The 72089-nt window shown below is 45.1% G+C and overlaps 3 protein-coding genes across 3 annotated transcripts; 1 reads left to right on the top strand and 2 right to left on the bottom strand.

Moving 5' to 3' along the window:
* Positions 1–38069: 38069 nt before the first annotated feature.
* LOC119397470 (uncharacterized) lies at positions 38070–38570 on the bottom strand. Its single transcript, XM_037664896.1, has one exon. The coding sequence runs from the start codon at positions 38568–38570 to the stop codon at positions 38070–38072; it is 501 nt and encodes a 166-aa protein (XP_037520824.1).
* A 508-nt stretch (positions 38571–39078) lies between these two features.
* LOC119397469 (uncharacterized) lies at positions 39079–40041 on the bottom strand. The gene has a single exon (XM_037664895.1). The coding sequence runs from the start codon at positions 40039–40041 to the stop codon at positions 39079–39081; it is 963 nt and encodes a 320-aa protein (XP_037520823.1).
* Positions 40042–41942: 1901 nt separating this feature from the next.
* Positions 41943–48779, top strand: LOC119396163 (uncharacterized). Its single transcript, XM_037663252.2, has 5 exons — positions 41943–42074; positions 44489–44686; positions 46529–46883; positions 48299–48360; positions 48625–48779. The coding sequence occupies exons 1-4, from the start codon at positions 42038–42040 to the stop codon at positions 48315–48317; spliced, it is 609 nt and encodes a 202-aa protein (XP_037519180.1). The 5' UTR covers positions 41943–42037; the 3' UTR covers positions 48318–48360; positions 48625–48779.
* Positions 48780–72089: the final 23310 nt, after the last annotated feature.

The raw sequence follows: 72089 nt of genomic DNA, 5'->3' as shown, positions 1-72089 counted from the left end.
GGTATATAAGAGGTTTATTTTATACTGGGTCTGTACTGATGGATTGCATTATACCAGAGTGTTCGCTGCATATGTAAAGTGAATGAGCGCACCAGAGTTTTGCGTGTTTTCTAGAGAATGGTATAGGGATGCCCCTTCATGTGTTGCTTTCGAAGAACACTCAACGTGAAGTTTACGTTGAAAACCGCAATGGGCTGGTCAGCACTGGCGCACGACGTTACGACGAAGTCCAGAGGCTTCGAAACATAGGCGCCCGAAGGTCCCTAGTGTCCTTGAAGATTTGTTCTTTTGTGTGTGGCGATGTCATGGCGTGCAGGGTCGCTTCGTGAATCAAGGTGACTCAGAAATAAGCTGCCCGACTTATAATGTTAGCAAAAGCTCCCCGCATTGCAGCTAACACAGTGGATCTAGCCTACGTGCGGTTACTGAGTTCGGCAGAAATAACGATATTCACCTATTCAGCCATACTTAGTCCACAAACCAAAAGAAGTCGATGGAGCTGTAACATAACCATCTGTGTTAGTATGTTGGAGTGTTTTGTATCTGGTGTTACTATGCTCCACACCAAAATATGTCAGTGCTAGCCTGAAAGTATTGCTTTTGCTGTGCTGATGAGCGCCGGCGCTGACACAGCAACTGTCGACTAATACAGGATTTGTGATGGCTCCGGCGGCAAGTGAGATCGTTAATAATTAGCCAGGAGCAAGCTCCCTGCCTTGTGAGTGCTGCGTGATCCATGTGGGTGATCCACTACTGAGGTAACAAAACACAAACGAAATTGAAGGAACATCTGTTTCTCAAAAGCAGTGGAACCGAAAGGCATCTGCTTTCTGACATGCTTACCTCAGTCGAAGCGAGCTTAGATTAGTCTAGGGACCCACTCAGAGAATGAGCATGACATGACTGCAATGGGATGACGAAGCTAGAATCACGACGGTAAAACTATAGAACACCACTATGACGCTGACTGTATGACAACGACGCAATATGATGACGATGGCATCATGTAGACGGCATGGTCATGAATGTATGACGTCCATGGCGACGCTGAAGGCATATGATTTCGGAGTGTTGGATGGTCATCCCTAAGCCGAATACATAGCGCAGAAATAATATAGTAATAATGGTTGTCCTTTTACGTCCTAAAACCACGATATTTTTATGAGTGACGCCGCAATTGCCACCTCGATATGGAGAAGCGCGGGCTGTAATAATTATTAAGTGCTCTTATGTGCCAAATAAGCAATAATATACAAAAAGGGCTTTCGCAAGACGCCGCTTGAATTCACATATGCGATAATGGGAGCAATTACGCATGAACTCACCAAAGAGCAAACACTAAAGCGCACGAGAATTGTAAGAACATTCGGAGTGCGCATGGAAGTAGTATTACTTTGCATATCGTGATGATGGTGTATTTTCGAAGGAGCGAAAAATGACGCACGATAAAAAGAAAGTAATCTAAGTCTGTATGCATACATCTTAACGCCCCGGTGGATAACTGTTCTTCGTTTGTGTGCCAATGTTCTCTGCTGATGTATGAAACTTCGTTCGTGCTCAAGCTCTTGTAGAAACAAACGAAGATGACGCCACGAGGCAGGGAGTGCTTACTGAATATGGCCGTCGATTAGAAAACTGCGTGGTTGCGCAAATAACTAACAAATCCAAACCTTTTGTTTGAAAGTCGTGAGTTTATGCTGGTTTGCGCACGGCAAATAAGGTATTTTCCAATGCTTATTTATAAAATATTCCAGACCACTGTAGTGCTTACCCTCAAAAGGAGCAACCTGACAGTTTTCTAAACACCTCCCGCCTGTGTGTTCTCCTATGCCGCTCTTCATTTCTTTATAATAAGAGGCATTACTTTGTCTCTCTCTGTCTTTGTGCATAGGATATTCTGAACTATTTGCCTAAGCGATGCCATAACTAGTCCATGTAGTAACTACCATCCCATGTTCCTTATTCTTTATTAATGTTTTGCTCTTTTACGACGCCCTCCAGAGCGATGAGCATCTGTGTACTGCGTTGTGTTTACACAAGGCGGCACGTTTGTTCAAGCAGTCTGCGGGATGAGTGTTTGAGGTCTGTCTATGTCAGACGTTGATTAGAAGAACAAACTGATGGGTAAGGTTTGTCGTAGAAATTTACGCGCACGTTAACGTAATCTGCTTGCCGGTTGCGAAAAGGAGTGTTGGCAAGTGGTTTCGTATCTTGCTGCTTTCATTTCCAGCTTTTCTAAAGAGACCTAGAAGAGGGAGACGCTAAAGAAAACAGTGCTACTTACTAAATTTGAGGTAGTAAGCACTTGTCACAATATTTACTCCCTATGTATTTACTACCCTGAGACTAAAGGTAGTAATTGTCAAGTTAGTAACTTTACTACCTTGGAAAGTTCAAATACGAAAGTGAAACCGTATAGTATTCTCTCTTCATGTGCCACTACCCTGGTAAATAGAAACATAGAAACCACAATGACATTCTCGAATAACAATGTACACGAACGCACACTCATATCATCATCATCATCATCATCATCATCATCATCATCATCATCATCATCATCATCAGCCTGTCTACGCCCACTGCAGGGCAAAGGCCTCTCCCATGTTCCGCCAATCAACCCGGTCCTGTGCTTTCTGCTGCCACGTAATACCTGCAAACTTCTTAATCTCATCTACCCACCTAATTTTCTGTCTCCCCCTCACGCGTTTGCCATCTCTTGGAATCCAGTCAGTTACCCTTAATGACCACCGGTTATCCTGCCGACGTGCTACGTGCCCGGCCCATATCCGGGCCGGGCACACTCATATAGGCACGCACTAATATACACACTAACAGCACCCCAAAGGATATATATATATATATATATATATATATATATATATATATATATATATATATATATATATATATATATATATATATATATTTATAGTGAAGAGAGGACGACGAAGAAACACACGAGCAAGCTAGCAAGCAAGCAAGCCGCAGTGTCAAGAGTAGCAGGGGACTCCAGCTCGCGCTTGCCCGGATTTTGGCTGCTTGAAGCCCGCCGCTCTCCGACGCCCTACTCTAGACGCGTCAATAAACCACGTCACAATATATATATATATATATATATATATATATATATATATATATATATATATATATATATACACAGCCCTAGTCTGGGGTCGCGCGTACACGTTGTACAGGTGAAATAACCATGAACCCACACTTACATTTGATGCTTTGGACCGGTTTTTTCTATCTTAGTACTTGCATATATGTGTCCCATGACGTAACATAGGATTGCTATTCCAACATAATTACGAAAATTATAATTATGCTAAATGTTTTGTAACACTGTCACAGTTACAGCATAACATACCGCAGCGGATAGAGTTAGTAACGTTTACTAAATTATCGCGTACGAAAGTAGTGCCCTTTACTAGCCCTGACCCGCTAAGTAGTAGAGGCAATATTTACTACCTCAAAAGGAGAAAACGTTCCTGAAAATTTTTATTGATTGAGACGTGGCAAACGATGCTTTCTGCACTTGTTTTCTGTATTGTCTGCCGGGCGACAAGGCACTTTAGAGCACGCATTTGCCTCTACGCTCGCATTAGAGATGCGCATATGTTTATCAATGCCTCTGGCATTGTTGTTAAATTTGCTCAAAGACAGTAAAGAAGTGCAGTGATAGCTTTCTGGCATTGGGCCAGCGATATCCTTTTCGGCCCAATTCATTTCCTCGTTATCTGGGAACGGCGGACCGCTCTGCAGATTTAGCACAAGTGGAAATGCCGCTTTCAGTGGAATTTCATTTCTAGGCATCGCAAATAGGAAAGTTTGCGCTCCCCAGCAATGACTTAAGAATGCGAATCACGCATTTCGCCAAAACATTATGTTTTTCCTCTTCTTTTTTTGTTTCCTAGATATTCTTCGCAAATGCAGTTTTTCTTTTTTTTTGTTTTTTGATATTCTCAGTGATGCGCTGAGTAAATAGATTTTTCTTTTGTGGAACGCTGTGAAATCACGTCTTCTTTCAAACGAATTGCCGCATCCTACTTTGCTTGTGTATGAGAAGACGACCTCAGTCTAATTCTTGAATGCATATGAGGAGACGCGAGACAAATACAGATCTGAGCTTTGTTGACCGACGCTGGGTGTATTCCAGACAAAGGGCAACTTCTCATTCAGCTTTTCTAGCCGTATAATACGAGCGCCTTCACTGTCCGGGTCTTGAGATGACGTTTTTTCTTCAAGATGCGTGTTTTCACATACGCCGTGTATGCATCAACGCCGTGAACCCTTACATTGCCCCGAAAAAGCTCAAATTCAGCCACGGCACCTAAATACCCTGCCGCGCTTGCATTTTCTAAACCTCCAGGTTGTTCGTAAGAGTGATCCGGACCACTGTTAGGAGTTCCCGGTAGGCACGCTTTTTTTGCGCATATTTTTGCTTCGTGAATCCACTTACGAGCTTTTTGCGGTGACGTCAGCAAATATAGCAACTGCATCACCATCGCTGACACGTTCCTGGACAGTTGCAGCACGCTTTGTCGCAGAGGCGGATGTGATAACGACAACCTCTTACGACATCATTTTTTTTTCGTTCCGTGAATCGACTTACGCGACAAATTTTCTCGTACGCGAAAGTTTGCTCGTAAGTGAGTTTTGTGAGTACGGCCCCAGGTGTCTCGGTTCCCCATGTCTTCATTGTCACCGTACAGCGAGGATATATATAGTGTGAGTTACACTTGTGAAGCAGGTGGCGCTAAACGTGCGCTTTACAACCTACGACGCAAGACGAATTTCTTACAGCCCAATAGTTCTCAAAGTCGAATAAATGCGGAAAGAGACGGAGAATCATCGACCTATTTCAGCGCCCGAGAGACAGCATGCTCTAGATTACCGGCTTAAACTACCGCGGCATTGAGCGTACAAGCGCATACATTGGAGCGAGCGGTCGCTGTCGCTGGCGCTAAGTACTTTCGAACGATCCTCTCCGTACCCACCAGACATGTACTGCTTGTGGTAAAGGCCGATAAAGCGACATCTCAATTTGACTAGAGTGGGATGTTGTCGTTAGCCTAATCACCGGCAGAGGCGCAGAGCCCCCTAATATTCCGGTAACTTACGCCTCGACTAATCGATTTACATATAACTACATTTTAGTTCATTGATATCCATAAGCTTACTTTCAGTAATATAGATGCCAGCTAGACTCGGCATGATAGAACCATTATATCAATAGTGACCAGTTCCAATTTCACTTTAGAAGAAGATTGTAGATTACAGAGTAGAATGAAACGAAAATTAACTTCAGAGAAAAAGAAGGGCTGCAACAGTTATTTGCCTCATAGAGGCCGTTTTGTAAACATATAAATGTTGTTTTTTGCACAGAAACAGTCTTTCTTAGCATTTTCTCGAACATCAAGAAACTCTAGCTAACACAGCCACAAAAGTCCGCTACAGAGAGAGAGAGAGAGAATAATAATAATAATAATATCTGGGGTTTAACGTCCCAAAACCACGATATGATTATGAGAGACGCCGTAGTGGAGGGCTCCGGAAATTTCGACCACCTGGGGTTCTTTAACGTGCACCTAAATCTAAGTACACGGGCCTCAAACATTTTCGCCTCCATCGAAAATGCAGCCGCCGCGGCCGGGATTCGATCCCGCGACCTTCGGGTCAGCAGTCGAGCGCCATAACCACTAGACCACCGTGGCGGGGTGAGAGAGAGAGAGAGAGAGAAGGAATATAGGAAAGGTAGGGATGTTAACTTGACTACGTCCAGTTTGCTACCCTACACATGGGTAGGGGAGTAAGGGAGTAAAAGAGAGAGAAAGACACACACACACACACATTTCACAACACACACACAGTGCAACGTATCACAGGCCGGACCCTCCAGTGTGCCTTGGGGTGACTAGATGATCGGCCCTTTAGTGAAGGAAAGATCTTCGGAGCGTGGTCTCACAGCACGATCAGCCCAGAAAGCCACAGCAGTCCGCTACATCTCCACGACAACACTATCACGGTTGACGAAACCAAACTGTACAGATATATATCGACATCAGCGTGCATAGGAAGGAATGCATAATGATCGGTACCGCATGCGTTGTCGAGTCTAACATTGACAATGTTGCCCTTCGGCACGCACGACATGTGCGATTCCAGTGAGGCGTCGGGCGTACTTCAATGATTTCCCCGCATTTATAATTGACTAGACTGAGCCATCCATTTGGCTTGTTAAGCATGTAGCTCTGCCTCAGTGCATGATCTATCATTTGCTCCGCGCTACAGACGTAAGTACGATACGCCTTTTTTTTTGCTTTATCCTATTTACGATTAAACCTCGATAGAACGAATTTCAGTAAAACTAAATTGCCACTCAAACGAAGCATATCACTTTGTACAAGATCATAGCCATAAAATTCCTTGTATTTGGAGCTAAACATAATGAAGTGGGTTTACCCACGATTTCAGTGTAGCTCAGCATCAAGCACCGGTCACCGGATTTCAGGTTCAATGAAACAGATCTTTTTTTTTTTCACATTATTAAAATTAGCTTCTTGTACTGTCGTAATAATCAAACACTCTATCGAATATTCCCGCGCAAGAAAGAAGCCTTTGGCGATTATAGCTTGCTCAAAAGGTGGCATTTCAAATTAAAACAAAGTAAATTGCCGAGTTCGTTATATAGAGGTTTTACTGCAGCGTACGTGTTAGCGAAGACGGCCGAGTAAACGCAAACGTCATCAGCAAGACTTTCCCGATGAACTCGGTCGCCCCATAGGGCGACCGAGCAGCGCTGTTATTTTTCCTATAGAAATATCAGCGCTGCTGAAACCTGCTACAGTCAGGCCCTCCGGACAAATTCATATGCATAGTAACTGTACTCCCACTGAATGTATCAAGAATTGTAAAAGAAAACTGCTCCGAAATCCCGAAGGGAAGGAAAGTACGTCGTGGTAAAAAGCTGTAGATCGGAGGCATGAACTGATAGCGAAAGCAAAGTGGGTAGTGAAGTTGCTCGCTTGCGCCAGGTGCGCACGACAACCTTACGGACTCTTAGCTTCTGTAGATGTCGAGTGCAGGCAAGAAATAATAATGAAAAAAAAATACGCACCGTTCAATTTTTGTACCGCGTAGTCGCGCGCGTGCCCGAGGCAGACTCGTTTTCCCCACTTGCTCGTTGTTCTCGACTTGCAGTCTGTGTAGGTGGCAGCAACAAAGACCTGTTCTACGCCCGGAGTAAGGGCGATGAGTCTTTTTCCTTTAGCTTTTCGCAAGCTCGCAAAATGTCGCGAGAAAAGTGAATGTCGTGTCGGACGTACTCGCGACTGCTTTGTCGCGACTGACGCGCTGTGAAAGCGGCAGCTGAAACTTCAGAAAACACGCTCAGAAAGCTAGTTTCCGGAAACAACACTTCATTGCCACACGTGAGCGATACAAGTATATATTGTGCAACAGAGCTTCATTTTGGCCATGGTTATTCGCGACAGCTGCGAGCGACTTATAGTAAGTCACACGGTCTGTTATGCGATTGCCTAAAACGAGTGGAAGGCTAAAGTCAGCTTCTTTTTCTTCTCAGTCGATTGTATTGATCCCGCCCCAAAACTTTCCGCACGCAACGTGGTTATGCACTACTTCCGGGATCGGAGGAATTGGAAACGTTCCGCACCCAACGTGGTCTTGCGGTGCTTCCGTGATCAGCCCACTTTTGACGAAGCGACGATGTCGTGTGATGATGGCATCATGTGATTTTACGTGTTGTGACGTCATCATGATGTCGCAGGATGATTTTGTTGCGTCACTCGTATTCACGAGGCCCATGCCGATGGTCACTTCCCGCGTTTGATGTGGTATCTATGACTTTCGCCTGAATAAGTTTAAAAAAAAGAATAGAAAAGTCTATTTCACGTGGTGCTCCCTGGTGTGACACCATTTGTGTCGCATTGCTCATCTTAGCTGCGCTTAATCATTTCTAGTGTTTAACGTGCCAGAACCACGATATCATAATGAGGCAACGCGTAGTAGAGGGCTCCGGAAATTTCTGCAATCTGGTGTTCTTTAACATGCACTGACATCGCACAGTACATGGGGCTCTAACATGCTTCCATCGAAATGCGACCGCCGTAGGCAGTGTCGAACCCGCGTCTTTCGGGTCAGCAGCCGAGCACCGTAGCCATTGCACCACCGAGGTGGACATGTTTCGCCAAGTTAGAACGAGCATTAGGCAATCTTAAGGAAGCTGATGTGAAGATAATATTCTCTTTTATTACAGGTTTCACAATATAAAGGACGATGTATTGCAGCAGTACGCTCATATTATGGTTCTAACATTCGGGGTAGAATCTTAGTTATGTGCACAATGGGATCCCGTTCATTCAGACGTGAGGCGTAATAGGTATCCTAACTGCAAAGTTGTTATCATCGCTTCTTTTGTGATGTACGAGAAGCAAGGGTAAGATGGCCATGGAATGAGGCATACCATGTCATCTCGGTCTTGCTGCTAACCGCTTCTTCATTACCAAAATCCGCGCCAACACATCTTATCGTCCTATTGGAAACCACATTGTAGCGTCTCTACAGCGATCCTTGGGCTTCTTCGTCGTTTCCGTAGTAACGGCCACAATTCGATGCCACGCGTGCTCTCACTGCTTGGAGACTGCCGCTATTCGCGACGTTTGCTACAGCCACAGAAGTTGCAGTTCCACTTCATGATGTGTCTCGCATTTCTCAGGGTGCAAGTGAGCGTGATTGGTAGGATTAATGCAGTATTCCTAACATCTGTAGAGGTTTGTTGCCTGTAGCAGAAAATACCAGAGTGGAAAACATGCCAGTCCAGCCACAGCAGCAAACAAATGCACACTGCAACGAACAGCGCCAGCCCACGTTTTCTGGTTGGCAGTCATGCCCATTCTGCGACCTTTCTTGTATCGGCAGCTACAATGGCTCAGCGACATTAATTGATTATGATGATTATTATTATTATTATTATTATTATTATTATTATTATTATTATTATTATTATTATTATTATTATTATTCACAGAATAATGTACCTGCCTCCCATTGCCGACGCTCAAGCGTCCACAGAAGATAATCTTGGTAACCTTTTCTTTCTCTTGAGATCTACGCTATCCATCACTCGCAGTCATAGTATCTTTTTTTACACTTTGCGCTATTCTGAATGTTGCAAACATTGTAGAAATATTTTACTCCTACTTTGTCTTTTCTGCTCACCTTGTGCTTTGTTGTAAATGAACATTCTTTATCATCGCTATCTTTTTTTAATTGCTTGTGTTGCGTTGATATATTTTGCCCTGACGTCCGGAGCGTTTCTTTACGTTACCCCTATTTTTCGTTCTTATTTTCTCTAGTGGACTGTTCTCATTTTATGGATTATAATTCTTTTTTCCGCGCGCTGGCACTAAGGCCTCAGTGTAGTTACCGGGAGGGTTAAAAAAGTAAATTATTGATTAGGTGAAGGATTCATTCATTCATTCATTCATTCATTCATTCATTCATTCATTCATTCGTTCGTTCGTTCGTTCGTTCGTTCGTTCGTTCGTTCGTTCGTTCGTTCGTTCGTTCGTTCGTTCGTTCGTTCGTTCGTTCGTTCAATATTATTAGCCATGCAAATATAAAAAACATGCATAGAACGTAAAAATAGGAAATAGAGAGTGAGCTGGCTGACAACAAGTTACGATTACGCCAGGTTGCTCTCTAAGGAAAAATAAAGTTCAATTTACTAATTTGATATCGACCAAGCACATCCACCCAATGACCAACCCGGGAAAGCAGACAGAAAATGAAGAAATTTAGTTCTTGACGACGTATACACAATGCAATGTGGACATTCAAGTTCCGTTTGTCATTGTGCTGTCTGCTGCACCACTGAAACGAAGAGTATGCATTCTTCAGTCTAAATTTTACGGGAACATACGCTTAGTCTCTTTAATTCGCAATCCTTTTTCCCTGAAACAATTGACTGACACGCGCGCACATCGAGGTTCATCCCCACAAAGAAAACGTCTTACAAAAGGATTATCATTTTGCTATGCTGGCACGAATGACTGAAAACTCTTTTCTTCAAGACTGATATATAGGATACAGAAATAAACAAATCTGATAAAAGTATGCCTTTCTCGAAAGCCCACCCACCACGCGCGCAGTGTGCATTGAAATGGGCTTAACACCGCTTCAAGTGACTGCCTTTCGGGTATTACCCTACACGCATCTCATTCCCACACTCCCGCTGCTCTCGCAGGATGGAGGCCTATTATCCCTGCAAGACAAGATCTCGGCAGGGAAGCCCCTATATTGCGCATCGGTACAGCCTTTCCCGCTCCTGGCACAGTTCGTTTTCTTCCCATTGTGACGATACAATGGCCGGAGTCGTGGGAGCTCCTTTTGGTGCAAGAAACCGGGTCTCAGCTCTCAGCGGGACGAATTCGCACCGTTCACATTCTAGGCTCTCTTTTCTAGACTGTCGATATTCCTTGCCTGAATAAGCTTTGTTCGCAGCGAGGATATTTGTCTCCTGTACTTCCGAGTTCTAAATTGTTCCAGCCTGCTGGTGCTATTCGCGATTGTGACAATGACAATTGAAAAGGGAATGAAACTGTCGAAGTCAGAAAGACATTGTACCGTTCGGTTTTGCTTTTTTTCGCTGTGATTTCGACATTCTGACGTTGGCAAGTTCATGTCTAGCGACAAGCTCATTGCAGTACTTCGAATGAAATGTCGCGAAATTCACTCTAAATTTAAAATATTTTCAGCTGTAATTACATAGAAGGAGAAGGAAAATCTTTATGATCATGTATTTTTTTTTCTCTAAACATATGATGTTTAAGACGTGGTGACGCTTTTACATAGCACCGGCTACTCGTATTAAGAAAAACTTCAAACTAGGAAAGGCACCATGAGATCACACATAAGCCTTGGCTCGTGTAAGTGTTACCCTCAACCCATAAAAAATCACAGAATCGCGACGTTGAACCACATAAGAACACTAAATATGACACAAAATACAGTCACGCGGGCATGGAATACGTCGACACATAGCGCTGCGCATAGGTACAAAGTGCAGTCAGATATCAACACCGAAGTTGACAAAAGGTCTAATCACACGGACACGGAATATGTTAGTGTATAAAGTGGCGTATTTAGCACAGGTAATCATTAATAATCCTGCTGCTTGAGATAACGGACACAAATGGTGAAGCTGCATGCGCATCCCTAATCCAGCATACTAGTTTCCCTGAGAAGAAGATGCGGCGATGTGTCACTGTGTCGGCGATGCTGTGCTGTTTACTGACTTCATGAAAAAGGCAGGCTATACATTCGAGCCAGCCATCAAAACGTATAGTTCGGGAATGGAAGTGATGCCTCTTTCTCTATGCAGCACGTATACATATTCATAATAACGCAACGCAGCACCACTGCACAGGCACACAGAAGAAAATGACACAAGCAGAGGACAGATTGGACTGCGTGAGTATAAACTTTTTCTTCCTTCGTGTAAGTGGCGCTACCAAGTAACTCGCCAATGCGTTTTAGCATACATGTTAGAAAGACATATTTGCCTACTCTTTATGTAAGAAGAGCACAGAAGTATCAACACACACGCACACGCACACGCAAACATACAGATACGCACACACACGCACGCACACATACGCGCGCGCGATGTTTAGTAATTATTGTGGCGTAATGAAATTCAACCGAATTCAACGATGAAATTGAAACCGAAGCACCCATGAGCGCGACAGCTGGCGACCAGAGTGACGTCACTGTTTACAACGATTACAGAGGTGTAGTTCTTCCGCGTTCGTCAACGTATGTGCGTCATGCGTGTTATAATTACAAACGCAGCCCGCACACCCGCTCAGCGATGTCAGTTGATGGTTGATATAACGACGCACACTCATTCTGAACGTCTCAGAATACGGCCGTTGCGCTCTTCCGTGTCTCGGTTTCGGATTCTTCAAAGCTGCAATGGGTTCTTCGCATGAAGGATTTCAATTCTCCCGTTCGACATAACCTCCTAACTCCGCCATTTAAAAATTTAGTTAATTTAACTTTCCTAATTACTGTCTCGAATGATGTCTTTAGCCATCTTAAGATGCCTGCGGCTACAGAAATAGTAATTGTCAGGACATCGAACAAACATTGCATTTTCGTAATCTTTGAGATTTTGGACACATTTCTTGAAACACCCGGTATACATAAACACAGAAAAATGCACGCACGAACAGACACATAATGGGGGGGGGGGGGGTTGGCCCCTCCATCACAAGATAAATTTTGGCTACGCCCCTGCACAAGTTGGTTCATTAAATAGTTCAATCTTTATCGGCTTCACTGCTTGGTTCTTCATCGTCACAACCACGTGACGTTTCATGACGGTGCTTCTTTGTGTATGTACCGGACAGCCTCGACAAGCCGTGAAGTCCGCACCGCCAGCCTGCACCACTGAGCGAGCCGCAGCCTGCAATACATACCGGCAAAATGTGGCCCTCTTCCCGATATCAAGAGGAAGACCAAGATGATGACCACAACCGCAGCAATGATGATAGCCTCTATGTCGCCTACAGCAAACCGGCTACAGCAACCAAGGGAGTCACCAGCCTTTCATGGATCATAATTTGAAGACCTGGAAAACTGGTTCGAAGTGTTCGATAAGGTTCCCGTAGATTCATGCACGACCTGCACCGGGCGATAGATAACACGTGTAAGAGATTTAGACGGTGGAAGCCAGTAGCCATGAAAGAGTTTAAAAAGGGAACCGTTTTTAAAGGGAATAAGCATAATAAAAATATGCAAGGTGGTTGCTGAGAAAAACAGTTACTTCTTCGTCTATTCACATAGGGACTTCTGAGAGCCAAGAGAAAGAGAGATAGATGAAACCCTTCATTGACGTACACGTAGTTCAGCCGGTTTATACGTGGGTGCCTCAATTGTACTCTGATAGGGAAGGGCACGGGAGAAAGAAAAGCTTTTTTATGAGACGGAGGGCCGGCAATCAAGAAAAAGAAAAGAACCGAGAAAATATAACACCATGGCACTTACGGATGCGATGAGCGCGATGGTTGCAATATAGGCAAGCTAGAGCTTGCAACAAAAGCTAATGTCTTCAAGGAACATGAAAAAGCCATTTGCAAGCTTTGTATTTTTAAGTAGTAAACGAAGGGTCTGATGTTCCATAAATGCATCATGAATTTGCGCCACACATAAAGAAAAAGAGAAATACGACATGCACGAAGAGGCAGGAACGCTCTTACGGGGCCCGGTACTTATTTTCTAAATCGTGTTGTTCTTGGGAAACCAGTCTGATTCTAATGTAGAAAAATTATGCGTGGCTTTAAAGGACTTAACATCGTGAAGACCAAGGGACAGCGGAGCTGATAGGAAGCCTCAGCGATGCAGTGAAAAGTAAAGCAAAGTCAGTCGAAGTAGAGGATGGTTTAGCAAAGTTTAAGTATTGCCATCCTCCATCTCGCCTTTTACCGAGGAGAGCTGACGTCATCGTCAACGGCGCGGCTGTGCATTGGCTCTCCCTCGCAAGCTCCACCCTACCACCTGCGACGCCGCTCCTCCTCCCTTCTCGCCTTTGTCCTCCTCTCCTCTTGACCATCTATACTTCTCACTCTCTCCCCTCAGCTACCCCTTCTAATAACAATGGCAAGTCTTTAACGTCCCGACACTACAATATCATTATGAGGGACGCCGTATTGGAGGGCTCCGGTAATTTTGACCGCGTGGAGTGCCCCTAAATCTAAGTACACGGGCCTCAAGCATTTTCTCCTCAATCAAAAATGCGGCCGCCGCGGCCGGGGTTTGATCCCGCGACCTTCGGGTCAGCAGTCGAGCACCATAACCAGTAGACCACCATGGTGGTTTCAGCTGCCCCTTCTCTCTCCCCTCTCTTGCCCAGACATCTGTCTGCTTAGCTATGCTTTACCCTCTGTCAACTCCTCTATAACCTCCTCTCCCTCGCTTCCCTTTAACTCTCATTGCTATACTAGCCTTCACTCGCACCAGTAATTGGTTTATGCTACGCTTTACCTCTCGCGATGCACTAGAGCAATGTGGCGGTTTCGGCTGACCCTTCTCTCTCCCCTCGCTTGCCTAGACATCTGTCTGCTTAGCTATGCGTTACCCTCTATAACCCCTTCTCTCTCCTCCTCTCTCTCGCTTCCCTTTAACGCTCATTGCTACACTAGACTTCACTCTCACCTGTTCGATTGCTGTGCTTTACCTCTCGCTATGCACCAGACCACCATGGCGGTTTTGGCTGCCCCTTCTATCTCCCCTCTCTTGCCTAGACATCTGTCTGCTTAGCTATGCTTTGCTCTTTGCCACTTCCTCTATAACATCCTCTCCCTCGTCCTCTCCCTCGCTTCCCTGTAGTTCTCATTGCTACACTAGACTTCACTCTCACCTGTACTTGGATTATGCTACGCTTTACCTCTTGCTGTGCACTAGTGCACCGTTGCAGTTTCGGCTGACCCTTCTCTCTCTCCCCTCTCTTACCTAGACATATGTCTGCTTCGCTATGCGTTACCCTCTGCCAGCTCCTCTATAACCTCCTCTCCCTCGCTTCCTTTTAACTCTCATTTACACTAGACTTCACTCTCACCTGTACTTGGCCTATGCTACGCTTTACGTCTCGCTATGCTCTTGCCCTCGCCCGGCTGGGCTATGCAGCGAACATAGCTGTTGCCATATCAAGAGGTGAGTAGTGGGGCTTGCCAGTTTCTCTACCCGCTAGGCTAGTTGGTTGTGGCTAGTTATAAACAGCTGCTTCAGTTTTTAGTGGACCGGCGGTGAGAAGTGGGGTTCGCCTGACTTTTGTGGCAGATAATTACGAAAATCACTGTGCCCAAGTCAACACGGCTTTAACGGTTTCACCGTAAAAAGAAATTCTGTCGTGTCTGCAACCTGGGCAGCCCAACAAAATACGCTTCCCTATTTCTAAAGCAATGCAGTTATCACCATATTTGCTGGTGGTCAAAGCAAGGCTTTAAAGTAAATCAATTGCTGAAAGCGGTGTTTGGACGAGGACGAAAAGGGAGTGCTTTAAAGTCTCTGAAAATGTGACACGGAAGACTTTATTGTACATATGGGCAATCTGGGTGGAAAAAGTTGCGTTGAAGTAAGGAAATTCCTCTTGTTGCAATGACAGCTAAACAGCTGTTCTTTCGTTATCTTTACTGGTGCAAAGTAGTGAGACCGAGGGAAATCGTCGTTATTTACCACAAATAAACCAAAGTTTCCTACAATGCACAAGTTCGTCAGATATGAAAACAATGATACAAAAACCAAATTACAAGAACTAAGCGGATAGTATTGTGTTTTTACGCAATAAACATACAACACGAATGCATAGCGGGGAGATATTCAATAGCAGGAATATACTCGGTGACAACTTCTCTGGGCAGCACTGTGGAAGCTACGGAATCAAAACGCTTGCCTGCGCGAGCAGCAAGAAGTAGTACATATTTCTATTTTCCAATTTTCAAAGTTACCTAGCTCGAATAAATGAAGCTTTTTTATTATAAAAATAAAACAAGTATGGGAAGCCGTCGGCGGAAAAAGGTTATTGTACACTTTAATTTTGTTTTCTTTTTTCATTTCTTGGACAGCACCACGTTTTCCGCACGCCTGTTCTCGCAGTAAACATGGCGTCCCCGATGCCGGCTGGGCCGTGTTGCCGTGTGCGGCCGCAATGTCGCCGTTTAGTTCTCCGAGAAATATATGCTCGAAGTGTGACACAAAGTGGCTGTCTAAACAGACCCAGCAAGTTATCTGCAACGTCTATGCCAGGGTAAGGTAGCGTCTGCCTAAATTGTCGACGAATTCTGCGAGCAAGAATAACCGAAACTGGAACCACCGCGCTTAGCGACCTCGTCCCACGTTTGAATCGAATGCCAATCTCTAAGCTCTCCGTGTAACCTGCGACACTTTATAATACTTCTCTTGGCATTACTGTCTGTTAGTTCTCATTAGTATTGTGTCTAATAAAGAAAAAACGAGCGCTTAAAGGTCATCTTCTTTCCTTCATTTATAGACTGATGGCGCTTCGCACTCCGATGTGAAGTATTAATTCAACATCGCGAAACAAATACTCTTCATCTAGCGAGCAGGACTCGGCGAGCCGTCTAGACTAGTTGAACGTCGCCCTTATAATGGACGATGCATAGGCCTAGTGCGCGCCGACGGAAGCGCCATAGGCGGCGAACTCAATCATTGCTCTCGGGAAAGCAAGCAGACGGCCGCCGTGGTTTCCTACGTCGTTCTACGTGTGTTTCCGCGTTGTTCACGTTTCCGTAGTGAAATAAGCAACGTTCGTCGTATGTGTGGTGGCCGAAACTTCAGGGGATGTCGAATAACAATTGCTGTGGAGTGGAGTGCTCAAACACCTACAAAAACGCGCCCGGAACACGGTTTTACTCACTTACCGCAAGGCCTCCTGAGCAAGAGCGACGGAAGCAATGGATCGCCGCTGTTCGTTGGCAAAGACGAGCCGCTTCGTCATTGTGCGGGTTAACACGTCGCTTCTTGTTCTAATGCTTTCGCTCTGTCATATCGGTGCTCGCTGGATGCACTCGATCATGTTGACACTGGTAGACGACCAAAGTTATCAGCCTGAGCATGCGTTGGTTCGGTTCGACCGCCGTGCAGGGCACTTCGCTCAAACGTTCTATATTTCAGAAGTGTTGTAGTTCGGGCGAGTTGGTCATCCATGAACTTAGCTTGTACTAGCGCGGTACATGTACCGCGCTATTACTGGCACCCGCACGAAGGGGAAATAGCAGCCGCGAACTTCATTCATCTCCTCACAGCAAAGCTGTGCAAAGCGCTGTCGTCTGCTCGGCTTCCCGCACGCACTGTCGGCGGCGCCCGCTAGGTGGCTATCAGTGGCGCCTCTATAGGCGGTGCACAAGGCATATACTTTACAGCTTAAAATTAGTAACTAGACAACACGGCTGAAAAATATTCTAGAGTGTCTGGTTCATCATTACAATATGAATATAGTTTGTGTTAGTCAGGGGCGTAGGCAGAAAATTTTTTCGGGGGAGAGGGGGGGGGGGCACTACCTTGATCTGAAGTGAGGAACGGGCAGCCACATGTGGTCGAGCGTCAATTTGGGCTCTCTATGCAACGGCAAAAAAGTTTTCGGGGGGGGGGGGGGGGGCACGGGACCGGTGCGCCCCCCCCCCCTGACTACGCGACTGGTTGGTCTCTGTACACGTTATTGTACTTGGGACATTGAGAATATATGTTCGGAATTAGAAAATGTACATGAGGACGCCATTGTCATCACGAAGCCGACGCCACGACATACCGAAGGGCTGGGTTACTGTGGCTCCAGTGCCCATCCGCCACTCTACCCGACAGCGACGCCCGAATTCGGGCAGGCGTGAACTGAAATGCGCGGAAGGTCGTATGGACCTGCATTCTAATTCGTCGCGGGATTAGGGACCAACGCAGTAAAACAAAAAAAGAATGCATACATTTGAGAACGGCATTATATAGTTTAGATGTAGAGTGTTCGCTCTCCAAGGGAGTATGCTGCAATTTATTGTTAGCGGTCTCGCGCTAGTTCAATTGGGATGATCTCACTGTTCTAACATTCGCCAGCCTACCACCTGAGGGAAAGGTGATGTGTCGATGTGTGTATGCATTGATGAGTTATTTACAGCCCAGGAAGCAGACAACGAGCGAAGCTGGCAGAAACGGAAGTAGTGAAACGCGGCACTATGTTTTTCGGAACTGTAGAATTAACGAGGAAAAGTTCATTGAAAGTTGACGAATATACAATTAGCGCCTGGTGCGAACCGAACCAAGGCGTTGAGCAATACGCGGGCGGGGTGTTTTGCCATTTGGTCATATCGCACCAGCCTCCTGGCCTTAACTTCCTTTCATGTACTTGCGCGTGCGCACTAAGTAGATAAGCAACCCTGAAAGTAGTACCCAGGACCACTTATGACTACGTCGGTGGATGGGGAGCATGAGAGAATGTTAGGGAACACGGAGATAACATGTACACTTAGATGAATAGAACAGCGCTAGTGTGTTCACGCCGACAGAGACTATTGAACGCAGAGTTGGACGCATCAATGAGTATAAACCGCCGTTGTGGCCATATTTGCCACTGCGCGCTTGCTTTACCAGCACTCCTGGTTTTAAGCAATGTGGAACATCATTTTAACCGCACACGTCACGCACTATACGTCAACATAGGGGTAGGCGACTAGAGACTGAAAGTCACAGCACGGATGAAAATCACAGGACGTGCTATATTTAGTCAAAGTTAATTTGGAAGTAATGAGTAACTTTTTTGAAATTGCTTACCTAAATAATTCGTTACTTTACTCATTACAACAAAAAGTAATTTAATTGCTTTAATCAAATTGCTGTAATTTTATTACGGTGAAGTCTGCATCACACTGCGAAATCCCGCATGCGCCACGTAAGAATATACTTGCAATTGGTTTCCGCTGGTGGTAATTCGTTCACGTGGTAGACACGCAGAAATAACGGTGCGCCTCGTCAACGTCGCTCAGAGCCAATCCAATAATTTAGGGCTTCTGTGTTTGTTTCAAAATGCAGGTACGCTTCTGCTCTGTGTATAGCCTCCGTAGAAAAAAAAAAGACGCAGGCGAGCCCAATCTTTGATTTAGGTGTGTGGTAGTGGTACTCGCACCTCTGCGTTTGTGTGCCCTAGTGTATTCCTCAGGTTAACTTCATTCTTCGTCGCACTGCCGAAGCGGATTTCAGAAGCCACGCAGAAACGATCTCGTGTTTGAGACCTGCTCTGTCAGGGGCCGCAAAGATACCAGCTGCTCACAAGAAGAGCGTCTGCTGTTTCAATGAACTCACGCAATCCTGACAGTTATTTGACCCTTATCTTAAGTAAACATATGCTCCGATATCACATGTATCCAACATAACTCTTAAAGGGGCCCTTCAACACTTTTCCAGGTATTTATAGAATGACCTCACAAGTCGACTGCCACAAAAAATTTTAGAGTCCGTCTAGTACGAGCGGAGTTACAGGAATTAGTCGCACGCTTTAAGCGCTTTCTCTCTCCTTTCGTACCAGCGAGCGCCCTGAAAGCTACGCAGGGGGAGGGATGACAAAGGGGCAAGAGGCTGTCTGTTCGGCAGCGCGCGTCACCCCCTGGAACACTTGTTTTTTTCATTTTTTTTTTCGTCGAACGCGCAGTTTACTTTCAGTGCGATCGTGAGCGCGCGTGGGCACGTGGCGGCCTCCCGCGGCGGGCTCGATAGCTATGCAGCTCACGATGCTCAAATCAGCCAATGGCCGTGAGTTTGGGTATATGGCGCGGTCATTTCGGTATATGACGTCATTTGTAGAAAGAAGAGGGAACGATTTCGAGCTGACTTTGAAAATTAGTTGTAAATTCCAGGCACCGTGCTGCGCTATAACGTTTGGCTCGCGTGTTCTCAGGAGCCTCGGCTACCGATCGGCAGCGTTTTCTGACTACGTAGAAAAAGTGTTGCAGGGCCCCTTTAACTTGAACTAGAACGACGTTTACTGAATATTTGAGAAACGGGAGGTACGTGCTCGACCGGAAGTGCTTGGAAGGGAAACGAGAGTGTCGCTCGTTGCTGGTGCCACTAAAAGATTGTCACAAGCGACCATTCCGGTGATTGGTCGCTTGTGCTAATCATTTTCCGCGACGACCATACATCAATGTCTATACCAGCATTATGTACTCATCGTTACAACTGTCAACATCCCGCGTAAACTCTGCGCAGATATGAAGGTATCATTGAGAGATCTCCAGTTTCCCGCATTCTTTCGTAACCGATCCCCGTCCTTTCGTAACATAACGAGCGCGATTCGCATCGTCTTCAAAGCAGATGATGCTCCTCTCACATACAAGGGAAACAATGTTTTACGCCTGTAACTCAAGACTGTAAGTGCTTTAAAGAAGTTATTCCTTTTTTTAAAAACCATGATTTTGTCTTTCTTTGACGGCACACACGTTCTCAACAAGCAGTTTCCGTCTCGTAAACTTCAAGCCTATCATGCCGTCGTGTAAGGTTCGTACTTTCACCGGCTTTCCTCCTTTTCGCATTTCGGTCCTTCAGCGTCGTATTCTGAGGAAGGACAATAGGCGGTATCGTGTTATGACACCGCGAAACAAAATCCCACGCAGTTTTTTTTTTCTGCGTCTACATGGTCGTTCGCACACTTGAGGCTTCCAGCTCGAGTTAAGAAAATTTATTATTAGAAACGTATATTTCGTTTGATACATAACACCGCAACCGCAAAGGTACCGCTTCATATCCAGGATCCCGTTGCGCAGAACCACGCATAATTAGCCACGTGTTTGATGCCATAAAAAAGCCCGCGTTGCCACATACGGCCGCGTAAGAGTTTCCTTCTTTTCTGAAGTCGAGTCATGGCTTTCATAAAGCTTTTTTTTTAAAAACGCGCAAGAAAGAAACAGCAGTACGAACTTAGTTGACAGCAACACTTTCTTGTCTTTTATTTATTTTTTTATTTTCATGCAATTTTACCCTAAATGATCTCATTTCATTGCACTGGCAAATGTTAGAGGTTTCAGGTCGCACAATCACGTATGCTTGAAGGAAAAGCCTTGTAAAAAATAAAGCTGGTAAGAAATCGAAGATTCTGGTTCAAGTTAAGATTTATATTGGGTACATATAATATCTCAGCGTAGGTTTATTTAATGGAAACGGCCAATTGACTGTCAGGGTAATTAATGAAAATTAATTGAAGGGGTTCATTAAAAGAGCAGACCATTTTCTTGTGAGCATCTGTGATCATTGCGGCTCCTGGCGGAGCACGTCTCAAGCACGGGCTTCTTTCTGCGTGGCCTCTGAGATCCGCTTCGGCAGTTTGACGAAACGCAAAGTTAATTCAAGGAATACACCAGGGCAGCGGAACGCCGAGGTGCTAGTGCCACTACCAGAGACCTAAGGAAGAATCAGGGTCGCCTTCCATTTTTTTCGCTTATCTTAAACCCTGTCAGTGTTTCATATATACAGTCGGAGATTTGCCATAAAAGTCATTATGATCCCACTGGCCTTGCTGTCGTTCCTTTCGCGGGTTCTTTTTTAAGAACCGAATAAAAATTTTCGACAACAACCGTCAGCCACAATAAGACGCATATCCAGTTCCATTCCTCTGAATATGAAATACAGCAACCAGGTCGCCTCGGGGAGTGGCTGATACGTCACTTGGAGAAGTTTTACGTAACATTACTGACCATCTCATAGTGCGCATACAAAAAAGCTGGGAACTTGCGACGAGTCTGAAATACCGATTAAGGTACGGGGCCCGCATGTTGAAGAACATCTCACCTTGAAGAGTTATTATTATTCAAGCAGTAGTGAACTATAAAACGTGGCGGATATGCGGGTCACGATCGGTGCCTCATTTCAATCGAAGTTTACCTTGCGTAAAAGCGTTAAAAACAACGACTCAGTTGCTGTCTATCGGTGCGTGAACATGTGACTGCAGTGCAATTTCGTGAAGACGATGTCGCTGTTATCACAGCGGATACCCTAGATTATCGTGAGATTAGTCGACGCTTACTGTCAGTTAGCCAGAAAGAACCGTAGTTATCAGCCATTTACTCAGCATTAGCCTAGAGAACGAACTGTTTACCAGGTGAGTCCGCAGTGTGAATCTGCTTTGAACAAATTCTCAAGTTAACACTAGTTTCGGCATATTCATTCGCAAAGTGTGCTCCGAAATGCATGACGTCTCGTGCTTTGATGCGCAAAGCAACGTTCGTTATAAAATAAGTGGAACAAGTTTTTTCCCACGTCTGATGTAACATGTTCCAAAATATGCGACTCCCCAAGATATATTTCAATGCTGACATGTCTTGCAAACTCACCGACTGCAGTTCGTTGATTGCATTACGTATCGTATGATACATAATTATAGAGTTATGAAGTTAATTAACAATTAGGATTATTTTTAACATTTATGGACGTCCTTCGCCCCAATCAATTAACTATTGAAGAGAGTTTCTTTCTTTTTTTAGAAAACATAGCTTTTTAAAAGTTTGATAATGTCTCAGCGGAAACACATGCCATACTATAAAGCAAAAAGGGTTTAGGATCATTGCGGAAAGACGGACAGGACAATGTAATAAAGATTACCAATCACTCTATGCAACACTCCACGGAACAAGCAACCGGAAAGTCCTAGTATTCGTACTCGGCCCATCAAGTTCGTCAGAATAACTAACGAAAGTCCGCGAAGAAGCCATTGTCGTAATTAGGCGAGGCAAATAAAAGCACAAAACAGAGCAAGCGAGGGCCGAGACGAGGCACGTTCCAAGTGCACCCCCATCTTCGGTGCACCGCCTGGGAAGCAGGAGAAGGACCTAATTAACGAGGCGACCTGGTGCTCGACGCTTGCAGAAGAAAAATATCAAGAGAACAATAATAAGAACAAAAGGAAGGAAGTATACACGCAAAACTTTACGCTTCTCCCTGGTATCGAAAGCTTGTTGCACCTCACGACAAAGCCCGACGCAAGCAATTACGGTCTACGCGTAAGCATGATCCGACAAAAGACACAAACTTTTATACCTCTACCAAGCAGTCCCTTCTGCCTCGCTGATCGCGCTGGGAGCGAAAGAGCCTTTGAGGACACCCGTGTACTTGAGCGCGATACCATACCTCGCCGTCACAGCGCGCTCTTTATTATTAGCGTGTTTCTGTTATGCACGAGTGCCTTGACTAATTACGGTACCCCACGGAGGTTATATTTACGGAATGGTGGCGTTCATACGTACTTCTCCTTTCGTTATAAGGAAAGTTTTCCATGGAGTTTGAATTTTGGTTTTTTTTTCAATGTTTAGGCTCGTTTTGTGTGGGCGTGTAAGATCGCTATCGTCGGTAAAAACTTGTTGACGCTTGAGCTTCGTCTTCAAGAGCAGAATGCGATAGCGTAATCGGGCACCGTGCGCATCGCATTCAGCCATGCCACAAGGAATGGAACGTTTGTGCGCGTAACATTGGCCGTTTCAAACTATCCTAGAAAGTCTACTGCGTATACAGTTGATAAGCGCCCACTACGCCATGATTGTTCCTTTTGCAAATTGGCGAAGTACCCACTACTCATCCGTAAGGTGCCACGGGCACCTGCAGATTTTGTAATGGGTGGGCGTATTTAAACCATCCACTTCTTGCGCAATTCGCTCGTTTTGTCGCCTGGTGCGATTCGACGATTCTGCCACAATATCACTTGCGTCAAGGAGACTCCACCCACTAGATGACGTTCTTACAGCGTTTATTTACGAAGCTGCTTCAAGCACTAGCGCGGCTCCGTGACAGAACACCAACTACCCACGCAGAAGGCCTGAGTTCGATTCTCACGCGTAAAAAACATTTTTTCTTGGTTATTTATGAGCATCTATCTCGAATTTTTGCTCACGAACAAAGCTGAATTTTCTCTCACAACCAAGGACGCCAGCACCGACACCGGAATTTCTGCGAAACGAGCTCTTTAACGCTATCGCGTTCATATTTTTGTGACTAAATTGGTCCGTCTTCCAAATCACACAGTTGCCGAAATATAGGCAGCAAATAGAGAGTTTTTGCTCAGCATAATATCGTGGGCTAAGGGAACAGCATTACCAGACAGCAAACGTTCGTTGCGGAACAAGAGTTATAGCGCAGCTGGGATAGCGTTTATGTGCCCATGTCGTGAACTGCGGCGTCCCCTATAGCAAAAGATAATTTAGGACACTTTAGTAAGTCCGCAGACTTTGTCACGTTAACGTGTTATGGGCTACCGGAGACGTTTTGTTGCGACGCAGCGATGGCAAAGACAACTGAGGATTCAGTGCCTAACCAGAGGCATACAAAGATAACATCGTACTGACTAGCATGCTCCGCTGAACGGCTAGCTTGAAGCATTTACAGTGAGGCAATCATTAACACATAGTACTTTCATAATTTTCATAATTTTCTATCACACAGAACACTGACGAGACTGACAAAAAAATTGAAGTGTTGTAGTTCTAGAAATTGCCACAGCATGTCGCTTCCAGCTCTGATGTCAAGGAAGGTGAAGCTCTAGGACTATGACTTAGTGTAAGAAAATGTGGATTGATGGTATTCAATGATCCCAACGATCAGGCGGTGTCAATGCAGGGCCAAGAAAAACCGAGGGTAAGCGAATACAAGTACCTCGGAGTATGGGTACATGATGTTGATAGATACGCGGAGGTTCAGGAAAAAGCCTCGGAGGCAAAGGGAAAGAGGAATGCTGCAATAATGAAGAACAGATAGTTATGGGGATACAATAGGTACGAGGTGCTTCGAGGGCTGTGGAAGGGTGTGATGGTCCCGGGGCTTACATTTGGGAACTCAGTAGTGTGCATGAAGTCAGAGGTACAATCCGGAATGGATGTGAATCAAATGACTGTGGGACACCTCGCATTGGGTGCTCACGGGAAGACGACAAATGAGGCTGTAAATGGCGATATGGGATGGGTAGGTTTTGAGGCGAGGGAAGATCAGAGCAAAATAAAGTTCGGAGAAAGGCTAAGGAGTATGAAGGATAGTATATGGGCAGAAAAGGTGTTCCCGTATTTGTATATGAACAGCGTTGACACACAGTGGAGAAAAAAGAACTAGGAGGCTCACCAATAAATATACGGCTGGCAGTGTAAGCGATATGGCAACAAAGAGCGTTAGGCGAAAAGTGAGGCAGGCGCAGAGGACTTACTGGATGGTAGCGATCGAAAAAAAAAAAAACAAGACGAAGAAACCGGCCCTGAGTAACTACCGACAGGACAAAATAGAAATAAGGAGGGAGGCATTTTGTGATAATTCAAGGGGAAGCGCTTTACTGTTTGAAGCGAGGTCGGATTGCCTTAGAACGCGTAGTTATAAAGCGAGATTCAATAAATAAGAACCATGCACGTGCTGGGGGGAAGATAAGGAAACAACGGAGCATGTTCTGATTGAATGGGGAGATATCCACCCAGGTGCACGTTTGGGCACGAGCCTTGGGTTTTGGGGACAACAATGGAAAGCTGAACACGCCCGCGATAGAAATAAGTAAGAGACAGTTAGAGCACTGGTAGCAGAAAACTACAGAGAAAGGTCTAAAATAAATAGGGGGAAAATAGGACATTCTGCAATAAAAGGCAGAAAACTGGGCTGTGGATGTTTTCTTTTCTATAGTAGGATCTATTTAATCCACGTAGACAAGGCATTAGGCCAACATAAAAAGAAAAGGGATTTCTTTTTTGTCGAGCCTGATGGCACACATGTAACCGCCCCGTTATAAAGGGGACACTCATAGCATCCATCCATCCATCAATGCCTCCTGACTCCAGTAACCTTGTATCTGCAAACGGCAAGAAGTCCGCTTACAAACTAAAATTACAGAATAATCAATATTATTTATATAACAATTATGTCACAAAAATGAAAACTAATATGTTGCAGAATCGCTTATAGTGATTATCTCGTTAGCCAAGGAAAGTTCGAAATTAGAAGTAATCTCGAGAACTCGTCCACCCCGATGGTACGGTCGATAAGGTGCTCGGCAGCTGACGGGAAAGTCGCGGGTTCGATCCCGGCCGCGGTGGTCGCATTACGAAGGAGGAAAAATGCTAGAGGCCCGTGTACTGTCAGTGCACGTTAAACACCAAATGGTTTAAATAAATACCGTGGTTCTTGCACGTAAAACCCCAAACATGATTATTATTATTATTATTATTATTATTATTATTATTATTATTATTATTATTATTATTATTATTATTATTATTATTATTATTATTATTTTATTATTATTGTTATTAATATTATTATTTCAAAAACCAAGGTAATGAGTTTCACCTGAAAAACATCTAGTGTGCCATTTTTATATTCTGTCAATTCTGTGTCGTTGTGTAAGGTATGTGAGATCAATGATCTAGGTGCTCTTTTTGATAGCACTTTACACTTTTCTGCTCACGCTAAGCGTGTTGCTTTGCAGGGTCTTCGCACCCTAGGCTGTGTTTGCAGAATATCCAGAGAATTCCGTTCTCCTAGGCCCTTCCGAAAATTGTACACCGCGCTATGTCTTCCTCAGCTTGAGTATGCATCTGTGATCTGGAATGACATTTCTAATTCCAGCAACAACGCCATTGAGCGAGTCCAGAAAGAAATCCTAAGCATTTACAACCATCGTTTCGCTAGAAATGACTCTGAATCTCGTTCTAACGCTGCTGGATTATTATCATTGCCATCACTTTGCTGCCAACGAAATCACGCTGATCTGTTGTTTCTTTACAAGTTTGTGCATGGTATCATATCCTGCCCTGTACTGCTTAACTCTCTTAACTTCCGAATTCCACGTAAGCTGACCAGAGGGAATAGACCTTTTCATGTAACCGCCTGCCTCTGTGAACATTCGACCATTGGCAAGATACAACGTCTTTACAATGCTTACTTTTTAGAGCTCGATGTTTTTCACAGCTACCAGTCGTTGTTCTGCTCCGAGCTTTGCACTGTACTTACATAGCCTCGTACACTGTTGGCATTTGTTTTTTTTTTCTGCCTGCGCATAGTTGTATATGTGCAATTTTATAACGTTTTTTATCCCTGATATTTTATTATGAATGTTGGCCTTTGTTTTTTTTTTCGTGTGCCAGTACAAAGACCTTATGGTTGTTCCTGGGCACGTTAAATAAACGTTTGATTGATTGATTATTATCATTATTGATAACTCCGCTAGGTTGCCCATAACACTGCGTCGTCGAAGGTGCCAGATGAAAAGCGAAGGCATATTACACAGCCATTTGCTGCGAACGGGGGGAATCCTTCAACAGGAACGACAAATTCATTTCGAAAACACGGGAAAAGTATGAGAAATAGCGTGCGTACGTTAAACAGTATGGGCGGAGTGCTTTATTCTAGGACAGTCTAGTATGGGTTGTGTAGCGCTCTGTGCATGCGCATTTCGATCCCTCTATGCGGCTAAACCCCACAATCCGCTAGGCTCTCTGCACGAAAACTCTCTAATATTTTCACATTTATACGCCTACTGCTTTGTAGCACCTGTATAAGGGATACAAAGTAGGTACAAAATATTTATAGAATACCTGAACCGCGTTGTGTCAACTCGCAATCGTAACTGAAAAATCTGAAAGCAATCGGCGAGATGCTCAGAGAAACCATGAAGGTTATACAGATTGCTCAGAGTAGCCTCACATGTGTACATTTGATTCCATCAATACGTCATTCATAATGTTTACATTTTCTTCCTTGCGATGGCGAATTCGCGGTAGGCTTCCCAAGCAACGCTAAGCGGCGCTGCTGCTCTTGACAGGCAGCGCCATCTCTGGCAGAAAGATAGAAACTGGGGTGTCAGCAGCGCGCGTTTTCCCTTCTCTCCACCGCGTTGCCGCTCGCTTCTGTGCACGTGCAGAGCTCTCGCGGCGCCTCAAAATGTACCGCCTGCAGCGCGGGTTCAAAAAGATCTCACAGCTGGACAAGCACTTCCGAAAAGCGAACTTGATAAAAGGAGAAAGGCTGGTCAATCACGTTAACGGTGAAGAGCAGTCGATCGACGACAACGACGCCCGACTCAAAGCGAAATGCATTTCCCAAGTCGCGATTACACCGTGTAGGACTATACCTCCAGGTAAGTCTCATTCTGTCATATTAAAGATGAATAATGGTCCACATGCACTCCGAAATGAAGCCGTACACGCTATCGATACTCGGCGTTGTGGACTACAAATCATATGATTGTTGTTTTGATATGCCATGCTTACAGTAGCAGCCGTGTACTTTCTTGAAGAAACGTTTGCGGCGTGCGAAAAAAAGAAATTATACGGCCATGGCACTGTTTCCTGAGAAGGTTAGAGTCAAGTCCTCCGTGCCGCTGGAGAATCACCCACCGATTAAGACGCGAGGCAGGTAGCTGAGCTTTAACCACTGTGAAGCAAGATGAACTGCTCGCCTCGTTTTTTCGACTCTCGCGTCATGCTTGCAGTCTCTTTTTATGATATCGACTTGACAGGCGTGTAAAACCTGCTGCGCGAACGCGGCTAGGAAATCGCACAGTCAGAAGGTGGTTACTTCAAGGTTGCAATTGCAAAGCATGTATTAAGTGCCAGTTATATTTGGCGGCTTAAATCAAAACCTCCTTGGCTTAAATATATATCACCCCAATAAAGTGACAAAAACAAAGCAAACCTGCAGAACGATGTCAAAGCTTGCTGAAAATGCACAGACGTCCGTTCCGGCGTGATAAAGCAGCCTTCCCGACGCGTGAATTGCAGGCGCTGAACTTCTGACAATGTGCCGAGTTCAGTTGAATTCAACCAATCGCGCAACGCTAACGGTATAACGTGAGTGTGAACGTTCAACAACGACGGGTAGGTCTCACGAACACGGGGAATCAAAACACAAAGTGGTTTCACCTACAACCGCAACTGAACTTTCACAATGCGAGAAGACAGCGAGTAATCATTGCTGTAGTCGCTGCGTGCATGCGCCGCGTTACTTACCGATTCAGGTAGTCGAAACGAACGAAAGCGATGAGCTCAGACAGCCAAAATAGAAGGCGGGACAGCGCTGTCAGCTATCCACGCATGCCGCCTTTATTTCACGTGCGACACGCCCGAGAATCGATACAGTTGAACACTTGAATCGCGTGCCTTGGTGTTGTCTGCACTGTTGTGGCAGCGCACGACGGAGCAATACTTCGACCTCGCGTCCACTTCCGTGGGATCGCTTCTGCCATCGCGGAAATGCGCAGCTTCGCACAGCAAGCATCTCGGTTCAACGTGCCGAGCTGACGGCCCCCCAGTTATCCGCACCGATACAAGAACGCGTGCACACGTGTGCTACCGCTACCGTGAAAGGGGCTGAGTCGGCCGCGCCAAGCTCCAGAGCTTTCCGACAGAGCCGCGGCGCGGCTGGCGCGGCGCTGTCGTCGCGCCGCAAACTTGAGCTTGGGTTCCCTATACGCCGGGACGATTTACTGCTGTTCCATGGTAGGCAACGTATATAGTACCCAAATCATTAAACATTTTAGAGCCCAGATCTGAGGCGTCCGTTCCAGCGCTGAGCGGCGTCGCCGTCGCCGTAATCTATACAGCGAACGAGGACGAAAGAGAGCGAACGCGGAGTCTGCCGATATCCCGAGCCACTGGCCTCTAACCTCTCTTTCTTCCTCTGTCAATCTCGCTGGCCCCTCGGTCGGAGCTCGTGCGCATGCAAGGCTGGCACGTGCACTGTGGCTGGCTTCGTTTGTCGCAACGGGGCTGTCGGCGCTTCGCTTGGTTCGCGACGCCTGTAATGCACAGAGTTGTGTGCGTAGCACTAGAGCGCTGGTAGTTTCTGTAGGTAACAAATGTTACATTGCAACAACTGCGAATAGCCAAAACTTCAAACACAGTTGGCGTTGCCCCAGCACGAGGCTGCGCTGAGAATTCCCATTAGGCAGTGGAGAGATTGAGAATTGCCCCCAAGGAGCTGGTGGACCCAATGAGCTTGCGAGACACCAGGGCGCGTGCGCAGAACCTGAGCCACTCACGGGCTCTTGCGCTCGCGTTGCCCATGACCCAAATATCGAAAACTAGCGTGGGTCCTCAACACGTGTTGGGTCGCCGCGAGACTACGCAGACGCCGCGCGGGCCACGACGCTGGATGGCCCGCGACTCACTTGATTTAAATTTCACAACGTGTAGCGCCCCGTGCGTTTAAACCAACGCAGCTTGCGTTTGACCCAGTTCTCAAACTCTGCTGCTCCTACGAACGCAAGAGCAGCCTACCCAACGCAGCTTGGGGACCCAGCGTCTTGCGTCCCCAATTCTCAAACTCTCTAATATCGTAATCGTCGGTGAATTTTTTTTTCTAAACGATATAAAAAAAACCCAATGTTTTAGTGTTCTTCTGTGAAACGTATGTACTGTTTTTCACTTTTTTTGTTTATGTATAAGTTACATGTACAATAAAATTTCCCCTTTTAAAGTCATTTCATCCTTGTAGGCACAGAGGCGGGACGGCTTCGGGCTCTCCAGTAGTAGAGTCACGGCCGCTCGGTCACTCGATAAAAAAAAATGGCATTCTGAGGACTCTGTCCATATTCTTATCGCGGATTAGGGGCAGGTCAGTAAAGCTTTCCCAAAGTAGAGGGCAGGGTGTTAAATCGTCCATCTTTCGTTCAAATGACCAAATATAGCTCGGTTACAAGCAACAGCAAAAAAAAAAAAAAGTGGGCAGCTCGCAGTAGTGGTGCAAGGCTAGACTAACTGCGGAGCTTGTGGCTGACCTTCAATATAAGCAAGGTCCTAATTAGAACAATATTAATTAGCGTGTTCTTAGCAAGATCCTCTCTCTCTGGGCTCATGTCTGTTTCTTTCTCTATGTCTATTTATCTCTTTTCTCTTCGCTTATCTATTCTGTGTGTGTGTTTTTTTTTTTGAGTGAGCTTTTCTTAGGCGCGAAGCACCTTAGGGGCTCGGCTTCTCGGCGTCTAATGTCGTCACGGTGTGTCGTGTAGTCAGTCAATGACAGAACAGGTATGCGCCACAAAAATTGGGCAAGTCCCACTACTCGCCACCGGTCCACTAAGAAGGGAGAAGGTAACAGTTAGCCCAACAAATATCCGACGACGTTAGTGGAGCTGAAACACCCTTCGCTACATGCCGCACAGAACTGAAACCGGGCATGTAGGGAAGAAGAAGAAGAAGAAGAAGAACAAGAAGCACCCTAGGGCTGAACTGAACATGAAGGAATAAAAAAGAAAACTAGGAGGGAGCGTCACGTGACATTTTTGTAGCCCAGCCAGAAAAAATGAAACAGGGGCATGCTGGGAAATGAGCACCCCCACGTGATAGGCAAGCGGTGAGTATTGGAGTACGAGGGGAGAGCGGGGTCCGAGGAGGTTGGCTTGTGGACGCAAGGCGCGCGCGCGCTACTCAAATTTTGTTTTAGGGGCGAAGCTCCTTATGCCGTGGGTCTGTCCATCCTCCGTTTGTAGGTTTGTTTGTAGTAGCCACCTCTAGTTCGTGAGAAGCGCGCGTTCTGGTATGCAGTAGAAGAAGAAGACGACGTTGACGAGTGAGACTCTTGTGCGTGTTCGCCTGTGTGGCATTCTTTCTTCTTTACTGCGCGCGTTCTGGTATGCAGTAGAAGAAGAAGACGACGTTGACGAGTGACACTCTCGTGCGTGTTCGCATGTGTGGCGTTCTTTCTTCTTTACTACGTCTCGTGTTTTCAACGACACCCGAAGACAACATTTCAGAAGAAACGCGCCATGAGGATCCCTCTTGGCACGCTTTCTCTTTAGCTCAGTCGCCAGATGGAAGACAAGGCAGCTGAACGGAGGGCACGGAAGGCGGCGGCAGCGCGCGCTCGCAGACAGAATCATGAGGTGAGAGCCCGCGAGGCCGAAGCTGCACGTCGACGCCGCGAAGCAGATTCTGCCGTTCGAGCCCGCGAAGCCGAAGCTGCTCGACAAGCTGCACGGCTGCGGCGAGAAGACCCCGCCGTTCGAGCCCGCGAGGCCGAAGCTGCTCGACAAGCTGCACGGCCGCGGCGAGAAGACCATCCGAGGGACCTGTATAGACCTGGTATTTTCTAATTTCCAGTTGCAACCCGTACAAGAACCGCTGTCCCTTCACTTCACGGACCATAAAGCCGTGATAATGAAGGGACAACGCAAGCCAAGCATCATCTAATTAAGAAAAATAAAAGTTTCATGTTTGTAATATACACACAGTGTTTCTGACTCTTCATATGATGATTGATGGGGCGTTACACAGAACATTCATGGTTTACCGATGGTTCTCTCCGGAGCTTCGCCCCACTCATCATCATTCACCACGTCGATATGCTGTGATTTTTTAGCATGCTTGATAACGGGAGCAATGCGTGGCACGATTTTTCCTTTCCCACCATCGGTCGCTTGTGCTAATATTTTTTTTTATTTTTTAGAGGCGAAGCTCCTTATAGCATCACCTGGTCGGTCGTCGCTCCCTGCGGCGTGTCACCGCCGTCGCGTCTCCCGTATCATTCAATAGATGGCGCTGTCCCTTAGAGATGCATGCAAACTGCAGTTGGGTGACGATATACTAGATGGCACTGTCCCATAGAGATTTGTGCAATATGTGAGCAAAAAAAAAGAAACGAAAAAAAGAAGAAAAAAAGAAAAGAAAAGTAGCGGCACCCTGCACGCTAGATGGCGTGCAGTAATCAAAGCGGCTTATCGTTTTGATTACTGCTGGGCGAAACCACTGAACATTTCATGGTGTAAGGGGCTTCGCCCAAGCTCTTCATCATTCACCCGTGGATATGCTGTAATCTTTTTTCCGCTGCAGCTGTACCTATTACTTATACAAGCGAAATAGAGAATAACTATTCTTTGGACACAAAACCAGCTGGCACGATTATCCTGCACAAGCAAATAGCAGGCTCGACATGATTCTAAAAGACTTGTTTCTGAAGAAAAGAAGAGGCTCTGGAACCTTCCGATACATCATTATGCTTTCCTCCACTCAATCGACCCACATCTCAGAACAAGACTCCCATCCAGAATTGCTCGACATCTGGAAACTCCGTACCATCGTCTTCGTCTAAACACTGCCTATGGAAACAGCTTACGGTACCGCTTCGGTCAAGCAGCAAGTCCATCCTGCAACAACTGCGGCTCCATCGAAACTGTGAAACATATGTCATTTGAGTGCAGAGCGTATGGCGATGAGCGTGCGCTCTATGAACATTGCATGCATTCGATAACCCAAAGAACTTTATCACTTGACTGTGTCTTGGGCCCTTTAGCCTGCCCCATGCAACAGAGGCGTGCGATGAAACTTTTATTCATAAATTTAAATAGTATCAGTTTCTCTTCCAAGCACTTCCGGCTGAAAGCTTCTTCAGACTTTCGAAATATTAAAAATCCTTTTAAAAATCAGACTGGTACGAAATCAATCGTTCTGGTTCAAGAGTTATATTTCATACATGTGATATCAGGGGATAGGCTTAATTAAAAGGGCCCTGCAACACTTCTTCAGCATGGCCAGAAAACGCTGCCGATCGGCAGTCGAGGCTCCTAAGAACAAACGAGCCAAACGTTAATTTAGCGCAGCACGCGACCTGAAATTTACATATAATTCTCCATATACACTAGAAATCGCTCCCTCTCTGTGGACAAATGATGCCATATATCCAAAATGACCACGTTATAAACACAAAGTCCACGGACATTGGCTGATTTGAGCATCGTGAGCTGCATAGTTACCGTGGCCGCCGCGAGATGCCACCACGTGCCCGCGGCGCGCTCACAGTGAAAGTAAGCCGCACGTTCAAAGAAAAAATAAAAGAAAGTGCTCAAGATCATGACGCGCGCGGACGAAGGGATGCATCTTCTTGCCCCCTTGTCACCCTCCTTCTTGCGTAGCGTTCAGCGCGCTCGCTAGTACGAAAGGAGAGAGAAAGCGCTTGAAGCGTGCAACAAATCCCTGTAACTCCACTCTTGTTGAAGGTTTCCCGGTGTTTTTATCATCTTATTTTCTTGTTGTTTTACGTGTTCCTGATCTACATAAGCTCGGCGTTGCTTCCTTAAACGAGCAGTTGCCAGTACCGCTTTCTGTGTCCTTTCTATGTCCCAAGTGATTTTGTGGTTACCTTTGCTAATCATGGATCCCCAACCGGCCTACCACCAACACTCTTCTAACGTAACAAAAGTCTTCTAGTCGTGAATAGCGAGTTTCACCGCAGAAGAAATTGCAAAGTTCTGTTTTTCCTGGTCTGCGGTGTATGAAGCGAGTGTACTTACTTTGGCCTTTGCTATTTGCTTGTCACATGAGGGATCTCTTGTCGGCTATTGAGCCAGTCACTGACTATAACCTGTTTAAGTATTATGTTAAAAGCGAAGCATCTACTGAAAGAAACCACCTATTATGAAATTTTCTTCCTCTACGACGAAGGCTGTTTAGCAAGTCCTTCCTTCAGAGTCGATCGCAGAAAAACTATCGTCATCTTAACGGCTATGTCTCATTGTGCGGCTACCTGAGAACGAGTACTGTGTGTGAGAGAGAGAGAGAAAGGAAGAAAGAGAGAAAAGAAACTGACAAGGAAAGATAAATATAAAGAAAGGGGAAATCTTCTTGCCGAAAGAAAAATTTTTACAAAAGGCAATTCGAACCCACGAACCCTCATCCGAAAGCATTCGGCTATCCAGACACGCTCGGAGAGCATAGCATAGCCTTCTATAGTATAGTGTAGCAAGAGGGCGGGAAAAGGAAGTCAGCGTAAGGAGGAGGGGGGGGGGAGAGTAAAGCGTAGCACAGAAAGAATGAGAAGAAGGGAAATAGAAAGAAATAAATGAAGAAAGAAAAAGAGAGACAGAGAAAACATCAACGAAAGAGAGTGAAAGAAGTAGAGAGAGATAAAAAAGATAGACAGAAAGAGGAAGCAAGCTTCGCGTCGTCTAGCGATCAGATACCGCAACACCTGGCCAAGGCGCGCATGCGCGGTAGCTACACCTCGCCCCCGAAGGAGACATCGCACGCAACCTCCGCTCTATTCGCCGCGAGATCGGGCTACAGGTGGCAGCACCGTCGCCACGCTAGTGTGGATAGGCGGTTGTCGGCGCGTATACAAACGCACACAACAGCGCTTCGTTGTGAGCGATTTGACCCAATCTACGGCAAACAAAATGCGTTGACTGCAGCTTTCTGGTAATATGTGCGCTCTTCATTTCCGAATTAATGCACTAAGCGCGCCGAACGTTCTTATTACTTGTGAGAGAAGCGCATCCTGCCAAGAAGCGGGAACAGTCGGCGTTTTCGCAATGAATGACGCTTTCTTGATGTTTTATTTGTAAATGTTAGCTTGTGTTCCACCTACTGCGCACTGCCGTAGCGCGACTGAATTAAGTATTTACTTCTTGTTCTTCTGGATAACCCTCAACAAAAAGAAAGCCCGTATTCCTGCACGATGAGTTCAAATAGCACGTTGTGCACTGCGTGCTCAAATATTCATCCGCATTTCTTATTCAGTTCTCCGTGAAATGTAGGACAGTTGATAGGTTTACTGAGGAAAGCTACGTGGCTGACAGCGCTTTAGCGCTACGGAGACGTTTAACACGCACACGCTCGTTTTTATTCCAGTAACAGCACACAAAGGTAACTGTACAGCACGGAACTTTCTTCGATTGATTACTTGCACGACAGTAGTGGAACAAAGGCCCGGCTATTTCACGGGACCAAAGTAGGTTTTTTCATGCGAATAATGTCCGCTGCCTTCCGTCAATGTATAACAACGCAACACAAACGCTCAAGGTAATGCAAAGGAAAAAAGATGTGGTTTCGCGTGAAATAACTAGGACATAAATGTAAAGTACGCCGTTTGGATTAATTTTGACCATCAGGACTCTTTAACGCGTACCTTTAACGCGTCAGGGCTCTTTAACGCGTAAGTACACGAGCGTTTTTGTATAAATTTCACCCCAAGTGAAATTACGCTAGGCAACTCAGTTTTACGATTTCTGTGTCATTCCATTTGCTGTTCTTTTAGGGGACATTTTAAGTACCGAAGTGCCAGACGTGACTTGACAGAAATATTTCTCTCTAGTGAGACCAGGACCGTACACAACTAGAGCTCGTCGCGTAACCTATAAACGACAGTTCCGAAGTTATACACCTAACCACAACGCGCAAGTGCGAGAACCTTTTTTTTTACCACCGAACCGCTAAAAGGCTATATTCACATGAGATTTAATACTTCTTATCTTTAGGACAACGCCAAATGCACTTTGCAATGCGCTTGAACCACAGAGCGGCACCTAAACTGATATGACTCTCGTGAATGGAGGGTACGACGACCACACACAGCCCTCTCGACAAGTGCACTCACTGATCTTATTACAGTACATATACAGCCGGTCAAGGCCAATTTGCTTCTTTACATCGTGTTAGGCACACGTACGTGCGGTTAAAGTTGCACTAACGCAACGGAACAAACCGCATTTTTAGGACCTGCATGACGTACGCGCACATGCAAACACAACGTGGCTAGCAGACGACGCATGGAGCAATCCACACTAGGCGCGGTTCGGCCAGAAGCCACCAGGCGGCGACTCTGCCCGATCTCGCGGCCAATAGCGCATAGCGTGGCTGCGTAATCCCGAGGAGGAAGCCGCGCATCTCGAAGCTAGACGTGTCGGTCGACGGGGAATACGAGAGGCGATGGGTCCGTGCTTCGCTTTGTCAAGCTTTGCGCGACTGAGTGGAAGCTGCCCGCAATTTTTATTGCTCTAGCAATATATGGACAGTCTCGACGGGTTTTTGCTGTCGCCGTTGCCGTCATGTCCTTTCGGTATGAAGTCCAAATTGATAAGATCCCCCCGCGCATTGTATATTCTACCGCGGGTAAATGCGCGCGAGCGGGGGCGACGAACGCGGCCGAAGCAGAGATCAAACGAGCCGGCCCATTTCCGTCGCTCGGAGGGTGCGTGCAATAACATCACCCCGCTCGGGAGGCCTGCCTTCGAAGCAGACAGGAAACGCCCCGCTCGCCTTTAACGACCGTGAAAGACACGAGGTGGGGGGCGGGGGGGGGTTGTCGCGCGAGCAGCTACCTTGAACTTTGACTCTAAGGGCGCGGTCGCAATCGCTGGCGCGCGCGCCATCTCGAAAGCCATCACAGCGGGCGGCTCGTATACCCTTCTACGTGCTGCGCTCTCACCGCGAAGTGACTATGCGCAAAGCATCTCTCTCTGGAGCGGCCGTATTCTATTACACCAGCGTTTTGTAGTTACGCGAGATCGGATACAAAACAGTTAGCTGCCATCTTCAATTCGTGTAACACTACAATTTATTGCTATCGCATTCATCGCTTCGCCCTTGCGGTGAAACTCACTTTTTTTTATTGCCCCACACAATAAGCTTTGTTATGAGCTCTAGCGTGCGACTTTTCAGTGTGTCCAATTTGAACTCACAGGCGCAAGCAGTCGCTAACCCTCAACGGCGTGTACACAATTGCCTGCCATGTGCATAGCGTGCAGAAGCCACTTTATCATTCTTGTTTTCGTTCGCAGACCCAGAAAGCAGTCGATGCACTGTTCTGCTTTTTTAAGCGCGACTGGCCTGTGTCAACGCCTTTGACACCGCAATGCAGACCGACATCGCTCATCCATTTCCCACGTGTTATTTATAGCCAAGCTGCTTGAACACGTGGAAAACTTAGCACGTAGAAAGCGATTTCTAGGCTTGACAAACGGAATTGGAGGTTTCGGCCTGCCAGTGCTACTACCCGTGCACCTCATACTTGCCCTTCTAGCATCAGTAATGCTTTCATTTGGGCCAGTTGGCGCAAACTTGTTTGATTCATGGCTGCGAATTCATGCTGCGAAGGGGCGTAAAAGAGAGCACGTGATGAGGTTCGTGCATATATAGGTTTACTTTGGCGTTCAGTAATAAAGTTGGTAGTTTGCGCCCGTCGTGTGTACTTCTCTTCTGTTGTCCGTGTTTTTAGAGCAGCCATGAATCAAGTCACTTCTAGCATCATTCGTTCTTGTCAGTACAGAAGTGCCTCGGTGAAATCCTTGGACTGCATTTCAGCAGAAAATCTCACCGTCGCTTCGTACTCAAACGATTCAACTGCTCCGTGATCTATATAAATACGAGTTATGTTAAAAAAGCATGGCTGATCCCTCCGTCATAGGAATCGGAATAACACGAAAGTGCAACATGTCTTCACAGGGGCAGTTGAGCATTGATCTATGAGATCTTGTACAATGTCTGTTGGTGTTTTGCAGCCATAGCACCGTCAAACACAAAGAAGGACGCACGAAACGAACGCACAGGTACACTCAGGAGGAGCGCGAACTAACAGCTGTCACAGTTATTATTAATATTTGTAGTATCGCGCCGCGGCAGTAACACACTCCGTAAGCGCAAAAACAAGAATCGTTTATTGCAGATAGCGTTGCTGTATTTATGCTGTGTGCCTTTGAGCGCGCATGCGCACACGTTGGTGCCGAGTCTGCACTTTAGATGCCGCGACATGGCACTTACTTTCCCTTAGACGAAGCCAAGTCTGTCTGGCTGCCTTCTTATGCGCGTAGAACGCCTGGGAAGTTCCGATGCCGTCGGTGTCCTTGAATCGGTCTCACTGGGAGACCGCGATGTGCACAGCGATAAGTCTGTTGACTCGATGTTGTCGCCTGCCGAAGGTTGGTCATGTGAGGGTGGATCACGTGGTGAGGGTTGCTGCTCAGAAGACCGGGTCGCGGAGAGCTCCTGCTTTGCCACCGTTGTGAGGTGCCGTGGCCGCAGATGGTCCACGTGACGACACTGCATTCCTCCGGTGGTGTCCACCATAACCAAGCGCCTACCTCTTGATGACGTCACCATGCCGGGTAACCATCGCTGACCGGCTTGATTGTACTGGCGTGACCACACAGGCGCCCCCTGAGGAAAACGCTGCATCGGCGCTGTGAAAGTGTTCACCACGGGCTCCCGGTCCACCTCCTCTGGAAATTGTGCGCTTAGACGGGTCCTTGGCTGAAAACCGAGCATCATCTCGGCGGGCGATTGGCCGCCTTGAGTCGGTGTTGTCCTGTAACGCAGTAAGAACTTGTTAATTCGACTGAGCAAACTTCCCACTTTGTTTTTGTTCATTCCTTCTTTAATGGTGCGCACAGCGCGCTCTGCCGATCCGTTTGACTGAGGATAGTATGGGGCGGAGTTGACATGGCGCACCTGATTATCTTCAAGAAATTTTTCAGTAACTGAACTGTTAAATTGTGGCGCATTGTCGGAGACGACTGTCTGAGGCAGGCCGAAACGCGCGAACATACCACGCAGTGCTTCAACTGTGGTTTCTGCACTAGCTGTTTTGAGGGGTACTGCTTCCAACCATTTAGTTTCCGCATCCACTACGACCAAGATCATATGCCCTTCCACCGGACCAGCGTAGTCGATGTGCAGGCGAGACCAACGTTTGTTGGTTTTCGGCCAGCTGATAGGGGCCTGCCTTGCTGGCATGGGCCTATTCTGGACACATGGCTGGTAGCTGTGCACCAACTCTTCAATGTCGTGGTCCAATCCGGGATACCAAAACAATGAGCGCGCCAGACGCTCCATAGCCGTCATGCCGGGATGGGTATCGTGGAGTAGTTGAAGAATATTTGACCGTCAAATTTTCCTCGCGTGGCTTCAATGTAGCTCCGTCGCCCGAGCTGTGAGCAACGAGAGCAAGCAGCATCTCTTCTTCGCTCTCACCTTCTGTTGGCTCTACGGCAAATGCGCCCGTCGCCCGGGAACGCCCCTGGCTGCACACCTTTGTCAGGTGTCCTGTAATGCCGCAATGATAGCATCTTGCGTTGCGATGACGGCATGTGCGCGTAGCGTGGGGGCCACCACATCGATCGCACGCATGCCTGCTTGCTTCATTGCCCCGCTGTGTACAATGCCGCCGCCCTTGCTGTGACTGCAAAACGTTGGTGCTGCTCATTGTCGTCTCCGGGAGCCCTTCGCGCATGTCTCGCACGTCGTTCAGTGCTTTTTCCGATGCTATAGTGAATTCCTCCGCCTCCTCGACTCTTAGCTTCTTGTGCGTAAGGAGGCAACGACGGGCATCGTCATCCCGAATGCCGCATACGATGCGGTCTCGCAGCATCCGATTCAGGGAGTCGCCGAAATTGCAATTCTTCGCCAATCTTCGGAGGTCGGAGATGTATTCCCGAACGCTCTCATCTCCCTGTTGCTTGCGCATGAAGAACGAGACACTTGCTGCTGTTTCATTAACTTGGGGATTGTACTGTTCCTCCAGGTATTCAACGATTTGCTCGTAGGTTCGGCTGTTGACCGACACGGTTGAAAGGCGACCTTGCAAGAGGCGGACGACATTATCGCTCAACGAAGACACCAGAAGAGCACGGCGCTTTGCACTGTCGGTGATTTCATTTCCCTCGAAATACGCTTCCAGGCGTATCCTGTACGTGCTCCAGCTGCTTACCGTTTCGTCGAAAACCGGGGGGCGTGATGCCATCGTCCGATGCGTGCCCGCTGCCGATCACACTAGCATGGTGTGATCCAGCTAGGTGAAAACACCCTCGTCGCCACTGTAGTATCGCGCTGCGGCAGTAACACACTCCGTAAGCGCCAGAACAAGAATCGTTTATTGCAGATAGCGTTGCTGTATTTATGCTGTGTGCCTTTGAGCGCGCATGCGCACACGTTGGTGCCGAGTCTGCACTTTAGATGCCGCGACATGGCAATATTATTATTATTATTTGATTTGCATACATAGATACACAAGGACAAAGCGAAATGAGGGAGAGAGCAAGCTGGCAACTGCCACCAAGAGGGGCACAACGCCTGCCTGCTCTTTCGGGAGGAGGGAAGAGATAGAGAAAAGGAAGTTAGGAGGAGAAAAAGAGGAAAGGAGATAGGGAAGTGGCCGCGCTGCTTCCCTATCTGCAGCTCGTTCTGCAGCTCGTGAGACGATCGGTTCTAATGTTCTAATGTAAGTCGCTTACGGGGGCTTTATTACAGCAAGGCGGACGTCGACCGCTATAACGTCGCCTCGACGCTGCGGACAACGTGTTATGTCATCCCGCATGCAACATGACGGACAAGTATAAGCACTACATATCGGCTCACTGCGTCTGATGTTGGTAATACCTGTGTTGCTGTTGGCATCGTTACGCAACTGTAAACAACTGCTTATATAACAGACACCGTGCAACTCTTCAACATGTGTGTGCGTATACCATTAGCGCCCATCTTCAGCGTCATTTCGTAACGTCTCGCTCAATGTAAAAAATTACGCCACAGTCACCTTCCCGCCGCGTGCTTCGCATTACATAGATTCCCACGGTACGTGGGATTTGCCGAATTCTTTTCCTTCATCGTCGTCTTCCCTGAAGGTAAACTAGCAGTAGAGGGTGGTAGTTAAACTGCCGGCGCATTTGGCCTATTCAGCAATGATATATAAAAAGCTAATATAAACAAACCGAAATGGAACATCGATGTCGAGTAATTTTAATTAAACAGTCTCAGCTCCTGCGAATGGACAATTTATTCACCATATCAGCTTAAGAAATTTTAAAACGCACACGACGCGTAAAAATAAGACGACTTGATGATCTCCTGTAACGTGGTTTTTATTAGGAGACAAAATGTACTGTTCCTAATGCACAGCCTGCTGCTAAACAGCTTCCCCAGGAGACGCCTATAGCCATAACATTGTTTACGTGATAACCCATCTGTTCTGCCCGCTTTGCTTTTCTCTCTAAGGTCGCGAAGCCGAACCATGCGTTTGTGCAGATGGCCAGAGAAAGAAACTGTAAAAAAAGAAGGACAACCTACAAATATGAAATCAGGGAAGCCATTTCGTTCCAGATCTCGTTGAAAATAGCGTTGCCTTGGCAACAGAATTGTGCGTCACATGACTGCGACTATTGTGCCAAAGCCAAGGTTTTGGTGTTTTCCTCTCGAACTACATATGACAAAAGGAGAGATTTACAAAGGGGTGCTTACGGCGAGTGAGCATCTGCGCGATGCTTAATCTCAGGGCGAGCATTGTTACTTTAAAGCAGAAATTGAGGGATTGGGGAAAAGAATGGTACATATGAGACACGGTGTGCGAAGTTGACGCTGAAACTGCGAACCGCAGAAGTGACTTTCAGTGCTGTTTTTTTTTCTATAGCGACGTCATCACAGATGAAATAATGAGTCCGCTTCCTTTCCGTGTCGCAAAGCGAACACTTCTTGTCGCAAACAACTTCGAAGCCTACGTACTAAGGCCGCACCAACAGCCATGCACTTGCGTTTAAATATAGCTGTTGTTTTGCACAAGATGCACAGCCTTGACTTGCTAGAAAAAAACAAAGGGGGCGAAGAAGCGATCAGTCAATATAAGGCCTTTTGTAACAGAAATTTCACGCAATAAAAAGCCGAACCGGGTTCCCATATCGAGGTATTCTGAACAAGAGGAGCTGCACGTTCTTTTGGACCACGGCATTGCCAGCTCGTCCGGAAACATGAATACTTTTATAGTTGCATGCCTCCTGTCCGCTGGTAAGCAAATCTACGTAATCTTCTTTCTTGCTTATGTGCTTATGCCTACAGACATCGCGAATTATTTCATCCAGCAGAGCTGCTCCGATTATTCTGTATATTTGCTTTTATATGGTTTGAGAATGTCTGTAAGTTTAAAGTGGCACGGCTACATGCCTGAAATAAGTGGAGAAGCTGGCACTGTGCTAAATGTTTCAAATGGTGGTGTAAAAATCAGTTTGTACTGAGCAGTAAGCTGCCTTTGACGAATTAAAACACGCCCATATACCACATGCGCTTAACGAGTAGACATTGCCTTTGATTTTGCGTGTTGAACCACGGCGCAACCACCGAGGCGAGTACGATAAGAAGAAAGACAAACAAGGCGCTGACTTACAACTAGTTCATTTTCTTAAGAAACGCGCATATGTACGAGGCACAGAAGAACAAAACAACATGGAAACAAAAAAAAATAATAAGGAAAGAAAGACAAGAACGCTGGGTAGTTGCGCAGTGGTTCAACGTACATCCCCCACTCGCCCAAATTTTCACGTTACTAAGCTTTGATTATGCGGTCACAAACATTACCACTTTGCTGTTTTCGATTCAGTTGTGCATACATGTATTTTATGACTCATTTAAGCAAACTATTGGAACTGAGCTTTACGAGGAGTTTCCCCTCTCATAGGCAATGTAACATATTCTGAAATACCAGTGAACGTCAAAGTGAGTTGATATACACTTAATGAGACTCTCACGATCATTTCAAGGTCTCAACTTTATATTTTGGAACCAAAAAAATTATAACAATGTTATTCTTGCTCGCCACTAATCTACAAAGTTCATAGTTTTCTGCTGGAAATGAATGCGTGCGGGAAAAATGCATTATACTATAAAAGTACCTTGAAGGCAAGAATCGGGACTTTCTAGAAAGCAAGAACATTCTATTGAAGTGACCTGCCTGCTCAAAGTAAGTGCCTATTGGCAAAGGAAGGAACAGTGGAAGAAATTTCGATTGCCTAGCTCTATCCAAGCCCAACTTTTATTTATTGTGTTCACATGATGTGCGATGTCATTGACACTGATAGGAAAACTTGGGAATGAGTTTTGAATTTATAAAAAGGAATACCGAGTGAACGAAATACAGCATACACTTGGTAAAAGTGCACGCTTATTACGCATAGTATTATGCTAATTTCTGACAATACGACAATATCGCATGTATGTTCAATAGTAAAGAAAACATAAATGGAATTCATTCCATTTTCAACCGCACTACAGAAGAGTGGAACCGAACCAGCAAAAAATAAACGCACGGCATGCTGTGTTTTTTGTTTGCTAGTCTTTAAAGAGATAAGTGCAGTTGAAGATGATTCGTTACCAGTTTGCCTAATTTGCACTGGTAATAACTGACGTCCACTGACTTTAACCTCCATGCATTCTTAACTTTTTCACAGCGCTAATTAAACGCCCGCAAACGTGTCAGAAGCTCGTTGCTGAGGCCAGGAACCGGGATTCCTCCCATCCATAAAAATGTTATAATCCTTGAAATTTTCTGATCATGATTTAGAATATACACCGAACAGCAAAAGTTTACGGGAGGCCAAATGTTCGAGAAAGCTATACTTTCGCTTTATCTAGAAACATAAACTCCGAATAAATGCCCCAGCGTGCAGTTGGTATTGCAACCTATACCGTCACCAGCTATATTAGGAGCATGACGCACTAATAGAGCAGAAATTTACATTTATTGCGGAGCCAGCGTCCCATAAACTTTTGCTGTCGGGCTAGCGTTTTAGGGACGATGGCCGACCAGTCGCCAACAGCTCTTACGAATGAAGAGCACTGCGTCTTGGCGTCGGTTTTTCTCAAATAACTCGACGGAGAACCGTCAGTTGTACAGTAGCTGACGATAAGTTCTTCTTTGTCGGGCCTCACGTGATTACCAATAGTCACACAGCCTAATACGTGTAGACACTTTTCCAAGCCCATGTTCAAGAATTTTTCATCTCTCCAAGCCTCCACCTTCGACTGAAGTTCGGTCTTATTTGTATAGTCATTCGGAAGGCATTAGGACATTTAGATTACAGGTCTTTTAGAGAACAGAAGTTTTATGGCCGTCTTGTCACACATTTGCGATGAGAAATGCTACTAAGGTGTTGCTGAAATACTTAAAATGCACAGGCCTGTACGAGAGCTTGGGACGAACTAGTCGTCGAACGCTCAGTTCTTTGCGGCCTTGTGCCTGTGCAATGTACGGATTCTCTCCTCCTGATCATCACCTTTTAGCACATTTTTTCTTGACCAGTCTCCTCCATATCGCCAACAGGGCCTTCTTAATTTCCCAGCATTTCTCTCATTAGTGCTGTCTTTTTCCTGCCATGCTCGTGATGTAAATATCGTAACACTAAAGTAACATGGTGTATTGCACACAGCCGCTCTTACAAGTGCACGAAGCGAACGTCGTCTGGGAAGCGATGCTGGGGCCACCGGTGGAATCAGCGGCAGGCTGCAAGCCGGCGTTGAACGACTCGGTCCCGGTGGAGCGCCGGGTTTGACCGCAAGCATTGGAGGTAGTCTAGGTGCAAGGCTCGGTGGTCAGGCCGGTATTGGCGCAGGCAGCTATGGCTACGGTAAGATCCATTTCAAAGGTGAAGTTATAACGTGAACGGTGCCTCGCGAGTCTCGTGAAGTGTTCACGGCAAAAAGTGTACGGTCATGCTCATTATATCATTATAAGCTTCAACATGCAGCCATGTGCTAGAAATGGCCCCAAGTCTGCGCCGTGACACTAGCAAACGTTAAATTGTAACACAAAATAATATTGATAGGAACAGCGCTTACTTAAATTTTTTCTGATGTTGGCGCTGTCGTGTACTGCTTCCACCATTTCAGACAGGTGTACTATGTTACAAACCATTTTTTAAACGGCTGTACAAAGCTTTATACGGGCCATCGTCAAATTTGTATCAATGTGATATCTATCGTAGCCTGTACTAAACTTCAAGACGAAGTATAGCGCCAGCCGCTTGAAAGAAGAGCTTGCAGGTGACAGAGGGCTATTGCCGCAACACATCAGTGAGGTTATGGTTCACAGACACATGGACGAGCAATCGGAAGGGATGTTCTGCTATCTGTGGCCCAGAGGATAGATCAGAAAATTATGAATAAACAATGAATAATTATCAATAATTTTGCTACAGGAGCACAATCCTATGTATATCAGTGTCATCTGGTCACAGCAACTAATGCGACTAATCTGCCCCATATTTTCGTAATGTTGAACCGATAGTACATAAAACAGAAGGGGCGTGGCAAAATACATCATCGAAAAGGATGTGCAACGGTCTTCTTTGTCTCAGTTTTTTAATGAAGTATTTGCTCATGTGTCTGGGCTGGTTTTTGCTCATGCTTCTGGGTTGGTATTTAAAACAGCATCCTAACAGCCTTACAGAAGACAAACGGGCTCATTTGGCCGCTTAACAGGTTTATAGATTATTTTGTGTCGAAGTAACGTGTGCAAATATTTTCGTCGGTGAGGATAAACGGATGTTGGTTTTTTATCAGCAGCCACTTAGTAAATATTGCTAACATTGACTAATGATTAGCGACACTAATACTTGAAGCAATATATGTAATCATCGTATTTCTGATAAACTGAAATACCATGCATTGCTACCTATGTTTATTCGGTTCTTTCAAGCTCTTAAAAATATGACCTAAGAATAAATATTACCAGTTCATTTTTTCTTGCTGTTGAGTTTTATTTAAAAAAGAGGCAGCTGGCGCATCAACGTAGCGGACAATGAATGCTGAATATATGCGCATATCTGAACTCAATATGGTGCATCAAGAATAAATTTTTTTTATGCTCACATATTTAAAAATGCATTGTTTATTCAAATTTCAACGCAATCCGCAAAAGCTGCACGTGAATTAAATAGAAATAAAGTCAGTTTTGCTTACAAAAATAAAAAAAAATGTTTACTACGCAATAGTTTTGAAGGTTTGACGAGTTGGTATTACATATACAAATTCGTGAAGGAGAGGTAAGTAAAAAGAAAACATGGCCGAAGGAGCCATAAGAGGAGGCAAAAGAGCACTGATGAGCAACATCAGCACTCTTGCTCCTCCTGATGTGGCCCTTTTCGCCATTTCTACATAATCTTTATTGTACTGTAACAAGTTTAAATTTGCTGAACACTATCGTTGTAGTCTCAATTTCTAATATTGGCGTACTTTTTGCCACGAATGGCTCACATATCAGGGCAGTATTGAAGAATGGCCTACATTATCCCATGCATACGCCATTTATGTTGCTGAGCTTTTTGAGAGCGATTGCTAAAAGATGTGTTCCAAGCTCTTACGCGATGCAAAAGTAACACTTGTCAGCATTCAGCTTACTCCATTTTTTAAAGCAGAAGGCAAATTTAGCGCACTTAATTGCGACTGTTTCAATGGCTTACACCATGCAGGAGGAGCTGCAGGCTATCCTGGATGGTACGGATCGCCCTGGGCTGGCGCTTACGGTGGGTATGCCTCTTACGGAGTGCCCTATGGCAGTGGACACTACGGCTTCAACCCGTATGGTGACTACGGCTTGTACGGTGCGTACAGCCCATACGGCGGATACGGAGGATATGGTGGATACAGTGGATATGGCGGATACAATACACCTGGAGGCTATGCCACCTATGGCTATCCTGGAGTAAGTCCCACCTCTGGCAACTGGGGTACCGGCTCATTTGGTGGAGCAACAGGAGCCGCTGTACCAAGGGCTTCTGGTGCCTCTGCTGCCGGACCATCTGGTGCATCTAGCAGCGCATCTAGGTGAGACTTCTCTTGCCATTTCAGTTCAGCAGGGAGGCCCCTCTGTTCAGCTCGCACTAGCGCTTTTATAAGATACAGGGATGTACAAGGGATGTACAAGAGCGGGCTAGTGGTAATCCCTTTCAGACAATAAAGCAAATGGCAAGGGCTGGCTAGTTGGTAATCCTCGCCCGAAAATTCCCGAGCAAATATTTGCTCGGGAATTATTATCATAAAAAATGTGTGTTATTAAATGCAACTCATGGAAGACGAATAACGCATCCCACTGCTTTTTTTTCTTTTTTACGAGGTATGATAAGTCGATAGAATAAAAATTGCTGTTGTTTAATAATATGATTTTCGATCATAAAATATCAAGAAATGTTTTGGAAATGCTAACAAAAAACCCGTACGAAATGGTACACAACCTTTTTGATGCACGCAATGAATCACTCTGTTGTTAAAGTTTAAACCGCTTATTTGTGTTAAATGTAACCTTGTTATTCCCCACTTTCCACATCAATGTAAGTACGTAAAAATTCTAGGCAGTTGTTACTGACCATGCTCAAAGCAACATTTTTTTTTCTCGCGCGAAGGACGGTGTTGTTGAGTAAATATCAGGTCGGAATGAAATCAGAAAGCCAGCAGAGATGATCGGGCAAAAGCACCAAATCGGTAAACTGAATTGGTAAAAACATACAGAATGAGCTGATATACACACACACACACACACACACACACACACACACATATATATATATATATATATATATATATATATATATATATATATATATATATATATATATATATATATATATATATATATATATATTTATATATATATATATATATATATATATATATACGCACACACACATGGTTAAAGAGAACTTCTGGCTACCGTAATAAAAATTGAGAAAAATTTCGTAATACAATATAGGAAACAAAACAAATATTTCTTTTACCCTGACAGTTTCAAGTGGAGGTCCTGCCTTCCTCAGAGGATGTAAGTGAAATGAAACGGTCATGGCTGAACCCACTGCACAAGGGCCGCCCACCAAGTTTGGGGGCCAGACGATACTTTTTTTCACTATATCTTTTTTCTCTCTTTTTTTGCTTTTTTTGAAAGTATCGTGTGGCCCCCAAACTGGGTTGGCGGCCCTTGTGCAGCGGGTTCGGCCATGGCCGTTTCATTTCACTTACATGCTCTGAGGAAGGCTGGACCTTCAGCTGAAACTGTCAGGGTAAAATAAATATTTGTTTTGTTTCCTATGTTGCAGTACGAAGTTTTTCACTATATATATATATATATATATATATATATATATATATATATATATATATATATATATATATATATATATATATTTATGATGTTAGTGTCCCTATTTTATTCGATTTTTCTTCACTGAAATGAATTGTTCTTTCTGCAGTGATGCACCCGCTTCTTGAATTTAAGGCAAGGCCAACAAGCTGACAAAAGGATTTTCAAAACGTACGTCACCAACATTGATCTGGTTTACTAGACTTTGCGCGAAATAATATAATTAGCAAAACTAGAAAAAACACAAATTATGCAGCTTGTTAGGGCAAACTTTTCATAGTACTTGGTATTACAAATACCTTGCTTGATCTAATTACTACCAATGATTGCATTTTTTTCTTTTTACACTTTTTACATTGACAATTTTATTTTAAAGAGACTGCAGTGATGTTATATTACTGACAACAGCTCCTTGTTTTCTTTTCTCTTTTCCAGTTTATCCTAATCTCTCGTGAACTTTGTGTGAGAAGAATTCAAGGTTTACTTGAATTTGTTGCTATATTAACATTCGATTTATAATATTTGGTGAAGGCTAAACGCGATGCATGCCATTCAGGAACGAAATAAATTAAATACAACGCATGGTTTTACGTTCTGTTTCGGCTCCATTGCTTTCTCGCTACAGACACCAGACATTGGCATGCAGCATGTTAACGGCAACATTTGCCTAAAAGATAAAACATTTCGATGCGTTTAACGTTAGCTTACTAGTTCTAGTTAAATTCCCCAAAAGCGTGCGCCACGGCGTTGAGATATGATCCTGACTGGAACGCCAGTTCGTTTGTCTCAAAAAATTCTGAAACCAATAACTCGATAGTACCAGTATACGTAGTCAGCTATGGAGGCAAAATGCTTAATGCTCATGTACTTAGCTTATGCGCACGTTAAAGAACACCACTTAGTCTAAATTTCCGAAGCCCTTCACAACGGCATCCCTCATAGTCATGTCGTGGTTTTAACGCGTAAAACCCCAACAATTATTGTTACCTCATGGCTAGAAAAGGGCAACGTGGTACATATACATATACCGATCTCCACTCTTTAGTAAATAATCTTGTCATAACTATCAACTAATAGGCAAGCAGCTCTTTTTATAAAAAAAAGAAACTTTGGTGACCTAAATATTTTAGCCTAACATTGATAGCTAAAATGGCTGTTATAAGTTTAACAGGCCGGAGGCATTTGTTCCGTGGCAGGTCACTATCAGTCTTACAAGTGACAGCTCTTTGCTATTTGACAGCAAAACTGTTGCGCATTGGTCAAAATTTACCGTATAGCCGTCGTCATCAGCCATAAAACAAACAGAAAAATAAAGGAACACTTCTAGAGCAATGCGTTAGCGTAATCGGGCCCCGTGCGCATAGCCTTCTCAATTGCCAGCCTCGCTTCGGTTCGAGGTGCATGCCTCAACCGTACTGTGAGGAAATGAATGATTTTGCGCGTAACATTGGCCGTTTCAAACTATCATATAATGCCTACTGCAAGTAGAGTCGTTTAAATGCCCACTACGCCATAATTCTTCCTTCTGCGAATCAGCGAAGGGCCTACTACGCGTTCATAAGACAACACGCGAACCTATATACGAAGCTGAACACTTTGTTCATGCTTTTGCTGATGATGATGATTATGTCTGAGCGCTTTTTAATGGATGGGCCTTTAAAACACCCTCTCGTTGCGCAATTCACATTTTTTGAAGCCTGGCGCGATTCTACGCTTCTGCCACGCAATATTACATGCGTTGAGGAGACTCCTTCCATTACATGACATTCACATAGGGTTTTTTTTTTCTTCGAAGAAGTATCAAGCAATAACGTGGCTCTGTGGTAGAGCACCTGCTTGCCACGCAGACGGCCTGGGTTCGATTCTCACTCGAACCAAAGGTTTTTATTTTGTTTGCATCTTTCTTGATTTTTCGGTCGCGGAGAATATGATGATTTTTCGCTGACAACCAAAGACGCCGACACCAGGATTTCTGCGAAACAAGTTCTTAACGCTACCGCAGTAATGCGCAGCGGTCAAAAACCTCGTACGTCTGTTGTAGTAGTGCAGCAAGCGTTCGTTCACATGAAAAACTGGCTTTTAGTAAAACCAGAACGGCAGCTTATCTTTGGCTAAAAAGCCCACTCACTACCGTAGGTGGCATCCCTTATCGGCATCAACTTTTTCATTTCCATTTACGTCGGAACTATTACACTATGTTTAAAAAGTACAAATATTATCCCCTACGCTTCACCGTAGGCTTCATTGTCTATGGGTTGCATTAGTTTGCCTCTAACAAACAAACTAGCTCCTAGAACCGATTCCTTGCTTTCGTTCTTTTACGTGTACTATATAATTATACGAGGGACACTAACTGATCAAGTTTTCTGCTATCGGTGCGGTGTTTTTTTTTTACCCGTAATTTGTTGTATAACGAACAAAAAACACACTTAGGTGCATACAAAAGTGCTCTAGGGTACTGCCACTCTCTTATTTCACTAAGCTGTCCGAGTTTGGTCTCTTTGACCAGATCACCATTGCCGCTTCACTTTCTCAGTTTCGTCAACCCGTCTTTTGCCTCTCAGAAGCGTCTAAGTTTTCCGCCTTCCAATGTTGTTCTTATTTTTTCTAATGCGTGTCTTTCGTTGTTCGCCGTTCAACTCGCCTTTCTTTTATTGCGATATCAATTATATGGACAGTCTCGCCTGGATTTTGCCGTCGCCGTCATGCACCGTATATGTATAAGTATGTATATATATATATATATATATATAAAAGCCCCAAAGAAAAGTAATTCAGAAAAATGCTTCCGAAGCGCGGAATCGAACCAGGGACCTCTTGTTCCGCAGCGAGCGGCGCTATCCACTACGCCACGAAACGCAGATCCTCTACGTATCTAACGGCGAGCGTTATATACACACCCTTTAGCGCTGGACGGACTCGGAGACAGCAGGCGATAATAAGCGTTTCTTCATTACCAGCGAGATGGCGCTAGGAGCCCGACATGCGCATTTAAAAGTCGTCGGCTCGCTCGCTCGCTTCTTCTTATATTTGCGCATGGGAGAAGCTTGCGCTTCCGCTGTCTGCTCGCGCGGTTTTCTCGTGGTGAGGGGAAGAGGGATGTTTCACGCTTTCATCGTGATGTCCGCGCTCATGTTACGGAGCGTACGAAAGTCACTCGATCTCAAGGGACGCCGCTAAACGAACAAACAGAAGATGAGCGCGAACTATCAAGTGTCACAGCTCGACACTTGAAGCGCGCTAGTTTCCTTCGCTGCTTCGGCCGCCTTTGCAACAGAAGCGAGGTTCAAACTGAGAGTATCCATTGGCGAGCCTCACTTCGTATAGCATTAGTTCCTTGCTATCGCATTCATTGCTTCGCCCTTGCGGCGAAACTGTGACTTTTTTTTGTTCGCTCATTATTTAATATGACTGACATTTTTTTTCATGCATTTTGCACACCTCGTTCTTGAGATCTCTTTTCCTTAATGGTCTTGTTGTATCGCTGTTCGCCGATAGAACGGAGCGCAAGAGCACTAGCTATTACGTTTCGCCACAAAATTGATTGCCAGTCTAGCGTCCACTTCCGCGAGCTCAATTTCAATCCTCGGGTCCGCTTCCTCTCTCGCTTGCTCTCTCTTTCTCGGTTACGGACATGACACTTCTCGGGTGACTGTAAATGAGCTCGTGTCGATCCATAGGACCTCGTGTAGCCGTTGAACCAGACTCACGCCAGGAGAACGTTGTGACACCAGCCCAAAAGATATCCAAGCATGAGCCCAGAAATTTTCTCTTCGGCAAAAGGATAGGGAAAGCCTCGTTTGCGTGTAAATTGAGGAGCGGTGTAGTCTCGAGTATACCAGCAGGATTTCACAGTCCTCAGTTATAAGATCGCACTGTTTATTCTTAAACCCAAAGGTTGCCCTCCGGGATGAAATGGGGGAAAGGAAGGGATATGAGCCCGTGTAGATTGTTTTCCTAATTGAATTTCATCAAGGATTTGCGATATGAACCGTAGATTCGAAGGCAGTCGTCAGGTGGGCGGCTTGGTTATATGTATTGCCTTAATACTTAATAAGGTCTGGGTCCGAGCTAGGACTGTATGCGAGAGCATGCGCACAACGTCACGTATAGTAGAATAAAAGTAATCTTCCTGTCCATTGCCCCAAGTGTGGCTGCTTCCTTTCACTCGAAAACGTTCGAGTTCTGAGCGGATACAAGGATTCTTTACGAACGACTATACTTGAAGCATGCTTTTTTTTTATTGTGGCGCAAGCTACCCGTTCACATCCCTCGAATACATAAATAAAAACGTTTTCACCACCACAACTGCTGCTTCCATGCTTAATGTGACATAAAGACACAATCGTCAATTTTTCATATTAATCTGACATAAGCATATCATCGCTCAAATACGAATGTGGCCTTCCTAATAGTTCTGTGCGTGGCCGCATCGCCAACGGCGACGCTTGCGTCGCATTATTTGCGTCACAATTTTTTCTCACAGTTACCTAGATCTCACACCATACATAATCACACCGACATGCATATCCCACCGCACAAGCCATCCTTATCAAATTGCACGGGCACGTACTAACACTACCACTTTTGCTGCCTCAATTTTTTCTTCAAACAGCAGCAGACTGGAATGGCCTTCCCCGTGACATTGCAGCCCCAAGGAGGTCTTCGGCATTTGCGAGCAATATCACTGCACACTCTTCGTCAAGAAGATTCTTCTTTATAGCCTTCATTTGTTAGCCTACCCCTTATGTAATAGCCATTAACCGGGGTCTTTAAGGTAGTAAAGTGAAGCGAATTGAATCAGATATTCTGAGAACTAATTACATATTCTGAAAAAATAGCATGCTTTTTTCTTAGGCAGAGTGCTGTATGTTGTGAAGTTATTGCTACTGTCAGGCGACGTTGAGCTAAATTCTGGCCCTCGTGACACAGACACCTTGCTGAAAATTATCCAGGACGGCCAAACTGCCATTTTAAGTAAACTAGATTTCATGGATGCTAGATTTACGAAACACGAAACATTAATGGCAGAAATGAGCAAGAACTTAAGCGACACTCGACGACAGATGGAGGAAGTTAATAAGTTGGTCTCCGAGCAAGCCGACGTAATTAAATATCTCTTATACAAAGTAAATATTTAGAGGTGAAAGTTGTGGATTTAGGAAATTGAAGCCATAGAAAAAATATTGTTTCCTACGGTGAAGAGTACAATGATCAGTTTGAAACGTGGGACAAATCGGAGCAGCTGATTAAAGATATTTCTAAAATTATATAATCTGGGCATTGAATTTAAATTAGTTGAAAGGGCACATTGAGTGGGACGTTATGACCGCAAAGCAAAGCGACCAATAATTGCAAGTCTTTCACCTTTCAAGGAAAAACAAACGAACGCCAAGAAACTTAAAGGGAAAGCGTATAGTATCGACCAAAAATAATCACTTGAAAGGCGGGCTATCAGGAAGAAACTATGTTATTATGCTAAAGTTAAAAAAGGTTGACTAAAAAAATAAAGTTGAACTGACCTTTGATAAGCTCATCGTGAATGGTAGAGCTTTTCATTGTGATAAGGAAAAAGAGGAAGTTGTCCCACTCTCGAAATCATGACCAACAAATAAAAGCAAAGACCAAGAACATAAAGAAAGTAGACCAGCTTGTTGGTTTGATAGAATAAATGGAAGCAGATATTGTAATGGGCAAGGAATCTTGGCTCAATCCAACTATTCTTGATAGTGGAATTTTTCCACAATATTACGCAGTTTACCGTAAAGATCGATTCGAGTGCAATCCGGACTTTGAGGTTGTCTCTGAAGTGTCTGGTGAAGTCATTTTGTTCGGTGGTGATTTTAACATGCCGGATCTGTGTTGGCGGGACGATGATTGTTGCTTGACGGTCATTGTTGCTTGTAGCACTGCGAGCACTGAAATGAATAACGGTTGTAGACATATTTGGCCTAGTACAATGTGTAAGGGAACTAACACACAGAGACAATATCCTAAGTTCGTTGTTTTCAAGCTCACCTTACTTAGTAGGTTCGACTACAGTCGTACCAGGAATTAGCGATCATTCGGCAGTTGTTGTGACAGTCAAAGCCAAAGTTCAACGATTTACTTCTTTCGAGAACAGATAAGGTTTTTTATGATAAGGGGTATTATGAAAGTATAAACGAAAGTCTTCTTCATGACCTGCCTACATTTGAATGCCTTGAGGATGAATATGACATACATGAACTGTGAAATACGTTCAAATTCAAATTAGGTGAACTTGTGAACGAACATATGCCAAACGTACCTTCTTCCAAATTTAAAAAAACGTAAAAAGCCTTGGGTTACATCCGCCATTATACGAATAATACAAAAAAAGGAAACTGAGTTTTGCGCAGAATAAAAAAAAACGAAGAGCAAGGCTCATTACGAGAGGTCGGCACAAACAACGCATGAATATAAGTTGAGTTGTAAGATCGCAAAAGAAAACTATCTCAAAGGACTAATTGACAGGCCGAAAACAATCGCTAAGCTTTTTGGAAGTATTTAAAGGGGCGTGGATCGAGTAATATGGGCATTCCAGAAATCGTATGCAATAACCAAGCCGTCACGGATGACGAAGATAAGGGAACGTATCTAAACGAGTTCTTCCATTCGGTATTTCTCCCAGTGAAATTAGACAGTTTAACGACCCTTGTTAGCAAAATGCCACTTATGGCACCGGCGCAACTCAGCGTGCCCGGTATGAAAAAGTTGTCAGAGCAATTGGACGAAACCAAAACAGTTGGTCCTGGCGGCATCTCACCTCGCGTGCTAAAGCACTGGCTGCGCCTGTCTCCCTCTATCTTTTCGTTATTTTTACGCATTCACTCTGCGCCAGTGAATTGCCAAACGACTGGAAGAAAGTGCACGTTGTTACATTTCATAAGGGTGGCTCGAGAAAAGATGTCCAAAATGATAGGCATGTTTCTCTGACATGTATCGTATCCGAGATAATGGAACACATCATTTACACATCTATCATGAATCACCACGCAGATAACAATATCCGAATTAAAGAACAGCACAGCTTCCGCAAGGCCTTGTCCTGCACTACACAACTTGTAGAATTTTATCATGATTTAGGGTGTGAAATTGAGGCGGAGGGCCAGATGGATCATTTTATTGCGATAGCAGTTATATTGACAGTCTCGGCTGATTTTTGCCGTCGGTGGCCGCCGTCATTCACCGTATATGTATATGTGTATATATATATATATAGAAAAGCCACAAAGAAAAATAATTTAGAAATTCTTCCCGACGCGCGGAATCGAACGGGCGACCTCTTAGGCCACGACAGCACAGTCTTTCAGCCTGCTAACGGCGAGCTATTTATATACACCATGTAATTCAGGATGCTTTCTTAGTGGCCACATAGATGGCGCGACGTGCGCGCGCGCTTTAAAGATCGTCGCCCCGCCCCTGCGAACGCCGTTGTTGTTCGCTCTACAGGGCGTCGTCGCTTTCGTGCGCTTATCTCAAGGAAAGAAGGGGCGGCCGGTGGGGTGCTTCGCTTCGCTCGCTGCAGCGGCCGCGTTCAAACAGAAATAAGTAACAACTGTCACAATTAGTTCGCGCTCGTCTTGTTTATATACACCTCTCACATCAGTATCCTTTCTGAGTTACCACGTAGATGGCGCAATGTCCGCGCGTGGCGCGCTTTAAAGATCGTGACCCCGTTCCTGCGAACGTGGTCGCCTTCGTGCGCTTATCTTGAGGAAAGAAGGGGGCGGCTGGCGGGGGAGCGGGGGGTTGTATGTCTTGTGCTCTCCCGGCGATGTCTGCGCTGAAGTGACAGAGCGTACGAAGGTCGCTTCGACGCTGAAGCGGCCGCGTTTGCGTAAGAGGCGCGCTGTTCAAACGGAAATAAGTAACGACTGGTACAGTTCGTTCGCGCTCGTCCTGTGTGTACCTGTTCGTTCGTTTCGTGCGTCCTGCTTTATGTTTGAGCAGTGCGCTTCCAGTGTCGAGCTGTGACGCATGATAGTTCGCGCTCGTCCTGTGTGCGTTCTTTTCGTGCGTCCTTTGGGCTCGAGCGACGCGCTGGCAATTTCGAGCTGCTTTCCGTTCTTCGCGTTACATTCCAATTTATTGCTATCGCATTCATTGCTTCGCCGTTGCGGCGAAACTGTGACTTTTTTTAGATTTTCGAAAAGCCTTCGACACACCCACTCACTTCTTATTTACATACTTCAGCAGCGAGGTATACATAATGGTGTTATCAAATGGGTTGAGAATTTCTTGTCGGAGCGCAGTCAATGTGTTGTTGTTAACGTTAAAAAATCGAGTTATGTAAACGTTGCCTCAGGCGTCTCTCAGGGCTCTGTATTGGGACCTATATTATTTTTATATATATTAATCACATAAATTTAGGGATTATGTCATCCTTACGACTATTTGCAGATGATTTCGTGGTGTACCGAAAAATATCTTATGATCAGGACGCGACAGCGCTTCAGAGAAGACTTGAGTAGAATAAATGACTGGTGTAAACGAGGGAACATGTGTTTAAACGCCAAAAAGTGCATTCCTATGTGTTTCACTAAAAAACAAGGACCATTCATAAATAACTACTCTATTATTAAGGAGGTGGTTACCACCGTTGATGTCTTTAAGTACATAGACGTCTTGTTTTCTGCTCATTGTTCACGGAAAGGCGCATATCGGTGAGATAGTTGGTAAAGCTGGGAGGGCAATGAACTTTGTTCAACAAAACCTAAGGTGTCGCGAGTCTGAAATAAAACGGAATGCGTTTACTACATGTGTAAGGCCGATGTCAGAGTACGACTGTGCACCATGGGATCCATCGGAAGCCACTCTCACTTCTCAGAAAGGAAGCAATCAGAACGGAGTGGCCGGCTATGTCCTGGGCAGGTATTGTAGAACAGACAGTGTCATAATGATGAAACGAGAATAGAACTAGGAATTGTTGTCTTCGCGCCGACGGAAGCTAAGGCTAAAACTGTTTTTCTTCAGATATATTACAACAAGCTTGAGAATAATAAGGTGACTTAAGTACACCTTTTTATCTATCTAAACGTAATGACCATAAACTTGAAACCCGTGAATACTGGCGCAGCTGGACGTGCATGTTCGCTAATTCCTTTTTTCCTAAATGTGTAGCGGAGTGGAACAAGCTGTGAAGAGAGCAAGTATGTTGTGAAAATGAAGAAATATTTGTATCCCTGCTGTAACGCCCAATGGCAATTGGGGGTCATTTTTGAACAAAGAAAAAAAAAGAATAAAGAACAAAACCCTTATGCATCATCTGTATCAAGAACTTACAAAAGACTTTCATTGTAGCTTCTGCTTATACAAACGGAAAATGACATGTTTTCGTTCTTACGGGCCTTTCTTCGCTTTACGGGCTTTGGTAGAACTGTTTTGCACAATCGCCCATCTGCTGCAACATGCCCCTTGTAACGCACGCCCCTTTTCTTCTATTACGATTAAGAACACGTAGGTGCGCTAAGAACAGTGATACCAGAGGGAAATTACATTATTAATATTTTGGAATCCTCTCTATCTTGTATGCCCTCTCCTATATAGGCCTGAACAGGCCTTAACTACTGAATAAATAAAATAATTACAAGTTGCCATTACTCAAGCTTTCTTTTTTCGATTCATGGTGGTATAAATATCGAACATTAACAAGCCTTTGTGCCAGTGAGTTTCCCAAATGGGTCTTCTTGTATACAAAAATATTTTTGCTTCTGTATTTTTCTTTTCCTTTTCATAAACTACTATATAAGTGTAATATAAAGTACCATGCAAGGCCTCACAATGCAGCCTTCGAAGTTTCCAATAAACCCGTAATAAGTGCCCGAAGTGCCCGTAAGAAATGCGAAGCATCTATCTATCTATCTATCTATCTATCTATCTATCTATCTATCTATCTATCTATCTATCTATCTATCTATCTATCTATCTATCTATCTATCTATCCGCCGTCTGGGTGCTCTCATAATCTCCTCCCTAACTTGGTGTAGACCAAAATTGGCATGGTAGGGTAAAAGGATATGACAAATATGACTGTCGGATCATGACATGAATGACGTGAAAATCCTGTCGCGTACGTCGTCAAACCCTTTCCTCTAGACACGTGCGGCACATACCCGTTTGCCACGTGACGCGGTGTACGGGTATGCGCCACAGGTGATTGACAGTTAATGTCTACCCATGAACGGCAAGAACATACATTGGTAATTTAATACGAGAGCGTTAAGAAATACCGACATCGGCAGCGTTGACCCGATGAATGCAAAGAATAAAAAGTAGTATTCCAGGAGGAATCGAACTCAAGCATTCTGCGTGGCAGTCAGCTATATTACCACAGAGCCACGCCAGGTCTATAAACTGGCTTGGAAGAACAGCCTATGCAGGCGTAATGTCGGTGCAACGTCAATTGTGGTTGTGCTGCTGGCTATCTAATTTTACAAGAAAGCAATATACACATATGTATTCCTACGATACAGGCGTCGTATCAGATTAACGTCTGTGGTTCCAGTGTTGGCTCCGCTTTTATAGCAGTCTAACAAACATTGAATTTTTATTCCTATGATTCAGCAAGCTACATTGAAGCATTGCTCGACCACGGATGAATATATTAACGAAATATTCCCTTCCATATTCACATGATTGCACCATAAAGTGCTCTTAGTTTCGATTATACTGACGTATGTACTCTAACGTGAGTGCTGACGTTACGTCACACTAAAAGTTACCCTTTAAATGCCAGTGTTGTCGACATGCCTGGCAAGCCCTCGATGTGCACACAGCTACTACACTTACAAAAACACGTCGATCCACCTCGTAACGCTTGGCTCAAAGCCATAAGATACAGCATAGAAGTACTCGCTGACTGCTTCCCATGAAACCGATTCCCACAAAGCGTGGGATCTGCCGAGTTTTTTTTTTTTGCATGAAAAACTGACTACTGTAACACAGTGACCTATGTATTTGGCCTACGTATTTGGCCTACGTGTTAATCATAGAAAATGCCATGTTTCTTTATAATAAGTAACATAGACAGAGCGCTGTTCAGAAGCTAGTGAATAAAGCAGTCGCAACCTTCTCAGTAGTATGGCCTGAACGAAATGAAAATCACAAATAACCTTTCCACACTCCAATCTGCGTTTGAAAAACCCTGACGGTCATATGCATAGGCGGTGGTATTCCGTTAACATTTTCGCAAACCTATAAAATCCTTGTAGACTTCAATAGTATCCAAGCCAGAACACAACGCAGAATAAGAAATATATCTGTAGAATATAGGAATACGAAGAACGACTGCGCTTGCCTCTATATATTCAATTCAAAGCATTAGAAATACATGAAGAACACTGCGTATATTCATTGGCGCACTATAATGTGGAGAATAAGGCTGCCATATAACAGGCGTACTATTTAAGAACGGAATGGAATGGAAAAACTTTATTGGTCGGGATGATACTGCAAGCGCTTGATAATGAAAACAAAATGCATCTTATTTCCCCTATTTTCTTCTGTTTGCTATTAGATATCTTTACTTGCTGTGTGTCACAAAATGCGCGCACGGTGCGCGGCACTCTTCGAGGAGACTGGCCCACGGGAGGAGGGGCGCACCGGAAGACCGGCGCGGCGTCAGGTGGGAAAGGAGGAAGGAGAAGAGCGGCGCATCTGCCGCGGTCCCGCGGCGGGGAAGCAGAGTTCGCCGAACGGTTGCAGCAGGTGGAAGAGGGGTCGGAGGGTCAGGCCAAACGGTAGCCGGCAGCCTGAACTTCGCTGTCGAGTCCGCGACAGGTACTCGCGGAATCTTCGGCGGTGGCGTAGAACTGGTGTTCTTGCCCAACTTCGGCCAGCGGTAGACAGCGGAGCAGCAGCCCGGAATCCACCAGCTCGGACCTTCGACCTGACCCCTACACCACACAGATAAGCGCCATGTTCGGCGGCTCTCCTCTCTCTCGCCGGGACTTTCGTAATCGGGTGCCATCCGAGTGTGTTTATCCATCGAGCGTTGTTTTTAGTGTGTACCTTTTAGCGTAGTGTTCATTTATCTATTGTCGCGCGTATTCCTCTTTGTTTTGTTCTTTTAAGCTCAGTGTGTTTATCCATCGAGTGTTGTTAGTGTGTACATTTTAGCGTAGTGTTCATTTATCTATTGTCGCGCGTATTTCTCTTTGTTTTGTTCTTTCGAGCTCAGTGTGTATTATTGTGTTACCTAGCGTACTCTGATGGTATCGTATTAAAGTGTACTGTGTAGTGTATGCGCGGTCTCCCGACTCTTGCCCCTGGCCCCACGTCCGATCAGGCGTGGACCTATCGCCGGTCACTTTCGAACCACGCACTTCACGTGGGGTGGGTCCGTTGTCCGCCCACCCCCTCCAATCGGAGAGTAAATCTTTGACACTGTGATGTTATAGAACAACCATTGTTCTCTTTCTTTCTTTCTTTCTCTCTGTGTGCGTGCGTGCGCGCGCGTGTGTGTGTGTGTGTGTGTGTGTGTGTGTGTGTGTGTGTGTGTGTGTGTGTGTGTGTGTGTGTGTGTGTGTGTGTGTGCGTGCGTGCGTGCGTGCGTGCGTGCTTTTTTGCAGCAGAATGCAGAGAAATGCTGAGGTGCTCCATACATAAATCTCTCCGCAGCAAGCTAGTTATAACAGAACAGAACAGAAAGTGCTTAAGAAAGACCGCATGTTGGACACAGTTCGCGATTGCGCACGCCCGCAAGAAGCCTTCCCGGAAGTTAGCGAACTCTGTGAGTCCTCAAGAGCACTAATAGATCCCAAGTAGAAACGAAAAAAAATAATGGAAAGGAGTCACAGTACCGGATGACGTGGTTACAGGAAGTCATCGGTTCTGCTTTTCCCTAGAAGATACGCATGCAGGAAGGCGCAAGCGTATCTCATCAGCAAGAAAAACAAACAAACAAACAAACAAACAAACAAACAAACAAGCGAAACCAATAATTCATTCCGATGCGATAGTCAGTGATGAAAGCTGCGAGGGAGACGTGGCGCCATGGTGTCCGGTAAATAAATATACATGGCACCGACAAAGCCCGGCCGTCCATCCTGTTCAGGCAAAGAGCACGCATCAGGGTACAGTGACGCCCAGCGCAGTGGTCAAACAACGAGAGAGGAACTCTTTCTATGTGCCACTGGCGTGTGCTGGCATAAACAGCGTTGTGCATTTCGGAGGTCACAGAGATCCCGTGCTGTCGTATATGATTCTTATTTTGTGGGGGCAGCTGTCGCATGGGATTTCCTGGTGTTTGTCCTACGCGAGCCATGTTAAGCTATATTTTATTTACCACTCGATCCGATACGATGTTCACTGGCATGCATAAGTAAACAAAAGAAAACGCCAATTTCGTTGGGATTAACATGTTCAGCGGTAATAAGACGTGTTCTGTGCTTGTCATTCACCTAGCAGTGGCACACGAATGCACAGAGGTAAGGAGATATAGGGTAGTTCGTACATTTGCGTTAGGTTCATGAAGCAGCCGTCTTTCTTTCTTCTGTTGTTCTCAGAAGTTCGCTGCAACTATCGACGCCGCAACCGTGACACTCCATAAGACGTTAGAGCCCTTGGTCACGGAACATATCTTTCCAGGTCCTTCCGTTTGTAGAAGCCTGCCTCCATTCTGTATGGCTGTTTAGGAAATATTGTGTCGTTAAGGTCCCTTACGACTTGAAAACGAGCTCAAGCTTTAGTCAGTAGGGGATCAGACGCTCCAGAGCACAAACAAGGTTTCATTTTTCAGCTGTTAGTTTTGTCCCGGCACCAACTAATCCACACGAAAACCATTTCGCAATAGAAATGATAGTACAGCAAAGAAAGACATGCATTTTAACGAGAACGCAAAAAAAAAAAAATAATAATCTCGCTTGCTACATTATACTGTGCAGAACCGGGAGGCGGCAGGTAGGAAGCTAACAAGAAAACAGAGAGTTGAAGAAAATAGCGCTGGTAGACACAGCGCGACACACCGCAACACAGGCGCTATGACAGAGCGTCTGTGTCGTGTCTTCTTCGTATGTCCTTGTTCAACCAGCGCTATTTTGGTGTGCAACTAGAGAGATCGTTTCGTTCATACGTCATGTCACAGTGAATTAAGATGCGAATAAGAAAGAGTCAGGGTTCCAAACCATTGTCCGACAAGGCCAATTCCATGTGGGATGCCAAATAATGTGAAATACTAATGGGCATTAGATTAATTGCTGATTATTCATCCCTCATAGAATGTTATGCCTAGACATGCTTCAAACCATTGGTCGGACACGATCAGAACACAGTTCACTTACAGTGAATTGGACTACGGGAATTATAGGTACACAAGCCAGTTACAGTTTTTCAGAGTGGCGTGTAAAACTACGTTTAATTTAACAAGTTAGAATACTAAGTGCGGAAGAACTGCACCTCGAGATCACTGGAAATATTTTACTGCGCAGAAAAGAAACTGTGTTCCGAACGCGCGAGGACTACTCGGAGCCGTATGTTCATTTTTTTTTAATACTGGAACTTGCGTGAAGAAAAAACGCCAATCGAGCATAGTACACTGCCACGTCTTCTATCAAAGTCACGAAAATAATTTAGAAAGTGGCACTTCCGGCTTTCACGGAACCCAATTTCGGCCCAATTCTAAAGGAGAACTGCTCCGAGCGGGTTGAGATCAATTCTGCTGTCCCACCGGAAAGATTTTTTTTCTTGTTTGTTTATCACTCGGCTCCAAGACCAACTTGCTTCTCTCGCGGTTCGCTCTCGAGCACAATGTGCAAGATTAAATGCCCGCAGCCTAAATCTTGAAAAAAATATAAGAAAAGAAATATACATTCGAATACGCTTATTATTTTAGTTTCTGCGAAAACAAAGAGCACCAACAAATTGGATGTCTGACCTCATTATGAATCATGTCATATTTTATGCAGAATACTTCTTCTTACCGTACTTAGAGACCAGAGGGTCACCAGTGACTGATAACTCAATATTGCTCCCTTATACCGAAACATGGAATATTTCTACGTTGAAGAGTGCACTTCCATTTAACATGCGTGACTGATAAAGTAGCGAGTCTTGCTAATTAATACTGAAGCACCTGATTTAGGGCAAGAGTAGCAGTTTACGTGTCGGAGCCACTAATATCAAAAGGAGTACTCACTTTGCAATCTTGCATATAGCGTTAGTGGGCTCTGTGCGCATGCGTATACACATATGTGTGCACCCTATGTGCGTCCTTGCGTATACGCGTGTGCCTTGCGTATACGCACGAGCATAATTCAAGGGAAAACAAGCGCCCTGAAAGCGACAGCAGGGCATTCAGGGTTGCGCTAAGCAAGCCGTCTATAGTCGAAAGTAATGCGACACAACGCAAGTTTCCTAAAGGAAAATAATTTGGCAACACTCAAAATAAGTTCTTACCCAAAGGGCTGCAAGTCAGTCAAAAAACGACATTCGGAGCCATTGACCTTCTTAGCCTTCCCAATATGGTATTCATTCTTGCTTTGGAGAGTCGATCGTAATATGATTATCCTCTCGACGCGGCCTTGGTGGCAGAAGAGAAGCTAGCGTGCCGACGGCTCGTCGCATGCAAGTTTTGTTCTGGGCAGTGGTGCAAGTCAAATTGGAACCGAGGTCGCATGAGCAAGCAGTCATTATGTCCGGAAAGCAGATTGCTGCCGCAAGACGAGCTGGAAGTTTGCATGTGGTCAGGCGAGCATCGCTATATTTAGCGTGTGGCTGTACATTGTGAGCGCCGCGTTTTTATTTATAGAAGGTTCATGGTGATTGTGTTTTTCGTACTTGCAAACGGCACAGTTTGAAACATCAGAAAAAAAAACAATGACATTACAAAGCTCGTTATGCGTAACAATATAGAACTGTAACAGCGTGTAGTTAATCTTTATGCAATTTGTAAGCCTGAAAAAAGAAACGCTATTCGGGTAGGAACAGTGACGTAGGCTCTGTTTCAACGTTCACAGAAAGCACTCACGCTAACATTTCTGTCAAGGGAAAATTCAAGTAATCATAATATAGGGCATATCTTTAGCGAAAGTGACCGAGAAATGGCAAGAAGCAATATAAACGGCAGCCTATGTGGGCACGGCTCCTGAATGCAGGAAGATAAACGTGTGTGGCACGTACCTTATTTCGAACGTATGCCACCTCCAGTTTTCGCACTTCTTTTTTTTTTCTAATCACACTTTATTTCTTATTTTCAGTTCCAACTCAAAAAGGTAGGTGAATGTTTTTTTATCTTCAGTTCCAACTCAAAAAAATAGATCAATGTTCAACGTTTGTCGACAATGCAGCTTCATGCTTTATAGCGTTTATATATTTTAACTGTACAATACTTATTTGATGAATGCCGTTGGAGAGAAGAACATAACTTGGCAGGAAGAAGCGGCACGAATGAAATGCAGCATATATCCTGAACCGATCACACTTTTACTTTCCTCGTATGTATTCTCAGGGCTTGAGGCCAGGGCTTGATTTAACGTGTTGTTGAGGTCAGGGCTTCAATTAATGCGTGGTGTTCGGGAGGAGCAAAGCCTGGCAGCTTTTTAAAACCTTTGTTCCTTTGGCGTCTTCTCCTCGAAACAGGCTATTGAACAGATTATTCTTATATATATATATATATATATATATATATATATATATATATATATATATTGCCTGCTCCTCATATTTGGGAGTAATGTGATCAGTGACTTCTTGCAAATTTGCTCATTCATCGTCATAGAAACTCGAATTCGATCTGCCATTTCCACGCCACCACGATGAGCAAGCTTAATATAATAATATAACAATTATTGTTGGGGTTTAACGTCCTAAAACCACGATATGATTATGAGGGACACCGTAGTGGAGGGCTCTGGAAAGTTTGACCACCTGGGGTTCTTAAACGTGCACCTAAATCTAAGTACACGGGGCTCTAGCATTTTCGCCTCTATCGAAAATGCGAAAATCCCGCGACCTGCGGTTCAGCACTCGAGTACCTTAACCACTAGACTACCGTGACGGGTGAAGAACAATTACAGCACATCACAAGTTGCTTGGAAAATTACATCAAATCAAATTCTTTATTTCTGCCTTGTAGTGTTACAGACAGTCCAGGCGCATGAAAGGCTGTCAAAAACAAAAGATCGAGAATTAATTATGCGAGTACGTTGTATTCCATAAAACTGAGGACAAATACCCCAGAACTGAACTGGGAAGGAAAGAATCGCCGCTGTTCTCCAGTGTACACGTGACAGCTTTTGTCTGCTCCGCCAGGCCGCGCAGAGCCTGGCAGATCTCGATGCATTCGATATAAGGATATCCCTTTACTAATGCACTTGCAAAGCTCTCGGCAAGAAAGAGTACATCTTACAATCTTCGTTCGATGACTTTTTTTTACTGCGTTTTTTTTTGTGTCTTTGTCGTCTTCACGACTTCACGCTTATCGGTTTCCGATGCATCGTCTCTCTCTGCCGAAAGGCGCGAGGCATTGTGCAATGTCAACTGCTCGCCGGAGGCGGCACGGCCTGCACAATCGACCGTTATACTAAACGCCTGCAAGCGTCGCTCACTTCCTGACAAAAAAAAAAAAAGAAAACCAATGCACCAAAAGTTTCACGAAATATTGAGAAACCAGATAATCGTATACCGAAGATTCCCAAGTCTGAAAGAGCGATCGACTTTTTTTTTAAGGAAAAGCAAGCAAGAAAGAGGTTTCGCGAAACGTCGGCTCCAATTTGGAAACAGCTCATTCGAGTCATCCTTCTTGTCCTCTTGCTTCTCTCTTCATAATCTTCAAAGCTTTTTTTGCTTGTGTATATAGTAGCATTCATTTTTCTTCGATCAACAAAGGCACTGAAGTTCAAGAAAAACTCTTGCTCTTGACGGCATGACCGACAGATTAAACGCGATTTCTAAATATGCAGACGCCACCAGCTGAAGTTCGATTTTCAGGCAATCGAAGTGAAACCATTTAATCGTGGCACTGACTTCTAGGCAATGCGAAATAGCACTTTCTGTGCTCCTACCAATACAATGAAATACAATTTCTTTCCATGCACAATGGAGCTGTGGAATTAGCCGGTCTTACCATTTAGATATCTTTAGTTTCCATTGGCGAGCGCCGTGCTAACATCTGAATTACTTCGTTTTCCATCAGTGTTCTTTAATGTGTATTTCGCTTTTCAACACAACTAGTCGTATTCCCCCGTGCTTTTGCCTCACTACCATTGTATGACGTTTCCACTCCTGCTATAGTCCTACATAGGGCGGCAGTATTTCCATATACATAAATAAAAAAAATTCCGGCAGATCCCACGTAATGTGGGAATCTATTTCATGCGGAGTAGTCAGCGAGCAGCTGCCTATGACACATTTTGTTTTTCTTTTTTTTAGTCAAGAATTACGAGCTAGATCGACGTCTTTGTATAAATTGAATAGTTGTGGTTGTATCGAGGGTTTACCAGGCACGTCGAATTCACTGGCGCCTATAGGGTAGCTCCTGATCCGATGTAAGGCACACACTTTAGTTTTATCAAAACGAAGTGCACGCTACGGTGCGACGAGTTGCGTATCATGAGTAGCGGTGATCGCCGTTTTACTCCAGGGTCGGCCATCGATCGCTTCGCTATAGCTTGCTGCGTCATAGGAGTAGATATGTTATGCTCGTTTGTTACATTGCTATCAAAGCGATTTGTAAAGCCAACCTCATGAGGCCCTTCCATCCCTTTCTTATGAGTCACATAAATTACATTGCCGCAGCGCATAGGTAGGAAAGACAAAGGGAAACTAGATGCGATTAGTCGAAACTGCATTAAGAAGGTCTTAGGCCTTTCAAACAACATTAATGAGAAAAAGCTGAAGGCTCTTGGTAGGCACAATACAGTTAATGAGATTGCAGAAGCGCAAAAAACAGCACAAGCTGCAAGACTGTCGATTTCTGCGCAATTTGGACTTTTGGTAAGAATATGGGCCGCCTGCTCACATACTGACCCTGTCATGAACGCTCGTGCAGCAGCCCGAGAGCCAGTGAAGATGCGCGTGTGCATGTGAATCGCCAGTTCTATAGCAGCCTGCTCTGCCCTGGCCGGCGTGGTATCTCGAAGAGATGCGGCCGTTAGGAGTTTACCGTGAATGTCAGCGACCATAGCCACGAAATTGGCTGTGCCGGGGTACTGTGCTGCGTCAACGAGCGCCACAATATCAGGGGTGTCAGTGGCAAAACTGAGAAGTGAGCTAGCCTTAGTGGCCTCCATTGTAGAGCGAGGGAACGTTTCTAGGAATTTGTGAGACTGTAATCTGATCCCTGAATTTGCAGGGGAGTTGTACCTTTTGGTCTCATACCAAAGTGGGCTCGCAGTACAGAAACTCCAGGATGCGCCTCGCAGCTTTGGAAGAGCTGAGATGCGCCTCCCAGCTCTTCCAAAGCTGGGAGGCGCATCCTGGAGTTTCTGTGCTGCGAGGCCACTCGAGGTGGCGGCTTTAGCCCAAGCCTCGCTCATAGCATACATCCATATCGAAAAAAATTACACCCTCTCCCACTCAAGGGAACCATGAGGGGATGCGAAGCAGCATTGGGGGCGCACACCAAGTTTCCGTTACGTTCAGTCAGCGCTTCCGTTAGTGTGGGAGGTTTGTATTTAGTGTTTGTGTTATCATTACGCTGTGTTTGTGCGTTGCTTTCCGTTAGCGCCGAGTGAACGAGTGGCGCCGGCGTTGACATTACAAACCATCTGAACGGGAGCGATGCGAGAATGACGGAAGCTGACCGAGCGCACGCGCTTATATACACATGAAATGGGGAAGGGAGAGGAGAGAGTGGGTTACAGGCTGTATTTGACTGCGGCGCGGCTCCATCACGTGGGAGGACAGGCTGCGCCGCGGCTGCAGCGCGGGGGAGGAGAGGACAGAAGGCGACCGAACACCTGCGTAAAGGAAGAGAGTGGGAGGGAGGGTAGGCGGATGCGCAGTGGAGCGCGGACGCCAGGACACAGCCCCGAGCAAAAGCTGCTTCGCATCTAAAATAGCTCTCCGACGCTCGCCTGGCTGTTCCCCGTTCGCCCTGTGGGAATAACGGCCAGGCCAGGCTAGAGGGAACCCACAACGCGCGTAGGGTTTCTCTTCGCGTTTCATGACGCTTTGAAGGAGTGCATACTGAGTATCAGTGTTTATTATGTGCTTGTTGATGCCATCGTTGCGCGGGATTCCCCCCCATACGCGGTGTCCAGATATATCTTGACAACTTCAGTACCGCAAGGGTTAAATCATGATCATGGGCGTTAGTCCTCGGTACAGAGATGTGCCACTAGGCGTCAACGTGAGTGCGTCCACATCATGCGGTGCTATATCTGCCAAACAACAGTAGACATTGCACAAGCTCTCATATACCAATGCGCTATAAACAATCAACTACTTCTGTGACGACACGTTTAACTTTCGTGTTATACCGACTCCTATGACGGAGTGATCAGCCATCTTTTTTTTAGTGTCGTCTCAAGGCGAACGTTGATTCTTTTCACATTGTGAGTAATTGTGTCTGTGTGTAGTGGCGGTGTGAGATGCTGTGTCTATCCACTCTGGTTCTCCGTCGACGCTCACGTATTATAATACTTTCTGGTGTCAAAATAATGAGTTTATCTGGTGTGTTGCAGCAAATTCTTTCTAGAATGAAACCAGGTTTTGTCAGTTACCTCCATAATGTCTCTCTAAAACGTAGGAGTTCCTCGCCAACTCCTCTACACATCTCCCGTTATGCAGCTCTTGTATAAGCTGTCTATGCAGCCGTCAACAGGCGATTATACATTGTACCGTACAACGCTTATTCTTTAGCATAATGATAGCCACACTAATTTGAACAAGTATCACAAGAGAAACGTTAGATTCACCGCAGTGATAAGAAAAGGAAACCGTAAAGACACTACTGAATAATATGCATTCATACATGTGCGATTGGTTAGAATTTCTGTATACCGGCGTTAACGAAAGCCAGGGCATGAGCCTGTTCACGGCTATTGTCTATAGCACAGTTACAGAAGCAGTGAAGAAGATATTTTGACAGCTTAAGCAAGCGACATATGTTTGCCAACATCACACTGAACAGCTCTAAGAAGATTACATCGTGTGGGTGCTCACCCCTATGTAGTGAAATTTCCTTCCTTGTCTTAGAAAGCCCACAAAAGTAGCTCTAAACAGCGACCTCGTGAGAGATGTGACATCTTCAGTACACCGCTTCGGAGAACAAAGATTCGGTGTTCTTTCACATACATGAGAAATTCACGCTAATGGTATAGCGCGTTGGGAGGCAATCCGAACGATGTTCGAAGAATCTAAACAAGACATACGTTCAAGGTAAGATGGAAGATTGACGTGATGAAAATTCATTCAACGAGGAACGCCGCTTGAGACAACGTTTCGAAGCAGCTACTTGTCTACGTCATGTCTTTAACATCAGGTCTTGTCAGTTCTCTGTTGCCTAGTGTTTGACGGAGAGAATTCTCCGTTGTGGAAACGTTAGCTCCGACGACATTTCTTATTCAACATTACATCACACGAAGAGGAAAAAAAGAAACACCGTGCGTTTATTTCTCATTTGTTATATGCCACGCTGCACATTCTGATTACGCACCTCAAATAGTCCCCCAACATGCTTAATTTAAGCGTAATGAATCGGCCGCAGTGACATTAGACAATTTACCGACTGTAGCAATTTTAGAACCACAAGGGTTGAAGTTTAGTTGTCAGTTTCGTCTCCACACTATAAGAAAAAAAGAGTATTTTGCCTCTTTTCGGGGAGTCTTGACTTGGCACATATATGACTCTCTTAAAGAGGCACCTGAACTCTCTTTGGAGATCATTATACTCTCTTCGGAGAGTCGCGCGACCCACAAGAGAGTTAACGTGTTCCTTTAAAGAGAGTCATATACGTGGCAAGTCAAGACTCCCTGAATGGAGTCAAAAGACTTTTTTTAGAGTGCACCTTCTCGCGAAGGCGAAGATGACGACAAGAGTAATCGTTCACTGTACTTCCATAACGAAGAAGAGGAAGAAAAATGCGGGGTAGGTGGGGGGGGGGGGGGTTAAGAAGCTCGGTGCCTGTGGCATGCTGCCAACGCGTCGCCTACGCATTTATTGCCCCGAAGCGCTCACCGAATAACGATCCGCACGGCTGCCGCAGTCGACTATATGGGAGAGGTGCTTGAACCACTCTCGGACCCTTCGATCTGGAAGTGACGGCCTTCGCCGCTATTTCGACAGCTTCTCCAATTGGCTTTGCTCGACTTTCATGCCGACGCTGCGCGACGGCTTGGCGTCGCCGTCGTCTCCTGTTTATTTGCCGAATCTCTCGAAGCTTCTGGATTTGGCCGTCCCAGTACTTTTTCTTTTTCGTTCCAATCAGCGTTTGGATGCCACCGTGATCGATTTACCCATCTCTTCGGTAGCTCTATATAGCTACAATGTATGGGCCTCAACGTTCGTACAGTGAACGTAAAAAGTTTAGGGACCACGAGACACAAGAAAATGCTCAATATTGCCGCTGCTTCGGCTGGCAGTCTGGAATTCATATATCCGGCCTGTACTAAAACGTGCTAACATGTACTCTGCAGTTCGACCGAATATAGTCACAATTTGCTGGGCAACTGAAAGTGTCCTCAAAATAGTGGTCTCTGAACTTTTGACGTCGCTGTACACCGCGCAGGAATTTATTATCGCCAATTGTTCACAATATCGCCGCAAAGCCGCAGCTTGAGTTAATCACAATGAGTTTCCAACATACTGGGAGCTTGTATAGCATATATCGCGATTAAAAAAAATGCTACCGAGAAAGTTTGTCGATTGCGAATACCTCTCCGTCTAGCGGATCACGAAGAAACTTATTTCTTCTATATAGCCCTGGCATGTGATCTACATATACAAAAACATCTGCTACCGCAGGTATAACTAGCTTTTTATCAACGTCTTAGTAGCATCAGCCAGGTAATGATGCTCCTTGCATTAACGTTGCCTTGTCGCGGGGCGAAGTTAAAAACTAGAATACACAATATTCCACTCGTTATGGCCGAATTCCCGCCTCAATAATAACAAAGAGGGTAAAGAGTTAGAGGAAGACAAGCAGTGCTTTTTCAACATGCAATGAAAAGGAGTTGAAAGGCAACTTGGTAGATTAAGAAGCACGTGCAGCAAGGCGAAGGTAATCACGGAAATCGTCTACGCGTATTTTAAAGATGCACGTGACGACTATATATGGTTACGCACGTGATATGATATATGTTATGCGTTAGATCAGCGTAATATTATGAAACGCCTGCGTATCATGAAGCGCCTCATCATGGAACGCCTGTGTCTCTCACACAGGCCAGTAGCGATAAAGATTGTGAAATGTTTTGGTTTAGTTCTCTCATTATCGTTGCGTTATCTCCCTGATTTAGTCATGATCTATCTATCTATCTATCTATCTATCTATCTATCTATCTATCTATCTATCTATCTATCTATCTATCTATCTATCTATCTATCTATCTATCTATCTATCTATCTATCTATCTATCTATCTATCTATCTATCTATCTATCTATCTATCTATCTATCTATCTATCTATCTATCTATCTATCTATCTATCTATCTATCTATCTATCTATCTATCTATCTATCTATCTATCTATCTATCTATCTTAGCGATAAAAGAACAAAATCGAGAAAGTTTTACATATTTTAATAACCTTTTCGCAAATATAGCATGATGTGCACCATACGTGAGTATTGCAGGCCTTACGTTTTCCCGCGCACGCTTTCTTTCCTTTTTTTTCATACCGTTGGCATACATAGATGCTCACGGATGCTTCATTTCAAATAAATAAACAAAAGCAGTTTCAACGGGTGCACACGAAACAGACGTAACGTATTGCCC

This window comes from Rhipicephalus sanguineus, chromosome 6, assembly GCF_013339695.2.
Source record: "Rhipicephalus sanguineus isolate Rsan-2018 chromosome 6, BIME_Rsan_1.4, whole genome shotgun sequence".
Classification (NCBI taxonomy): domain Eukaryota; kingdom Metazoa; phylum Arthropoda; class Arachnida; order Ixodida; family Ixodidae; genus Rhipicephalus; species Rhipicephalus sanguineus.
This window is presented reverse-complemented; position numbering and strand designations above follow the sequence as displayed.

What these genes read in the sequence shown, in the direction of transcription:
- LOC119397470 (XM_037664896.1), bottom strand. Translation starts at nt 38,570, where the DNA reads ATGATGCTCGGTTTTCAGCCAAGGACCCGTCTAAGCGCACAATTTCCA.
- LOC119397469 (XM_037664895.1), bottom strand. Translation starts at nt 40,041, where the DNA reads ATGGCATCACGCCCCCCGGTTTTCGACGAAACGGTAAGCAGCTGGAGC.
- LOC119396163 (XM_037663252.2), top strand. Translation starts at nt 42,038, where the DNA reads ATGAATACTTTTATAGTTGCATGCCTCCTGTCCGCTG. An exon ending in TGCATGCCTCCTGTCCGCTG is followed by an intron (nt 42,075 to 44,488) that starts GTAAGCAAATCT and finishes TATTGCACACAG; the next exon opens with CCGCTCTTACAAGTGCACGA. An exon ending in CGCAGGCAGCTATGGCTACG is followed by an intron (nt 44,687 to 46,528) that starts GTAAGATCCATT and finishes TACACCATGCAG; the next exon opens with GAGGAGCTGCAGGCTATCCT.